Source organism: Amblyomma mixtum, chromosome 1 (assembly GCF_055824585.1).
Source record: "Amblyomma mixtum isolate Tamu chromosome 1, ASM5582458v1, whole genome shotgun sequence".
In the NCBI taxonomy this organism is placed as follows: Eukaryota; Metazoa; Arthropoda; class Arachnida; order Ixodida; family Ixodidae; genus Amblyomma; species Amblyomma mixtum.
The window spans coordinates 222,541,179-222,612,537 of NC_143012.1; the positions used below are offsets into that span (position 1 = coordinate 222,541,179).

Here is a 71,359-nt window from a genome sequence, read left to right on the forward strand (position 1 = left end):
TCTGAACTGGTATGCGCAGCAGCGTGCGACGGAGTAGGTTGCGAGCATGAAAAAATTTGCTGCGGCTTAGCTCAGCTGGGCCAGGATATACATAGCGAAAGGTACGTTAGGCGCCGAGCATAACATGCTCGGCGTCTAACAACCACGACAACCGGTTGCTGCGAGTATACGGTTACGGCGCATGCGCAGAACTGGCCTGTGACGACCGCCCGAAATGCGCCGCTCAATAGCCTAGTATAGCTTTCGCTGCAAAAGTCGTCGGAAAGGCTCTCCAACTTTCGCAAGTGAATGTGAGTTCTCTGCTGCGTGTAGAAGTTTGTTGTTTGGCCCAGGTGTTCATGACAACGCAACGTAGTGATTGAGCGAGTTGATGTGCTCTCCTGGGAAGGGGTTTCAGAGGACCTTTTCGGTACAAATGACAGGAACCGTGCCGAACCGATTCGGGAGACGGTTATGGATGATTGGGCTGCACGGTACAAAGCAAAGAATTGCCGCCGGGCACCTGTGCTCAAAGCTTGAGGCCGACACAGAAAGGATGTCAAACAATGATAGTTCCTGAAAGTGCAACGCAAACTGAAATGAACCAGTGAACTTTAGACACAATCACTCAGGTGCTTCGGCTCACGTCAGCTTTAAAGCGAAGGAGTCAGAATTCACATCATATTGCAGCCCGGAAGGCACACGTTTTATGACGAGAATCAGTGTGCGAAGATTTATATGCGACGAATCAGAAAATGTTTCCTGAATTTCTGTTCTGATCATTCACCATGATTGCAATATTCAAGTAACAGAAATAGGCATGTCATTTCCAAGTGAACTTGAAGGAAGACAACGGTCACCGAAAAAGAACAAAATCGGCAGAGACAAGACTGCTTGCGTGTGGGAATGCGAAAACATTACTATTCCTGAGTGCATTATTTACGCGTAATGTTTGTTGTACATGCACTGAAGTTCTTTTTTACAATGTTATTTATTGAGTTTATGTGTTTGCGTATTGGTTGCGCACCAGACCGCGAACGTTCGGACGTTCTCGCTGCACGGCGGTGAGGTTGGCCGAGTTTGCACGTAATGGACGCAATATGTAGACGTTTGGCGGTTGAAGCGCCCACACATGTATGCACACTCGCGTATGAAACTACCCGGAACGCTGTACGACGAACGATTGGGTTATAATTTTGATACGAAAGCCTGGGAAGGCATACACTTGAAGGTGCATATCACGTCGTTTCAAATCACTCTCGCGAGCAAGCATCCAACTTTACTAGCAGCACATGTAAGTTATGTGCAACGAGAAATGTTACGACACCATCCGGAACACTGTACGACAAATGCTTACGTCACAATTTTGGTACGAATGACAGGAAAACTGGCGCAACATGGAGGTCGGTCAGCGGTGAGCATATAGTATATAGATGAACGACGTGTGTAGGATTGTCCGAAGTGGCGATGCTCGGCTTACTGTGGGCAATACGGCTGCTTGACGACTTCACCGTATTTTCTATCACGCTGGGATTTACCTGTACCATCTGCTAGCACGCACCATGCGCGCACGCGCGCACGCACGCACGCACACACACGCACACACACACACACACACACACACACACACACACACACACACACACACACACACACACACACACACACACACACACACACACACACACACACACACACACGCACACGCACACACACACACACATACACCGCCGGCTTTTCTCGTAATGGGACTCGTAATGCTTTGATTTTAAACAAAATGACCTATGCTTTCTTCAGTGAATGTTGGCTTCTTTCAAATGAATGTCATACGAGCCAACCATGTCCTTACCAGTCCCTTGGCACGGGAAGAAAGATAAAATGTTAAATTTATCACTGACATAATGAAAACCGTGAATATATAAATTCCTTACAAAATACAAATGCATAGTTTGTTTTATACTACGGGTGTGCGAATGGCAGTTTTTGAAAACCGAATGGGTTACGAATGTAATATTTTTACGGATATTCGCGACTATTGCAGATATTCGTATTAAATGATTAATCGTACAAAGTAAAAAATATAAATCTTGCCCCCTTAAGGGCGTGACCCTATTCAGGGCACTCTTCCCAGACCCTTCTTGTTTTTGTTTTTTTGGAAAAGGATGTGTTGAGCACGGCAACATTGTCAATGGGTGTTGCAGCTTCTTGGGGTGCAAGGGTGCGTAAGGGTGTACGGGTGCTCTTAGGCCTTTTGGTCAGTTGTGCTGTTGGTTAGTCGGGAGTGTTTTTAATGTGATGTGAGTTGTTCCATCCTTCCTTGAAATGGGTACAGGCGCAGGTTTTGGATGTCCATTTTTTTTTTTGCCTGGAAAGAGGCCTATATGCTTAGTAATCTTCAACATGAGCTTGAACAGCAGTGTGCAGCGTTAATAATTAAGTACAAACGATTTCGTACCAGCAGTTTCAGGGTTTCGGGCTCGGTCGGCGCCAGAGCTGACGTAGACCTTTACGTCACGGCCAACCTGCAACCTGCAAGCCGGCAAGTACTGGTTGTTGCCGTGAACAAACACTGGGTTCAGTGACATCACAATAATGGGGTAGATGCATTTTGACGTCACTCGATGTAGGTGGAAATGCCGACCGGCGCCTCGAACAACTTTCAAAATCCTATCAGTAATGTTTCACTCAACGCTTGCAACCCAAACTTGCTAGAAGGAATCTCCCTAATTACTCCCATGAAATAATCCCAGCGTTTGTCTGCTTTCGAAATATTGCCTGTACCCCTTTAAAGTACAGCTAAAAGTTCGATCTATAACTGCAATTTGTGTCGCCATAATTTTAGAATTAACATGAATTATTTCAGCTAAACTGCACAGCGTCACTAACTGCAAATGGGGCTTTGTTCGAATGGCGTAACAAATGCAGAGAATGTATACGCGCGTCATTGGCAAGAACAGGGGGCGCGGACGTAGTTTCTCCTGCGTTGAACTGTATCACCTCAGCAGTTTATGTGACTAATTCCAATAAAAAAAAAAAAGAAACACATCAACTTGGTAGTATACCTCTGGAATAATTATGTGGCCCATGCTAGCGGCGTGTTGCTGTGTGAGCGTATTTGCAGCCTCCTTGAGGGAGTGTTTCTTTTTTCTCGAATAGATTGCCGAAGGTCCCTCCGTGCACATCATGCAGACATCAGAAATGTGACTAAAGTGAAAAAAAGCGCAGACGCGCACTAAAATGCATATATGGGTGTCACTTATAGTCGGAGATGCCGCAATTCTAGTTAATATTGAGACAGGCCGTCGACGGTTTTGTGCAGGGACGGCTCAGCTTCCCTGAAAGAGAGCATGCACCAGAAAATGACCAGCATTTTTAAAGCAGTCGGTACTTGTGTTACTGTCCCATGCAGAAACTGCCGTGTACCGATTGCCAATCGATCATCGGTATTAAGTCGGCAGGTAACGGCGTAGAGTCAACGTTCAGCGTGGACATAACTGGTTATAGTCTTGCAACGAAGGTTGGGCCGACGACGTGCAGCCATGAATGCCGTCACCTTTAGAAGGTTAGCGCCAGTACGTCGGACCGACCAACAAGGATGGCCAAAATTCTTCCTGATTTCTAGTAACTCGGTTGAACTTACAGTTAAGCATTTCATCAGCTCTGAAGACATGTAATTTCAGAGTTAATTTTTTGCAGAATTAGCATGACATTTAAATATGCAAAAAAAAAACAACCAAGTCGTTAAATAAAAATAGCTTTATAACGCCCCAGATAAATAATTTCTAAGAGACACGTGATGAGTGTGAGATTTAAAATTTTATTTAAATGTATTGGAAATGCTCAAGGGCGTCCGCAGAACTTTCTCCAGGGGGGGGGGGGGCACCCGATGTCAGAGGGTGGGGGCGGTGGTAGGTTAGCACCAAAAAGGAATATAGTGCATAAATAATATCCGTAATTCCAGAAGGCGGGGGGGGGGGGGATCAACCGCACCCTCTTGCCCCCCCCCCCCCTTCCTCTCCTGACGCCGCCAAAAAACCTGCAATTGAAAAAAAAAAACATGGGCAACCATGTGCGTCGGTTCTATTTAATAGTGTTTCTATGGGAATGGTTGGTCCCGGTGCTTCCCCGCTTTGTGAAGACTGAGACTACTGGCCAATAGATGTTTTTATAAAACCGGAGGCTTATTAGCGCAGACGTATACCAGTTTTCCTGAGGCCGACTTCGCGCGTGAGGTGGCTCCACCTATCCCCGCCCATGCCACTCGTCAGTCGCAAAATTCTCTCATACTCCGGAGGCAGGTGACGCCACCAGACAGGAGGCAGGAGAAGAGTGACGTCACTTCCGGTAAATGTATCAACAGCTGCTAACGCTGTTGCACTGCCAACACACAATAGTACTAGGTGTACCTGTTAATTTTTCTTAGTTTCGTTTTAATTTTGTCTAAAACGAACTTAGGTCGGTAGCTCGATATTTGGAAGCAGTAAGTTTAGGCCTACATATGTCAAGTAGTCAGCGTGGAGCACTCTGTGCTCTAATGTTACGAACAGCAAATTTTTAAGGTATGCCTGTAGGCCAGCTTAGTAATATCCAAGAGAGCACCACAGAACAGCTGTATCGTTGTGATTATCTTTCTGAAGAAAACATGCGGTTAATGAAAATAATTTGAATTTTTTAGAGTAACAGTCGATGCGGCCGGTATCTATCCGGATAAAATATTGCGTGTAATGAAAAGGGGTGAAATATGTTTCTGAAAGAGCTGATTACAAGGAGCCAATAATGTTGTGAGGGACAGGTGCAGAGACAAGGGAGTCTGCTGGGACAGGTCGGCTGCAGCAATTTGGAGAGCTTGAATGAACCATGAAACTGTATTTGCTGAGGTTAAAAGAAGCGCACAAATGATCGGTATTCCATGAAGTCAACATCAGCTCCTGCGCTGTCGCGTCACGCCCTTGTCTTTTGTACTGTTTCCTTCACTTTACTTCACGTGGACCAAATAGCCCACCAAAAATCCCTCTTAGTATTTCATCACTCGACACCGGACCAAAAAATAAATTAAGCTAGCTTCGTTAACACCAAAAATATCGACGATTAAAAGTAAGCCTCCTCCTCTATACCACCTCAACTCGCCGACACGACAGGAAAAAAAAAAAAAAAACAGGCTGCAGCGCCTGCCCACGTCACCTCGACGAGTCCAATGAGAAGGCGGGTCCACATCACCTGCTTTATTCCAGAAGGATACAGGCGGCTAAAAACGCCCGGTGAGCAAACCTGCTCGATTCTGTGCTAAGCCTTACTTTAGCGCCTGCTGATGACAAAGATCCTTGATTTCAACTGGAAGGAGTCGAGGGGTCAGTAGCCTCACTGTTAAAATGGTTCATGGGGGTTTAACGTCCCAAAGCGCCTCAGGCTATGAGGGACGCCGTAGTGGAGGGCTCCGGAAATTTCGACCACCTGGGCTTCTTTAACGTGCACTGACACCGCACAGTACACGGGCCTCTAGAATTTCGCCTCTATCGAAATTCGGCCGCCATGGCCGGGATCAAACCCACGTTTTTTGGGTCAGCAGCCGAGAGCCGTATACACTGAGCCACCGCGGCGGCCTGCTTGACCGCTAAGAATAAGTCTATGTGTTTGCTCTGACAACTGCCATTTTTCACCTTATCGGCAGGATGTAAGCGCGCAGCTACGGCGTCGAAGAAGAAGATCGAGGCACGTGCCAAGTGCGATTTTGCACATGCGTCGCGCCTCCTGTTAGAGGTCAAATCTAAGAGCCAGATGACCTTCAGGCTTACCATAGGAGAAGTAGAGCTTTTTGCTCTAAAAGGCCAGCTGGCAAAAGCCGCCCCTCATCGAAGGCCGCGAGTCGCAGGCGCGAAGCGCTGTTACGAACCGCGCCGCCAGAACCGGTTGACCAGAACCGGTTGACCAGAACCGGTTGAACCAGAACCGGTTCTTATTTTCCGCTTCGATTCTTATTCCGAATAACTTCAGGTGGCATGACGGCTACCAGTAACTTCCCATCGACCTTTTTTTTTATTGCGGGTAGTGCCCGCCGGTTGTCGGATACATCATCCTTATTTTCAGTGTGTGTTCGCTGCGAAAGGCCAACCAGACCTGTGCCGATTCATCTTAAAGCACGGGTTGCCAGACAGAAATGTGCAAGCGAAAAAACTGAGTGGATAAATGTCAGCAGTGTCTTCGAAAAAGGAAAAGTGTGGTCCTTACGCGAGTCTATGCGGGTGATTTTTTTTAACGTTTGCAGATTTTTTGTAAAACTCTGAGAGATATATGTAAGTGCTCTCCGTGCATTGTGCAGCAAGGCTGACATTATTTTTGTGGTAGATCTCATTAATGAAATAATTAATTAATATTAAGTAATAAACTTTCATGCTTGTGATGTTAGAGGACAAGATTATATTGCGAAAAAGTTGTCGACATCGAAGGAGAGCCCAGTTTTTAAGTTACCTTTATGGGCAATCTGGTTGCAAATTTCGAACGTAAAAAAATTGGCAGAGGCTCAGCTTGGTTAAGCCCGGAAATTGCGAAAGCAACTTCATCCGTTTCTTCAGCCCGCATCCGCCGTGTCTACCGCCGCTCTGCGTAGACGGCTGTTGTTTTTGCACCTGAGAGAAGGATGAATAGCTCGCTGCTGTCTCTTACGCGCATTGCGACGAGCTTCCCTAGCGGTGGGCGGCATCGTCGCGAAGCAATGTTAAGCCGCTGGTGGTTGGCACAGCTACTGCTTACTAGCGACGTGAGTTGAGCCTAATCTCTTCGGCGTAACGCCACAATTGCGCTCCTAGCGGAGAGCTCAGGAGTTAGGCGCCGGTGAAGGCACCGCCGCTTCCTCCGACGGCGCGAGATGGTCGCCCAGCTCTTCGGCGTTACGTCACGCATGACGTCACACGGGGTTCATGGCACCGCCGCGTCACGGCAAAGGCTTGAAAAGTGCAAGCAGTATTGCTTTCGCAATAAAAACAAAACACACTTGTAAGCTCATAGTTTTTGCTTTGCCGTGTTGAACATTTATAAAATGGTGCCACCCGCATTTATAATGCAGCAAGTATAGGCACCGTTTGTGTATTTTGAGACATTGATGCAGTGCCCCGCGCCGAGGCAATATTTAATAATTACATCAAGTGAAAGGCAACTCAACGAACTTTGATATGTGCAGTTTGACGTTGGATATTTCGGATGACATTGCGGAAAAAGAAAATTTAAAAAAGTGGGCTCACCTGCGATGCTAACGGCCTGCAATTTCGCACTATAATCTTGCCACCTAAAATCAGAACCAAAACGTTCATTGCCGAATTTTATTTAATCATTCATCTAATTATTGAGTTCTGCTACGAACTTAATGTTCACCTGGTTATACAATCCACCTGCACAGCCAGCGTCAACGCATGTCTCACAGTTTGCAATATAAAAAGTCTGCAAACGTTAAAAAAAATCACCTCGTATAAGTGACGGCTGCGCAGTAAACAGCGGGCGCTCCGTGGCTTCTTTTCTATGTTTGCTTCGTCCCTACTACAGAACTGGTTTTCCGTCGCCCCCACATTTCTTTTTTTTTGCTTACCACTGTTTCATTCTCAGTTTGTTCTTATTTTTTTTATTATCGTCCATGCCGCAAACACTCCTTTTTTGTTCGCGGTCTTCTGACAGCGCTGTAATGCCGATCCTTATCTCGCCTTTGGCTCTGTGAGAATGGAATGCCTCGCTTTCGAATGGTCGGTGCATCAGGCTATTCCCTTTTTTTCTGCCTATGCTTCTCAGTATGCCCTGCAAGCGTAAACGAGCCACTTTGCCTGCTTTCAAAGCTGAGATTTGTGTTGGTTTCTCTTTAACAAGGTAAAACTAACTCGTGGAAAACAACCCTACAGTTCTCTCTTCAAATCTAACTGCGTTTTTCACACTGTTAAGTCGTGCCTGTATCCATCTTACTTCATTTTCAGCTTCAGTCTTCAGTGGTGCAGGTAATTGACTGGGGCCCAAAGTCGGTAACATTGAAGTACATTAGTAACTGACAATATAGCCCCTTTGCATTGTGTCGCAAGATATAGAAGCTGCACCCAGCTGTTTGAATTTGCGGCTATTTATTGATGCTAAAATCTAAGAGATGCCACTCATGTGTCGTGCATATCCGGACTAGAGCACTGCACGGGCCTCAATCTGAGGCCCGAGCCCGGCCCGGGCCCGAGACCTGGAGCCCGAGCCCGGCCCAGGCCCGCGGCTTCAAGCCCGGGCCCGGCCCGGGCCCGCTATATTATCGCTCTAGCGAGCCCGGCCCGGCCCGTGAATCCCGGAGTGAAGCCCAGCCCGGGCCTGGCCCGGCCCGTTTCACAGTAAGCTTGAGGTATATTCAGAAGAATGGCCTGAGGGGCGAGTTGGTGCATGATGAAATGAATGGCGGCGCAACAAGGACACTTAACAAGAGAGGGGACACCACATGCGCACACTACCAACTGTTTATTGCATGGAAAGGTGGCATATTTAAACATACAGCTCAGGCATGACACTCATCGCATTATCGCTCAGACCCAACACGTGGAAAAGAAACAGCAACATCAGGATAAAAGACAAGAACCCTTAACCTCTGCAGAAAAAACTAAAAAAAATTTGATAACAGAACTTTGAGCAGGCCATCTCGTAGCAAAAGCAGAGTCAAACAATCGTAGCAAAAGCAGAGTCAAACAAGAGAAGCAAAATCAGTCAAAAAAAATACAATCGTAGCAAAGGCAGAGTCTAACGTATAAAGCAAAAGCAGTCAGAACCCGAGAACAAAAAAAAACAGTAACAAAGTTAACAACCCGCCTAAAACAAACAACAGACGGCCGCTAGAAATGCAGGGCTGAAAAGATGCACAGCACATGACGTCACAAAAAACTGTCAAGAAAGGACACTTCATTTCTACGGAGGGATACTGAGGAGTCGCTAACACAAGTGCTTCCCTTCTTATTGATCATAAAGGCCTTAAGAATTTCGCGTGCCACCTGATCGCGACTCCTGCCGAGAATCCTTATTCCGTTAAGCACTGGCTCACACTTGCAATCTTTACAATGTAGGGGCAAATTCGACCCGCCTCCGTTTTCTAACGACTTTTCGTGTTCCCGTGTTCTGTCGTTAATGCAGCGACCTGTCTGGCCTATATAGACCTCCCCGCAGGTCAGTGGGATTTCGTACACCACTCCGACGGCACAAGAAGCGAAATGCTTGCCGTGCCTCTTTCCGCACATGGCTTTCTTCTCTTCGCTGATCCGCGAGCATAACCCGCTCAGCTTTCTTGGCGCAGAGAAAACGACAGGAACGTCGTACCGGCCAGCAACTTTCTTCAAGTTGTGCGCCACACGGTGTATTTAAGGGACCACTTGTGGTCGCTTTGATCCCGGCTTAGCATGGAATTTTTTCTTCTTTCCTTTCATTTTTTGAAGGAGGGTCTCCGCTACGCTACAAACACACTCAGCAAGTAGACTGCTACTACACCGATAAGGAACTGGCCGACAAAGGTTCTGAAACCGCAGTTTTGCTTCCAGAAAGTTGCTTCTTTTTAACCGAGAAGGAAGTGGTGAAGAGTAGTGCTCGCCAGGCCCGTCTTTTGGATTGTGATCTCGTGTAGGTGGGCAAAGACTAATTCGGAAGTTCCGAGAGCCAAATAAAAAGGGCTGCATACACGCGTAGTAGTCTACTTTGCGTTGCCCGTGATTTTAATCAGTTATATTCTGCCGCCGGCGAAGTATGAATATTAAAGCTGCCTTGCAAGCAGTAGGATGACATTTTTTTAGTGAACGCGATCTTACACGTTGAGCTCATAGCCGAACAGATCGCCTTTCAGCAGAAACGAAAAGCTAAAAGGCTTGAGTATTTCACGGTATGTGCTTGAAGACTACAAGCATCCTAAACTAATATGTTCTTGAGGAATGCATTTCTAGTAGTGTATAGGTATGTTTTCGGATGACGTACGATCAATGGCCAATTAAGGCCGGTTGCATTTTACTCTTACACTCCGCGGCGTGGAAATAAGGAAATAAATAGGTCAGTGAATAAAGCTTAGTTTTTCTCTGAGCGCGTACTATAACTCGTAGCTCATCCGTGTCGCTGCTTCAATGCCGCAGTTGTGTACTTCACTCTGCAATAGTGAACGAAAAGTCGGACACCAGCCGTTTCTGTACGGACCCAAGCCCGGCTCGGGCCCGCAGCTTTAAGCCCGAGCCCGGCCCGGGCCCGCAACTTCAGGCCCGGGCCCGGCCCAGGCCCGGCATAATAAATCAAGTCCCGGCCCGGCCCGGCCCGCGGGCCGAGCCCGGGCTTTCGGGCTGGCCCGAGCCCGTGCAGTGCACTAATCCGGACCTCATGGATGAGAGCTGCTCTAGTCAAACTCTTCAAGATACCGGTTCGGTCTCTTAGTGACGGGTGACTTCAAAGGTGAGAAACAGTCACTTTAAAGCGCGGCGGTCCGTTTTGTCTGTCGGCCACGTGGGATATACGCTACAAGTGTACACAAACGTACACTTGCGTACAAGTACAAGTGTTAATTATTTCTGATTTAGTGAGAACGCGCCAAAAATTCAAGAAAAACACTTTTTGTGGAAATCAGTTGAAAAGCTTTTAGTGCGTTGTCACTAAGAACTGTGATTATTAACAAGTAACATTAGCAACATGTGCCTGTTTCTGTAGAGTTTAATGTTCCGACGCACCCGCGAACTGACTGTATAGGGAATTTCATTGCTTTAATAACCTACGCCAAAGTTAGTGTCAGATAATACATGTACTGAATCTCCGTTTTTCAACTTCGCAGTGCTCCATGTACACGCCCGTTGATGTAGGGCGTTTCCCTGGCTGTACGTAGTGCCGTCGTACGGATATCCGGACCGTAGAAACAAACGACAAGGCAAGAGCAGACGCCATTCCGCCGTCGGTAGCGTGGCCGAGCGGTCTAAGGCGCTGGTTTTAGGCACCAGTCTCTTCGGAGGCGTGGGTTCGAATCCCACCGCTGCCAGGTATGTTTTATGTTTGTAATTCAAAAAATGTCAAAAACCTCAAGTACTTAGAAGCACCTGTCCTGCCTGATTTAGAAACTGCTAATCGTTTGATGTTTTGCAAAGCACCTGCGTTGCCTTCGTAGACGACATATTGCACAATGTAATTTTTTTTTTCTTCGGAAACGTGGCAATGAACAGAGTTATGGTGAATTTTCTTATTCACTAATAGAACATGGCATCGTTGTCTTGGATCTAACAGTATTTTAACGCAGCACCAGCGTTTTCCTTAACGCGAGCCTGACCCAAACTCGAAAATTTCCGCTATTCCTAGAAACAAACCACGTTCTGCCTAAATAACGTTGTGAGCAACCAGTTTTTCTATTTATGATGCGTGAATTGGGGGGGGGGGGGGGGACTTTGGAAGTGCAGTGACGAGAAATGAGTTTCGAAACAAGCGACTAAAACGCCGATTACGCGAAGCGTATTAGTACTTAAAGCAGTACTCCGTACTGCGTGAAATTGCGCCCAGGTTTCTTAAACCTACCTGGCATGCCGTATAGTGCGCACATCAGTCGCTGTAATTATGCCATAATGTAAAGCAGACGGCCACCTTAGCGTTTATCATCAAATTACGACCTTTCAACTGCTGTTTAGGCAACCTTATAACCATGTCACTTCTTCAATTCGCGGAAGAAAGTAAAGTTCAAGATGCCCAGATTTTTTATCATGACTGCATTGCTATGAACAAACACGTGCACCTAGAACCTCCTCCGCAGCTCTCAGTCAGAAGAAATCACTACAAGAGTATGGGAACCATTTATCTCCCGCTGTAAGCAGTTGAAGGGTTATATTTTTTTGGTTAGCCAGAGAAATATGAACTCCCAGCATGACTTACACATGAATCTGCAGATGCATTTGCCGCCAAGAAGAAACATTTGTTGAAACTTAGCAAGACGCACCAGTGTGAGCAATCGTCATTTATGGCTGGTGGCCTATAAACGCTACTTGACTTAATGTATGTTTTTTTTTGTTTCATGGCTATGGCGCTGGCAGCTTTTTACGACATTGATATTCCTGATGTTTATCCTGTCTTGCTAATATGGTCTGTTTGTTTTTGATTTCTGGAGAATTCTTTTCTCACATTTTTTTTCTAACAACCTGCACTTTTTGGGGTTTTGTTTCCACTCCTGGAAGCGCCTGGCAAAGCTTACATTAATAATAGAAAAATGAAACAATTGTCATGAATATTAAATTGAACTCCTTTTAAAAAGCTGCACGCACAATGTCCCCGCATGTTACAAGCATGGTTTTTCAGCCGAATTATACAGAGGTTTATCAATAAGCTAGCTCATTCAACAAGAACGGAATGAAGTCACATTGTTGGCGGTCACCTAGTGCCCTTCGCTGCCCGGAGGTATTGTTGCGCATGAAACTACAAGCCCTGTGTAAAAGTGTTCGCATATCTGAGCCGCTGGAGATACCTGAAAATTTCTGAAAACAGCTTCTTTCCTTCAAGAGAAACGAAGTAGAGCAATTCCTTCAAAGCTGTCGGTAAATGTGTGCCAGCGAGCGCAGAATTTCAAGCAGCGTTCACAGCATTCCATACCAACAAACTTCAGGTCGTTTACTTTTTATTTTCGCTCGTGTAATGAAGCTACGAAGGAGACTCTGAATACTTTGTTTTTGTAATGGACACTGGCTACTGTTATCGTAATGTCCCCTGCAATGGCTCTTGTGTAACGAGTCGCACTTTCTCATTGAAGCATTTCACGTGTCTGCATCAATGAATAATTGAATGAATCGTTTTGAAGGAACACTAAGGACAGCCGCATTAATTTTTTTAATCTATTGAATGACCTTTTCTGGCTGTGCCTCAGCCACAAAAGACGCACTTATATTGGAGAAAACTGAATTTGAGAAATTGACACGACATTTAAGCCCAGGCGAAGACAAGTCCTCTTGCCGAAACGTCGCCAAGCATCCTGAGGTTTTCACTCCCTTGTTCACTTTTTGATTATCAACACTATCTGACTAACCTCTTTCTACCATGTATGCTTGTGGCAATGCGAATATAAGCAGTAGCTGGGATAATGTGAAATGCCGACGCCAGTTAATCAACTTCGGTGTATTGGAGTAGCCGTGTGCAATAACCATTCGTGGGGTGTGCAGCGGGAGAGGAGTGAGAGTAAGGGTGCAGGGTAGTCGTGCGTAATGCGTGTGAGCGTTCTTCACCAACGGTCACGGATGGTCACTTATCTATTCATGCAGGGTTGGCCTCCGGCGTGACAGCCGCAGCCATGACGAGAGGGAAGAGGGGAACTGCTGACGTCACGAGTGCGATCATTGTGTTCGGAGGAATCAACGATTGACATTATTGGCGACCAACGTGGGGTGTCGTCATGACGACACTTCATTCTCACCAATCAGCGTGGCGCGTTGTCGTGACGTCATGGGCTGGAACGCCAACGACTACGGCGTCCCATAAACGGGAAACGTGGCCCTAACAATTGTCGCTGTAAAATGTAACATTTTTGCTCCCATGCCACCCAATTCAAAACTCGGGTCGTCAGGAACGAAAGTAACTCTGTGACTACCGCTTGGAAGTGAATGGGCACGTGGGTTGCTCTGAGAGATCCACGCACAAAAACCTGTCTTTAAGTCACCCCAACTTGTTTGCGAGTAAGGTGGTGTTAACGGTACCTGCATTTCATTCTATCGATTTCTAGCTTATACCAGTAAATGCTTTGTCTTGAGTTAAACTGGCATATTTGTTATTAGAACACTGTAACATATCGATGCAGGACAACTTCACTGTGTGCTCTCAGTATCCATTTAACGAGTGACACTGTTGCAGTGTATCGTCTGCTTCACTGGACTAAGTCTGCAACAGATATGTCTTTAATGGTGTGGTGTACATAACTGCTGAGTGCAACTACACTGACCACACACACTCCCATGCCTCCCTGCACCATGGGACCATAGTGCACAGCCCCCTTCCCCCGGCAGACAAAAATATGTGATGCAATCATTTCAGTAGCCCCCGGCCTTACGCCTATGTTCTAAGCGAGCCCGGAGGCCAAAAAGAATACTGCCCCAGTTATGTTCCTTGTAAAAAGTACCACTTTTTTAAAACTTAGAAGCAAGTTACGTCACGATCGTATTCGTTAACATCTATCCAGTTATATTCCCACCCTCAGCCATTTATCTCCAATTGACTTTTTCTACTGCAGCAGTAGCCAGTTTGTCCAAGAAAATGCACCCTTTCCCTTATCTCATCTCACTTCCCCACTTGTCTCTATCACTCCCGGCCTCGCCTCGCTTCCGATAAGTGCGGGGCAGGGTGGTATTTTCAGCTCGCAGTAAGGTCGCTGGCTTCTCGAGCACCGCCAGAAGCTGCAAACGGGCGCCAAAAAAGACAACAAAACGAAACAAAACAAAAACGCACACAAACACAAGATGCTGTACGTTCACTGTAAACTCGAAGTTATTCACGAAATCCCGTTGGTGTTGCGTGTTAAGCGCGATAGATGTTCTGCGAATTTGCATCAGCCGTTTAAGGCAAGAACAACGGAAGTAACTGCATCAGCGACACAATGGTATTTTTGTGCGAAATTGAAATGTGATTTCTGATCTGTTCTCGAATCCCGGTGATAACATGTGGGCTATTCTCGTTAAGCCGGCAAAGTCTATTTGCACGCATAGCGTGGAACACAGCTCTGATGGCAGTTTGCGCCTCCCACATTTTTGCCCTTCATCATAGCTATTGGTTAGCGCTGATGCACTTGTTCTAAACGTTCCCCTTCACACAGAACCCTATCTCACACCTTCACGCACCAGCGAATATATCTGTTCTTCACATTACATTTCTTGCAAAGCCATCCGCATTAGCAAACAGCAACGGCTGAATGCCGTCTTTTCCAGCAGCTGACCTTGAGCTGGTCTCGTCGACTGCTTGCCACTGCGGTCGCACAAAACCGGCCGCAGAAAGGAGGACACTTGAGGCGCACGTCCGCAAGCAGCAGTCGCGGCTGATTCCGAGGCCTGTAATTAAGGATATGCTTGCAAAAGAAGAAACTTAAAAGCAGGCGCCATAGAGGCATGTTGACTTATATAGATTATTTTGTTCCTTTCATCTTTTTAAAATTCTTTTGCTCTAATGTCTTGATGATAAGCGTTTTAAATTCGGGCCAGTCGCCATAGGCAGGCTCACTGCTGAAAAGCAAGCATATGAAGGCCAGGATGGACGATGTGAGCAGTTAAAGACTGAGGTGAAAGATATGACACTAAACTCTTGAATACTGTCGATACTAGCCAGACCTCAAAGTATAGCAAACGCTTATACTGTTTATTTTTTTTTTATTTCCCACAGCCGACTGCAAAGCGATTTTGTTTATACTGAGAGCTAATGTGGCGATCATCGCAATTCGGCAAGTTTAGCTTTTGTTTAGTAACACTGAATGCCAGTGAAGAAATTTACACGTGACGTGCTGAAGTGTTCACGATACAGCGGCGGCATGCTTTTGTTTAATATCCCCACTCCGCGATTTCAGTTTGCGTTCTCCTAAAGTACACGAGACTTCATCTTCCACCATTCACTTTAGCCTCTCCCAGCGCGCCCGCCAGTAGGAGAGGAAAACCAGCTAATGACTGGGCGTGCAAACAACCGAAGGGGAAAAAAGAGCGCGTAAGGAGGTTACTAGGAAACGTATGTGAAGTAGGCCGCGGAAACCGTGTCCTCGTCGGTAGCGTGGCCGAGCGGTCTAAGGCGCTGGTTTAAGGCACCAGTCTCTTCGGGGGCGTGGGTTCGAATCCCACCGCTGCCAGAATTTTTGCTTTCCTTGTTTTTTAATTTGTAAGGAAGGAGGAATGGAGATCACTGCGTCCTCAAATGCCTGTATAGGGGTAATTATTTTTCATTTGTCCACGCAAGGCAGATGTCTAGAGAGAACATTTTCCTCACGCTTAATATAAGCATCGTCGTTGAGTGTGCTACTCTCGTAGGGTTGACTTCCTTTACTGCGTGCGGTGTCACCAGTGCCGGGAAATAACCTTCACCCCCCCCCCCCCCCCCCCCCCCCCCGTTTTTTTTTTTCACAGTGCCACCTTGTCAAGACTCGCATGGCCATATGTGTATTTTACCTGCCTGTCGTAGCATTCTGTAAGCGTTGTGGTGGCACGCATTTATTTGCAGTTTCCCTAGAGAGAACATTGTTAGAAAACTGTACTGCTATGGTCTGGTCTGCAAATATGACAGATGTAAATTATCCCGCACAAAAATTGATGAAATATCCAGATGTATACTTGGCAGATAACATCAGCACGCGTGCTGTTCCTCAAAAAAAAAGTATGCACGAAAAGCCCTATATTTTATTATTGAGGACTCTATTACAGAAAAGCTATTCAAGGTACATAAAAACTAAGACCATATTTGTAATAAGCACTAAAACGCCATCAATGACCCAAGTTTCATAATCGTGGGTTCAATACTGTAAAGTTTTTTCGAAGAACACCTCCCCTCCATAAAGGAAGCAGAAGAAGCCGCCGTAGCTCTTGCGATGGCAGAAGGCTTCCGTAAAGGGCGGCTACTAGCAATCCTAATCGACTCTCAATTGGCTTGCAGGAACTATAGGGACGGCAGGACACAGGAGACCGCCATGCACATGTTCAAAGAAAAGGCTTGTGACAAAAAAAAAAAAACGCCAAGCGAAACACAGTAACCCAGCAGTACATGCAGGTAATGGGGCCAATATTGGATATTGTTATATTTTCGAAGGTGGAAATCAGACTCCAGCCGTCCCGATGCACACACCACACGTTTATTCAAACACAGTCATATATATATATATATATATATATATATATATATATATATTGTAATGGCATACGACCTACGCTAACCAAGAGCGCGCGGCGCTAGCGCGAGAGGTAGAGAACGAAAGAGAACCGCCGCGGCCGGTTGTGTCTGGGTCTCCTGCGTCTCTGTGCCTTTCTCTGCGCGGGCTGTTGTTGTTGTTGTTACTGAGAGAAGGATGAAAAGGAAATTGCACGGGCCTGCTACTGGCTCGAGCCAAGCCACCACCGCTGCCACGTGCAGATAGAGGAGAGTTAAAAGATCAGAGGAAGGAGAGAGAGGAAAGGAAAGACGCGCGTCGCAGCAACAACTGCGTCCGCCGGAGCGGACGCTGCTCAAAAAACAGATAAGCGGCCGAAGCCGCGCTCGCCGAAGCGAGAACAGATACGCCGTCCCATAACAATATAGAACAAACAGAAGCGCCCCTTGGGGAATAAAGCATTGAAATTGAAACCGAAACTGAATACAACAGATATGGCTTGTTTCACTCGGGTACTTTGTAGGATCGGCCTTAGCGCATAAATTACCTACATACATCACCGATTGATTACCTGTGGTTCTTGGGTACCACAAGTATGCAACACAGGATAGTATGGGTGCCGGGACAGGCGGGGGTGTCAGGGAACCAAGAAGCAGACCGGGTACCTCGAGGATACGTAAAATACCGAGCACCCGGGCCATCTGACCTCGAGGAGCCTACGCGGGTACCCTGCAAGTACTCGGAAATCCTCGACCGTTACACGGGGACCAGGCAAAAAAGATACCTTGAAGAGCATCTAAGCTAGAACGAACACGTGAATCGCTAAAAACTAAGGCTGTCGGAAGGAGCTGACGCATTGTGGAAAGTGAAAAACTTAATTCTGAGTAGGCATAGATTAAATGCATATTATGCAATGCTACAATCTCATTTAAGTTGCTGTCTTTTGATATTGGGCAAAAGAATGCGTTGTAACGTTCAAAAATTAACCATCGTGCAAAAAGAAAAAGCCATTAGATCTATAGAAAGCCCGAATTACGACGAGATCACAAGGTATTTTATTGAAAAACATAGTTTTATCTCGATCAGCTCTAATATACAAACATGCACTATAGATTTAGACCCAAAGCAAACAAAATACCCCTAGTTTTGATATTATATCCCGTGAAGACAAATAAATTTTCCTTGAGAAAAATTACACCACTTATTCGGACAAACTACGGACTACAAAGTATAAAACATCTTATTCCTAGCGCCCTAAATGAGATAACATTTTTAGCTGAAATTGTTAGTTACAATTGAATACAATTGAAATTACAGTTGAAATTGAATAGTTACACGTGCCGGAATTTCAAGGTTTAACAGGGGGGAACCAAGCTAATAACAAGCTTAACCGAGATATACCAATACCTTACGCTGGGCATATCCTGGCATAGCAGAGCTAAGCCACTGCCAATTTTTTTTTGCACCATTGATTTCGGATGGGCCCCATGGGTCCCCTGAGCCATTGTTAAGGGGTCAGGGGACCTGTCAGGAACAAACAAACAAACAAACAAACAAACAAACAAACAAACAAACAAACAAACAAACAAACAAACAAACAAACAAACAAACAAACAAACAAACAAACAAACAAACAAACAAACAAACAAACAAACAAACAAACAAACAAACAAACAAACAAACAAACAAACAAACAAACAAACAAACAAACAAATGAAGAAACAAGCAAACGAACGAGCAAAAAGAGGCTATATTCAGGTGACTGAGCGTCAGTCCTTATTACAAACTTCAGAAGCCTAAGTCAAGGCTAAGGCTGAAGAAAAAAGGTAGTTCTTGATCCAGTGGAATCATGCGAAAACACTACTAAACAGAGGCCAACCCTGCTCCCTTTCTTGAATTTGGAACTCGATGGCAACAGTTGTTTCTCTCTCAAATTAATGTGCTTTAAAGCTACGAGGCTTTCTTTATAAATGCATAAATTTACAGTCTTATTCATAGCATTTTCGCGCCCAGGCTATCACATATTAAGTGGTTGGGCAGTACATAAGACGTGATTACCCTTGCTTTCTTATTTCGCCAGCAATCTGCACAATTTCTGCTTGCTCCACTTGTGGGCCGATAGTTGACAGAAAAGTCTTGAGGAAAACTACATTAGCTATGCAAATATTACAAAAATCTAAGATGTTATCTTATGTCCTTGACATAATCACGAGTCAAGATAGTCACATTACACGAGGAAAGATTATAGCAATAAAACTGTTCAAGGTAGCTTTACCTGCCCCGCACATTACTACAAGACAATAAGGTGAGCAGAAAAGGCAAAAAGAGAGAAGAAAAGGTTCCACAATACGGTGAAGTGAATTCTGCGAAATAGAGATAACAGTTACGAATAACACAATGTCCACGGTCAAATCGAAAATAAAGCCCCGTAGTCAATCTAAGCCCGTTTGCTTTATCTCCGAGCCGTGGCCTCTGGACGACACCGCGCTTGAATGGCTCCTCCGGTGGTGCTCCTTCTTTGGACGTGGCGCGTCGAGCGTGTTCTTCATGTATTCCACGCCGCCTTTGTTTTCGACGACGGGAACGATGCTGGTCACTATTAGGACTTCAGATTTTGGCAGGAGGCTGAACTGAGCCAACATCACCACAAATAGCGCCGCTCCAGCGATGGCGAAGAGCACGTCGCCGTGTCGCATGTTCGGAAGCGCGAACAGAAGGGCGGCGCACGCCCCTCCGCAACGGCCGACGCCGAAGGACCAACAAGCCGTCGTACAGCGGACGGGAGCGGCGCCGACACTCATGACACTAGTGAATATGAGGACGTTGCAAGCATTTACAAGCGGCTTGACCAAGAGGAACAGCACACTGGTAAAAAGGTGGTACTTTTCGGAGAAAGTGTAACTTATTAAGCCGGAGATGCCGCTGAGCGTGCCTAGGATTACAGCGAGCACGCGCGGCGATGTTGCTCTCCTGGCCGCAAGGCAGAGCAGCGAGAAGCCCGCGAGATTTGCGCCGCTGGATACCCACTGGAACCAGGCTTTTTTTCCTGCCGATACCTTGGCCTCGAGAAGCATAAGCGCGAACATCACGAACGTTGTGGCGAAACTTGAGCCAAACAACACGGACGAGCGGTGCAGCAGCTCTCGGGCTCCTGCGGGGTCTCCTCCCTTGGTTCTTAGGCGGTACTCGCTCCGGGCAGCTTCATCTTTGAGCCTTTCCAGCATGCACATCGTGGTAGCCAGAGGGAAGTGGTTCTCCTTGGCTGCGTGGAACATGATCACCTCGGCGCTGGCCATGTCGTCGTTGGAAATGCACCAACGCGGCGACTCGAGTGCTGCGGTGAACGCGTAGAGCGTGATGACCGTTGGCGAGAGCATGAGGCCCTGCAGCACAATCCAGTCGAGATGCCGCAGCAATCGCGCAATGGCGAACCACCCGTCTGCTATGAGCATGCCCGCGATCATGGCGGCGCACAGATGGAGGCTCCGGTTCCCGTGAGTCGACGCCTCAAAGAGCAGCGTGGAGGAGAGCACCGTGACCGTCGCGGCGCAGCCAGAGTTGAGGAACCTCGAGAGGACGTACACGTGGTACGCGGCTGCGAAGCATCCGCCCAGCGTGGCCAGCTGCAGGGCCACCACCGCCGAGAGGAGCACGGGTAGCCGACCGAAGCGGTCCGCAAGGAGTCCGACGAAACTCATAAAGAGAATCGAGCCCGCGATGTAGACGGCCTGCGCCACAGCGAGAAGCGGTTGCCTGTCGCACACGAGGTCCCATTGGCTCACGATGGTGCTCCTCTCCCGCTCCGGGTCGTAGTCCCACTGGTGGCAGCCCATAACACTTGTGTCGTTGGGGTCGTCCGGGTGTTTGTAGACGGTGCACCGGCTGAAACGTCCATCGGTGTCAATAGGGATCGCCGCATTCCTCCAAGAGGCAGCAGACATCATCGCTTCGCCGTGCGGCTGCTTGCACCAGTGGTCGACATTGCCGGAGATGAGGCGGAAGACCAGTGTGTGGCAGTGCATCGCACACACTGACGCCATCGTGAGAACGAAGAGCCAGCGCTGGAAGTTACCGTGGCCGAACACGTCGGCACAGTCGAAGCACTCGCTGGTCACCAGGTCGATCTTGGCCAGCTTCCGCAGACAGAGCGGGTGCATCTTCGCAGTCATCCTGGTCGCGTTCTGGCAGGACCCGCCCCAGCGCGAGCTCCTCGGGCTCCTGTCTTCTTCTTCCCTTCGAGAGTGGCGCATGGTCACGAGGCTGTGTCGTCTAGTGGTACCTCAATTGCACCTCTACATTATGGTTGGTTTGGTTTATGGGGTTTAACGTCCCAAGGTGACTAAGGCTATGAGAGACGCCTTATATGGAGGGCTCCAGAAAATTCGACCACGAAATTCGGCCGCGGAGGTTGAATTTCTTTGGAGGAGAAATTCTAGAGGCCCGTGTACTGTGCGATGTCAGTGCACGTTGAAGAACCCCAGGTGGTCGAAATTTCCGGAGCCCTCCACTACGGCGTCTCTCATAGCCTGGTAAGTCCAAAATCAGCTGTGCTGATGGCAAGCAAGTATCGCGCCATTCATGTTGCTATACAATAGTATTGTGGTACATTGTCGCAAACCTAATTTTCCGTCGTTATTTTCGGTGAGAAAGCAGCTGCTATTAGCTTTACAAGGGAATGTTTTATAACCTCGTTTTCTTGCTATTTGGCGAACAGCCGGGCGGTGATTCCGGGCCATCGAGTCGTCGGTCCATCAAGCGAAATGCGATATATTAAATTTTTTTACTATGCGCCCACCTTGGTTCTAGCAGAAAAGCGAATGTTTTGTGTAGGTTAGGCAGCATTATGATGGCTGTGCATAAAGTTAAGAGCTCGAAGAAAAAGAGAAATCTGAGTGGACCAATTCACTCTGAATTGTTTTAGTGGAACTACCAAATGCCTACTTTGCAGAGAGGAGGTGATGCGAAGGGCAGCTAAAAATGGCGTGCATATCAATTATGGCTCATACTAGATTGTTCACGACAGGGAGACCATGAGACTATGGGTAGTCCGGCCGAGCACAGAGCTTCTCCATACCATGCCGCACAGACATGAGCTTCTTCGCGCGCAAGTACGGTTTGTGGGCCATGAATCTGCTCATCCGCTTGCAGCATGTCGCTTATGGGAAGCGTCCATCTTCTTCCCGTCGTGCTCCCAGCGCGTTGTCCCGTTTTGGTTACCAGTATGAAAATTTTTTCACGGATCGTTACGCCGACATTTCCTGCCATTAAGAACAGAGCTTACGTCAGTTGGCCAGGATTAAAAGAATTCGCTGTTGAGCACATATTTATATGCTACAGTTCGCACTACTATATCTACACCTATGGCTCCGTCACGTCCTTATAATATGAAATCGGTATCTTGGTACCATCAAAGAACGCCACTATCTCGGCGACACTGAGCCACAAAAAATCGGCTGCTGTTGCAGAACTACCGAACTGTGAGCAGCGGTAGTTCTGTAACAGCAGCCTATCGTGAGCGGGAACATGACCAATCGTTATCGACGGGGGAGGGTTCACATCTGCCTAAGCATTGCCTTACTTGGCAGAACTGCAGGGCACTGCTGAGTGAGATCAGATTACTGGGCAAGAACCGCAACACTATCGCACGTGAACTGATAAAAGCTTATATCATAACGAAAAATGGGTTTGACTGTAGGAGCGATCCCCTTAGAATACAGAACTTCTGAACAAATTAATATAGTCATTAAACCACTGAGGCAAGCTGCACCTTAAATGAACAGTGCGAACAGAATGGAAGCTCTTCCACTGCACCAGGCAGACTTTTTTAAAATATCAGCAGCACGGAACGAGAACTCAACGGAGAGAATCACTGATCTCCTGGAAATAGGATATAAGTGAGCTTAGACTTCATGGCCCCTAATAAACTAAACTACGAAAAGCTGTACTGCAGTGCACAAATTTGTACCAGATTTTTAAAGTATTCAATCACTTCATAGGTATTGTTCAAAAATTCCCCTATATGCGCAAAGTAGCATGAGCCCGCCATAAGAAAAAGGTCGTCGTTGAGCGACTATGTCAGAACTCCGCACACATGTGCAAGAAAGCACAAAGAAAATATCACAGTAAAGTGTACAAAAATGTTTTTAGTCACGATTACTAATAACAATTTCATGGAGTTAATGAGAAAACAAATGCAAACAGTCACTACTTAATAAAACATCCTTATACATTCATTTTGGGTGGAAAAAACAGCGCGAAAGGGACGGGAGACAAAGATGAAGGAAACCACACGGACGAGCGCTGACTCACAACTATATTTATTCAGAAAAAAACAGACATTTATAGTTAAAAAAGTCACCTGACCTGACGTCACTCGCGCACATGCCCAGAATACAACAGTCTAAGAACTATATCATGAGTCAAGATTAAAACCTTACAACGCGATTTCAGAACACTGTGATTAACCGAAAAAACACGAGACAGCCAGAAACATAAAACAAAGGCATTAAAAAATAAAACAAAAATCACGTGTTGTCAAGAAACGCGACCTCTTTATCGACCATCAACAAGGAAGGCTGACTAACGCATTCATCCCGTCTTTTCCGAATATGATATGCCTCAATGAGCTCCCTTGTCGTCTTATCTCTATGGCCGAATAAAATACGTGTGTGCGCGACTAGAGGTCTGCATACTTTCTTATTTTCATTCTTGCAAGCTTTGCAGTGCTCTTTTAGATGCGAATCGTTTGAATCTGATAGTGAACGAAGATGCTCCCTAAGTCGGATATTGATACATCGGCCGGTCTGTCCTATGTATACTTTTTTACATGAAAGAGGACGTTTATAAACAACTGAACATGCACACTCTACACACCTTGATCTATGGGAAACCAAACAACGAAATGGGCTAATTCTTGATATGTTGTCATGGCGGTTCCCTATCATGCGACAAAGCCCCCTCAACTTGTGTGGCGCAGAAAACACCACATTCACGTCAAATCTGCCCGCCACCTTTTTCAGATTATGAGCCATTCGGTGCACATACGGAATAACGGCAATTTTTTTTCCGGTTCTGTCCAATTTTGTATTCAAAAAATCTTTCCGCACTGCCCTCACCAGCTTCTCGCAAGTTGCTGAAATCACCCGCTGTGGAAACCCTGCGGCTTCTAATCTACTTAATTGTAACAGCAGACTGTCCGCTATGCAGTGATAGCATGAATTTGTGAGGCTTGAACGTAAGGTGGTCATTGCAATTCCATTCTTTACTAGCTTTGAGTGCCCCGAGGTAAAACTTAACACCGGTTTTTGGTATCGGGGTGAATACATCCAGCAGATGTGCTGTTCCCTAAAAAACAACTTCAAACTTAAAAACTGCAGTGCGTTTTCTGACGGCAACTCGAAAGTGAAGGACAGTCCTTTACGGCATTCTTGAAAAACCTTTAGAATGTCATTCACTCTTCTATTGAAACTGTCCCTGTCTACTAACACTAAAAAATCATCAACAAATCTTGAAATATGCATTGCAAGACCCCCAATTCTTGAGCTTTTGGCTTTCTATTTGCAATCAACATACGTGGGATGGCGAGGAGATGTATATGTTCAAAGAAAGGGCATATGCATAGGTTCGAAGGTTTCTCCAGCCCTAAGCAGCGTTTATCTTGCTAAGGTAGACAAGGAAATAAAAAACAAAATTGGGGGTCTTGCAATGCATATTTCAAGATTTGTTGATTTTTTAGTGTTAGTAGACAGGGACAGTTTCAATAGAAGAGTGAATGACATTCTAAAGGTTTTTCAAGAATGCGGTAAAGGACTGTCCTTCACTTTCGAGTTGCCGTCAGAAAACGCACTGCAGTTTTTAAGTTTGAAGTTGTTTTTTAGGGAACAGCACATCTGCTGGATGTATTCACCCCGATCCCAAAAACCGGTGTTAAGTTTTACCTCGGGGCACTCAAAGCTAGTAAAGAATGGAATTGCAATGACTACCTTACGTTCAAGCCTCACAAATTCATGCTATCACTGCATAGCGGACAGTCTGCTGTTACAAGTAAGTAGATTAGAAGCCGCAGGGTTTCCACAGGGGGTGATTTCAGCAACTTGCGAGAAGCTGGTGAGGGCAGTGCGGAAAGATTTCTTGAATACAAAATTGGACAGAACCGGAAAAAAAAAATTGCCGTTATTCCGTATGTGCACCGAATGGCTCATAATCTGAAAAAGGTGGCGGGCAGATTTGACGTGAATGTGGTGTTTTCTGCGCCACACAAGTTGGGGGGGGGGGGGGGGGGGCTTTGTCGCATGATAGGGAATCGCCATGACAACATATCAAGAATTAGCCTATTTCGTTGTTTGGTTTCCCATAGATCAAGGTGTGTAGAGTGCGCATGTTCAGTTGTGTATGAACTTCCTCTTTCATGTAAAAAAGTATATATAGGACAGACCGGCCGATGTATAAATATTCGACTTAGGGAGCATCTTTGTTCACTATCAGATTCAAACGATTCGCATCTAAAAGAGCACTGCAAAGCTTGCAAGAATGAAAATAAGAAATTATGCAGACCTCTAGTCGCGCACACACGTATTTTATTCGGCCATAGAGATAAGACGACAACGGACTCATTGAGGCATATCATATTCGGAAAAGACGGGATGAATGCGTCAGTCGGCCTTCCTTATTGATGGTCGATAAAGAGGTCGCGTTTCCTGACAACACGTGATTTTTGTTTTGTTTCTTAGTGCCTTTGTTTTTTGTTTCTGGCTGTCTCGTGTTTTTTCGGTTAATCACAGTGTTCTGAAATCGCGTTGTAAGGTTTTAATCTTGACTCATGATATAGTTCTTAGACTGTTGCATTCTGGGCATGTGCGAGAGTGACGTCAGGTCATGTGACTTTTTTAACTATAAATGTCTGTTTTTTCTGAATAAGAAATAGTTGTGAGTCAGCGCTCGTCCGTGTGGTTTCCTTCATCTTTGTCTTCCGTCCCTTTCGCGCTGTTTTTTCCACCCTAAAATGAACGTATACCAACTCGCTCAACTTTCCATTCATCCTTAAACAGTAGCCTCCTGCCTTCAATCTTGTCATTTCGCCGACGAAGGTAAAGTCTATATTCGGAGATTTTAGATGACATAGGGGCTAAAACTATAACCAAATATGTCTCACCGGACATTTATCAGCACAATAGGCAACAACAGCACCCAGTTTCCGACTGGAGACCCGAAGTGTGCTAATCATGCCTTAGCGACAAGTTCTTGCGCAAAAACAACCAGAGCATTTGGAAGTTCCTTTCGCCTTCGTGTTTTCCTAGCGTCGGGGCTTTGTGCCGATATCATCCGCAAAACGCGCTCAGTGGACCAGTGAGGAAGAGATAAGGAAGAAGGTATAATGACCTTATTGGCGGGTACAATCTAGAAAATCGGTTGCAGCGCCATGTAGTGACTAAGATTGCTTTTAGAAGCTGTTAATATCTCCTCTTTATTGTTTTTCATCGAAGGACTTTTGCGGCCATGGTCAGCTATTTGCGAAATATGAGTGGAGTACAATGACAAAGAATGCATGTGCCTCGTGCTGAAGCCCCCAGGCGCGCTAGGTAATACGTGGATCGGAAATATAGAGCTTTGTAAAAGTAATACAATAAAAAAACAAGCTCGAAGGTTGGGGTGACAATGCAGAATATCTCGCACAATTGGCATTGGGTAGCGTGAGAGCCAATGGGCATCCGTAAACTGACATTTTCTGCGGTACAATACTTGCGAGTATAACGCGTGAGTTACAGCTCTAATATTAGCATATTTCTCCCTAGCGTGTGACGGTGGTTCCTTAAAAAATAAATATGAAATTAATCAAGGCAATATTCTTGGATTGAATACATTCTAGAAGCTCCTATATTTGTAACTTTGTCAAGGGCGATCCCCTACAGGATCTGAGAACGCCCCAGGGAGCCTCAGTTCTTTCCACGAGTGACCTTCTCAATCCATGAATGGGTTGACGTATAGGTTGCCTGAGTTTCCTTCTGAGGTTGTATTCCTCTACTACGAAGGCGCAATAACCGCTTGCTGGTACCACGAATCCTCCAGGTCATGTTTTTATCAGTTCTCGCAGTCGCTTGCTAATTAATTTCGGGAGGGAGAGAGAGGAAAACATTTTACTGATATCTTTAGTTCAGGGGGATGGTTCTCCCTAGTCCTGGGGTCCAAGGGCGGTTGCTACCTCCCGGGCCCTCTTCACCAGCAGAAGCTGAGTCGAGTGGCCCGAGCCGAGTCGAAAGGGTCTGAGGCTCCACCTGTTTTCTTCAATATCTGTGTCTGCTTTTTTATATGCCCAGACTGCGTAGTGAAGGTTCGAGACCTCTGCGCATTGCCCACTGACCTATCGTAACTTTCTGGCGAAATTGTGAAATCCAACGTCAAAGACCTTGAGGAATCCCTGCCAGTACCTTAGGAATACTCAGCCATACTCCACAACTACAAAGGCAGCAGGATGCGAAACCCACCACCGCACAAATCCTTAAACAAAGAAGAGGCTGTCACATGGAGACAACTTCAAACAGCGTCATATCCAAATCTAAACACACTAAGCAAAATTCACCCCACACTTTACGCACACAATTGTCCGTGGTGCCATGAAAAACTACACTGTATCACATAACATGGGCATGCCAAAAATTCGACGTCGTCCCAGTTATACCAAACCCAAGTGCGGAGCAATGGGAGGGTCTGCTCTCCAGCGACTGCCGCGATGACCAGATCGGTTTGATACGGCGAGCTCAGCTGACGGCAGCATCTAGCGGAGCCCTGGAACAGGGGCAATCGACCGTTGCGGATGGACTGATCTGACCGCATAAAAGCACTTGTGCTACAGCTAAATAAAGCTATCCTATCCTATCCTATCCTATCCTATCCTATCCTATCCTATCCTATCCTATCCTATCCTATCCTATCCTATCCTATCCTATCCTATCCTATCCTATCCTATCCTATCCTATCCTATCCTATCCTATCCTATCCTATCCTATCCTATCCTATCCTATCCTATCCTATCCTATCCTATCCTATCCTATCCTATCCTATCCTATCCTATCCTATCCTATCCTATCCTATCCTATCCTATCCTATCCTATCCTATCCTATCCTAAGGTATCTTGCTAAGCTAGGGTAGGTGCCGTCCTGTAGTCCCCTACAGGCTGCTGTCTATGACCTGTTTATTATCTTGTCGGGCGGGGCGGAAGTTACCTCTTTTCTAGCTGAAAGCAAGTAATTATTTCTCGGCATGTGTTTGTCGTGGATAACTGCAGGGGCCCATCCAGGACCTCTGGGCGTGCGGAGCCTCGAGTGGCCCGATCTGCAGTCTCGCTTCGTGCCAAGCCCATGTGTGCTGGTGTCCATGAAATGTTGTCCAACACAGTAAAGAATGTAGAGGCGCAGCGACTAAGGGAGACCAGTATGCTGTGTATGTATAGGCGGACAACGTATTTTGATGCAGAAGTGCATGGTTTGGCCTTCTCGTCGCACTTTTCGGATTCGTGGCTCGATTCATAGCCCCGCCACGGATTCCCTGCTGCTAGGGTGACTTCATGCCAGCGCAGCTTTAAATTTTCATCTCAAATAATACTTTTATGGTTTGCAGCGGTGATGTACGGTTTCATGCCAAAAAGATGCAAACATGCTACTTTCCTCAATAATATTTTGTATTCCTAAATTAAATCTGTTTCTTAGAATGGTTCTCAACTGACCGCACTGTTTTCTGCACATATTAACTGGATTTGGTTCATAACAAAATTGAATAACAATCGTGAGCACTTAGAGATGCCCAACATATTTAAAATGAGGAAGTCTTACTGATACTCTTATTCTAAAAATGAGCGTTGGGCTGTTATTAAAGCAATATGGCCTCTGTCTTGTACTTTATGACCTCGAAAAAAAGCGGCCCACCCGAAAAATTCTGGCGACAGTTAACACCAAGTTATTGATCTCACAATGTGTTTTCAATAGATGGTGTAGATGTATGCGAAGATGTTGCAATCCGTTCGGCGTTCAGTAACAATTCAAAAACTGTTTTTACGAAAGATGATAATTCTACAATTTTTTATGTCCACACCTTCAATTCCGGATTTAGTATTCCTGAGGTCGGTGTTTGTTACTTTTACTAAACCTTGGCGTAAAAAAAAAAAAACTTTCCAACTTTCCAACTTTCCAAATAAACATTCCAACTTATTTTTCGAAACATTATGCATAATGGTGCGGGAAATTTTTGCACATCTTTATACCATAAATGTCCGAATGAATCTTCTCTATCGTACGACTGGGGAAGTGCCAGAATCAAATCGTAACAGAGAACAGGCGATAATACACATGTTACCATTCACCCTTTCACTGTCTCCAAGATAGTGCACAATTCAGATTCGAATTAACACTTCATTCATAAACATTAGATTATTTGTTTGAAGAACACAACAACCTCTCAAAGGTGAAACATGAGTTGAGGCGGGGTTACTCTCCAACAACTCAGCAAAGTGAAACTATACATAACTTCGCAGTATGCACAAATGAAGAAAAACAGACGCAATTTTCATAAATGTTTTGAAGGCCTTTGATAAGGTTTCATACAGTGGGCTACTTCGAAAATCGGGATATATATTAAATATAACCAGCTATCGGCTTTTTTTGAGACCGACATCAGTTCATTACATTGAGCATTGCATCCCTCGATACAGTATCCGTTGATTTTGGCGTCACCCTCGATTCACTTCAGGATCCCCTTCTGTTCTTGTCCGTCATAAATTACATTGTTGATAATCTCTCTGTCTACATAATTTTACGTGGGTCACTGTTTGCTAGCTAGAACACTATACTCTCAAGAACCAAAAAAGATTAAATAATGAGTTTTCAAAAGTAATAGCATGGCGTGACCAGTTGCAATGGAAAATTCGCTTTGAAAAGACAGTCTTCATGAAAATCACCGGAACCCTTTTGTTTCCGGACAATATTACCATCATCGCTCTTTGAGAAATAATGCTTCATAATAATTTCAGTCCGTGGTCACCAAGAATTTTCATGGGCAAAACACATCGACACTGTCACCGTGACCACCATTCATAAACTGTTTTATTTTAGGCGGTAAATAAAATCTGCAACACCAACTGCACGATCTCTCGTATATAATACCATAATGCAATCAGCACTTGAATACGTCGTAATAATTTCGTACCCGCTTAGGAGCATCAAATATCGATAATTCTAGCACATCCAAAGAAAAATAGCAAGATTTATTTTCAACAAACATGGCCGTGTTTCAGTCAGCTAGTTAATTGCACAGTGTGGCTTTCGATCAGTAACCGAAAGAAACCACATATGTAGGTTAACGACCACGACATGACATAGCATGGCATAGCAATTCGAAAAATAATTTTTCTAAATACTCATATTTCCCGCGAATATAGTTGAATGAATTAGCCTGTATAACGACGCAGTTACACAGAAATCTTCGACATCATCTGAAAGGACCTACAGTTATTTTCTCATATTAACGCAATAGCGTTAAGGGTCCCGTTCAGCAGGGAACCGTGCCTTGGTGGCGTGCCGAGAAAATGCGGATTGGCCAACATGGTCATGACGTCACAAGCACATGACCTCGCGGGCGTTATTGAAACAGCCCACAAAGATCACACAGTACAACAGTGATGATGTCACTACACAATTCCTCATTGGCTTACAGGGTCGTGACGTCACTCTACCACAATATCGTAGTGTCTCTGCTGAAATGAACGTGATCACTCTGAAAAGCAGATTGGTCCAGCTGAAGACTCGAACTGGTGTCGAATGAGTCGTAAGCAGGGCGCGTTACCCTTTGACCACATAGGAACGTTCGTTCGGCTTGGTTGAAGGCAGGCCTAGTGTATCTTGAGGTAGATAAAATAAAATAAAAAGAAATTGAACCAAATTTTTCAACATTCCAAAGACTGTACATGTCTACGAAGTACATGTAAAGAGGACCCCAGGCCGCTGAAGGGACACATTAACACTCTTGCGTCGTACCATTAAGGCGGAGCTCAAGTGTCCCCTGTCGGGACTGGGCATCCCACCCTGTCCCCACTGTTGGCTCTCGTGCATCTCAGCCTGCTGCCACTGCTGCGCAGAGCTGAGTGATGAAACGGTCAAGACGGCGGTGAGTTATAAACAAGGGCGTTACATAGCCTGCACAATGGCAGAGACCATAACGGGCTTGCAAAAAAGAGTGCGGCAATTACTCGGGAGAGCGTCTCGCTCGCTTGTTGTCTCCGTCTCTCTTCTCACTCAGCGCGGCTCTGTTTTAATAGCCTCGGGAACAGTTGCAGCAGTCAGCAGTTCTCACTTTCTGATCAGGTCACAGCCCTGGTCACCGTTTGAATTGTCTGAATGGACGAGAGGGGCTCAGCCGTTCAAAGTCTGCAGCTGGGAAAGGGCTGCCGGCGAAGGGTCGGTTGATCCTCGAGCCGGCACTAGCGAGAAGGGGGGGGGGGGGGGGGGGGGGACGGAGTTCCACCGGGCTAGCCTGCACCACGCTTGGCCATGCGGTGCAAATGTTTGAGCGTTTTATTTCTGTTTAAAGAGGTGATTCGTTGCGGTTACTCACTTGAATTCTTAAAGTTTAGAAATGTGTGAACGGCTTCAATTATGAATATATAGAGCGATGCATGAAATACCTGAACAGGCCTGTTCCTCTAATTGCCGCAAAAAGCCTACTGCTTGCGGCACGAGTGACACCTTTAGGAATCCTACGCCTGGTTCCACACATTTCCTGGTCGCTTCTGTAGCCCCTCCTAGTTCATGCCGCCGTAGCGCGCAGGCGGACGAGGACAATGGTGACTGCCTGCTAGCGGCTGATAATGAGCTTATCTGGATCCCGGCCACTAAGGGGATACCAGGTGCTTTGGAAACTTAGCGGGCTTCAATAACCGCGATTCATCATCATCATCATTTTCAGCCTGACTACGCCCACTGCAGGGCAAAGGCCTCTCCCATGTCTCTCCAATTAAACCTGTACTTTGCCACTTGCGGCCACCGTATCCCGCAAACTTCTTAATCTCATCCGCCCACCTAACTTTCTGTCGCCCCCTGCTACGTTTGCCTTCTCTTGGAATGCACCCCGTTACCCTTAAGGACCAGCGGTTACCTTGCCTGCGCATTACATGCCCTGCCCAAACCCATTTCTTCCTCTTGATTTCAACTAGGATATCATTAACCCGCGTTTGTTCTCTCACCCACTCCGCCCGCTTCCGATCTCTTAACGTTACACCTATCACTTTTCTTTCCATAGCTCGCTGCGTTGTCCTTAACTTAAGCTGAAGCCTCTTTGTTAGCCTCCACGTTTCTGCCCCATAGGTGAGTACCGGTAAGATACAGCTGTTGTATATTTTTCTTTTAAGGGATATTGGTAAACCGCGATTAGTAAAATTCAAAAACAATCCTCGTTGGCAACTGGGCTGTTTGATGTTTCTTTCAAAACTTGATGTTTCTTTCAAAGCCAATTTGGTTATAGCTTTTCTAGAGCTTCATCTAGACAATCTCGGATCACTGTAAAATATTCTGTGAAAAGAGAAAGTGTACCCCTGGATGGATTTGGTAGCCACCTTGTATTCCTTACTTTTACTGCCACCCCGTATATTTTGAAACCGATGAAGCAGGGTAACTTTGACGCTCGCACAAAAGAGTGGCGGTCCATACGCGGGGTCGTTAATATTGGCACATGTGCCAGTGCAGCAGGCGAATCACACAAAGTTCACTTTTCTGAAGGTCGCGCGAGTGTTATCGCAACCCTTCTATTAACGCGAAGGTGAATGACGCACAAAACGTAATTTCAGTACCTGACACGAGCCAATCCCAAAGCAGACGGGGACATAAAACCGGGGCTCGTGTCCGGTGTCCGAGCGTGTTCAGTACACCGGAACCGCAACGCGGAGATAAGACAAAGACAAGGAGAAACGACGAGGATGCTGAACAAGTATACACAGAAAGGGCAAAACTGTCGATGTTAGAAGAATAAAATTTGTACGTGTTTACAGCACGTGTTCTGTGAGGGCAAAAAAGGGTCGAGAAAGGCCAGCTGCTTCAGATAATGACGATCAGCTGCTCGGTACGCTTGAATGCAAGCTCATTTTTTTTACCTGTATATAGCCACCATCATGGCAGCCATATTATTCTTGTGATCAGCCAACAAAGATAAAGAGGCCCAGGAAGTTATGCATAAAATTTTCCAAAGTCGACAGCCCGAAAAACAAACTTGTAGCTCGAGACTTCAGAAATAATTGAAGTAACATAGTTTCTCCAGGACTGGAAGCGCAAATGAAGAGGAGGTTCCAGCTATCTGAAAGACACGGTTGGACGACTTTGAGATCAAGAGCCTTCGAGCACTGATAACAGCCAGAAAAGCCGACGCCTACCCTGTCGTACACGAGCGTAGTACGCATGTCAATACATAACAATTTGAAAAAGATGACAGTTGTTTTGACAAGCCTTTCCTTTCAGAACTCGAGAGCCCGGTTACCACGGAGTTTATAAGGGTGCCGTGCACGCGTTCCCATCTTTAAAAAGCGCAGAGCGGAAAACGTCAGCCGTGTCTTGTCTCTTGTCTTCAAGGTTGGTGTCAACTGCTGTATCATCCTAAGAGGTGAGAACCCATATCCTTCGGCCGAGTGTCTGATAAGTTGGGAAGCCGCATTTTTTCTACGTACTGTGTTGACCTAGGCTTACCGTGCAGATGTTTTACTTGCATTAATTTAATTCGTTACGGAGTGCTTCAACGATACAGTAATGCCGACAGGACCTAATGATTTCCAAGCGGAGTAACCAAGTGACAATAGAAAGTATGACGTAGGGTTAAGTGCAGTCTGAAGACGGATTAACGTAGACCTATGAAACGTAAGGAAACTTGTCTACCTTTGTTCAGAGAAATTTTGGTACAGATATGGGGGAATTCTCTTACATAGTGCATATTATGCCTTTGTTTTGCATTTTTCAGGCATAGGGAAACGGTTCCCATGGATTAATGGCTGTCTTAGATAACTATAGCACTCTCAGAAAATACATTTGGTACCGAATATACTACATTGTCATGGTACAAAATTAAATAGATGTCAAATGCCGAATTAGGAATGGTGTTCACAAGTTTATTGGTATGCGACGACTCATTGTGACAATCTATGAATTTGACAAATTTTTTGTCGACTAACTAGACTGACCATAGGACAGGCGCAGTTAAGAAAGGCTCCATCGCTGGGAAGGGGACAGTACGCGTACAAGCAATAAGAAGCGCATATTTGCTGCACCGTGAAATTTAAAGGACCGTTTTTCAGAAGAACTACTTGTACAAATTACTCCCTGAGTTCTTCCTCCTTCAGAGCGTAACAGTGATTGCAGTCGTTGTGCAGCTCTCATTTTGCCGTCAGCCAGACACATCCGGATCATGAAACCTGAATCGGAATATTCTCGAACCGCTCATATGCATCACTAGATGGCAGGGAACACCCGGATAACTTTGTTTAGGCAAAAAGTGATGTTTAAAGTTATTAGTAGCAACGCCCCAGAATCGTGTATGACCTCGATAAAACAACTCATACAAACATCATATAAAGAGTCAGCTTCTTGATCGCTTTCACCTGCAGAACCATTTTTAGTTTCTATAAAAAGTGTTAATTTTGATATGGCTTCTACTTGAATTGCCGTGTTCTGGCTCACGTATTTAAATTCTACTCCATCTGGGGAAATCAGTGCTCAGCTGTACGTGAATGTGGTCGTGCGCAGGCTCACAATCAGTATTCACAAAGAAAAAGAAAATACCTATATTTACGGCATCCATTAAGTACTATGATTCATCCGTTGCGGATGTTTTGAAAAATAATTTTCCTCTATATGCTATAGAGGGTTCAGCTTAAGTTAAGAACAACGCAGCGAGCTATGGGAAGGAAAATGATAGGTGTAACGTTAAGAGATCGGAAGAGGGCGGCGTGGGTGAGGGAACAAACGCGGGTTAATGACATCTTAGTTGAAATCAAGAGGAAGAAATGGGCTTGGGCAGGGCATGTCATGCGAAGGCAAGATAACCGCTGGTCCTTAAGGGTAACGGAGTGGATTTCAAGAGAAAGCAAACGTAGCAGGGGCGGCAGAAAGTTAGGTGGGTGGATGAGATTAAGAAGTTTGCGGGGATACAGTGGCCGCAAGTGGCAAAGTACAGGGTTAATTGGAGAGACACGGGAGAGGCCTTTGCCCTGCAGTGGGTGTAGTCAGGCTGATGATGATGATGATGATATGCTGGCTGGTGGTTCAGCACAGTTGCATAAATATCATTGTTCTCATTGTTATACCAAACCTTAAGAGGTGTAGTAAAACTGCGCTATTTCTAGTGATACTACTATGTGTCACACTTGGCAATCTACAAAGCGGACCATACGCAAATAGTGCGCTAGCTAATGCTTGCCACTCCACCGCGGCTCACTCGATCCAACTTCGTTGGTACTTCTGAAGGCAAACGACGAAAAAACTCTCGTGCTTTTCGTCTCACCAACAGACGAAAATCAAGTCGGAGTGATAGCAGCACCGAGGTGAAAATTTTATCTTTTATTTGTCGGATTCAGCGTTTCTGTCACTTACTCCTGTCACTTTTATTCTTTCTTACCACAGATGCATGAACTTGAAAACACTACACTGAGATTCGTCGGACTGTCGGTAAGTATGTACTTTTCATGTGGTTCCGACAGCCATTTTGGAGCTCTTGCCTATAAAGCAACTGGTTGAGGCCTTGGAGGCACTAAAGAAAAGGACGCCTTGAATCATGCCTTTTCTAGCATGTACGCAATTCCTTCTTCTTGGCATCGGTATCTGCAAGAACGCAGGATTGCAAATAGCTATACGCCGCTGTAATTCCCCTGTAGTGGCTTAAGTTTGGCAGGCTACAGCGTGACTACTTGCATGGGTGTAATGTGCCGTAAACCTGCCGTACCTGGTGCCCGCGAAATACCTAAACAAATGATGAAATTTCTCCTTTTGCAGTGTTTTATATAACTGTACGCACTGGCAGGCACGAAATGTCGCCTGGTCTTGTGATCGAAAAGCAGCTAATGTAATCTTTATGCTTGCTTGCTAGGAATTGATAATAATCATTCATTGATTAGAAGCCCCATTATATATTTATTGAATGCAAACAGAGCGAACTAATGCAGAAAAAATAGATCACAATATTTGTTTTATTTTAACGCAGTTCACTGCTTAAAACATGAGTAGCTTTCGAATTTCTGCTTACCCTTGAAGATGATGAGCGAAACCGGCACGAATTGATACAGGGCAATAGAAGATGCAGAAAATGCGGCACTGATCCTGTTCAACGTCCTCCCGTTCGTATCGTTCATTATATTGTGCCTTTTACGCTGATTTGTCCATCAAATGTAAAAAACAGTTCACTTGCCACATCGCGCTAAACAGACACGGACACAGGAGAAGAACAGGACGGACGCTTTGTTTGTCTCCCTCTTTTTCTCCCTGTGCCCGTGTCCTTTTAGCGCTATATGGCAAGTGAACCGTCACCAATTCGCCCAAGCTTCCATCCTGGTAATAAACAGCTTTGCAGCAGCCCATGCTTCTACTGAAAAATATTATTAAAAAATTAGAACCGCAGTTTACGTTCATTTTTCAAAGACCTGTTGGCGTTTTCTTTACTTTACTCCAATAAGTTCTTAAGGTCATAGGGCTGCGCAAAGGTCACATCACTGAATGTGGAGCGTAGCTTCTCAAGTGACAGATGCATAAGGCACTCCTCAGGAGCATTGTGCCTATGTTTTGTTGGATGTAACAGCAAATTACCATCATATCATGCACACTCGATAGATTGCCTGAATTATGCAAGTGGTTATTGTATTACGAATACCTCAGCACATATGGGTTGAACACACGAGCGCACATGTGACATGTGTTGCCTAGCCGTAGCTTGTCGTCCACTGGGCTGTCCTGGGCTAATAGGTCTCTAAACCCCTGCATGCTCTGTTCCTTTTTCTCTTGGAATTCTCGCTTTTCTTGGTCCTCCTCTGCTGGATGACTTTCGAGGCTATCGCATACAATTTCGCGTAAATCTGAGGTGAAGAGGAACGGCAACTCTCTAAGTCAGTGCATATTCTTAGACTTTAGGAACTTTTAGGTATATATTGTTCCGCGGTATGCTGGCCAGAAAAGCCAAGCGAGGATTACCAGGACAACTTGATAAAGTGACGCCAACATATACGAGAGCAGCGAAAGTTTCTGTGGTTGAAAATCTCGTGCCAGGCTGCTGCGTGAATATTAAGTTCGCCTGCTGCTTATGGTGTCCATCAGCATAGTCTTGCAAAATATATCGGCAGCCTTTAGCTATTCCGTCATTTTCTGAATCGCTTCAATAAACAGACAAGGAAAGAAAGACGCTCCCGAAACTGATTTATACACATCAACTAGCCCGATCCACCACCCTTCTGAGCTGTTAGCGTTTCCCTCGAGGGAATGTGTTTTTGTTGTCAAGACAGATAGAAAGATTTTATTAAACAGAACACATCGAGCGCTTAGCCCATCTTGCGCCTCACTGACCAGAGCGAGCTGGTCTTACAGTTTCGAAGGTGATAGCGAGACAATCCAGCAGGCAAATGAAGGGGGGGGGGGGGGGGGCAAATGAGATGAAATCACACCTAGAAGATTGCAGATCTATAACCCTGTGTTTTCTTTCTTGATGAGGTTTTGCGGCTTTCAAAGCGTAGTTTGGTTTGGTTTATGGGGTTTAACGTCTCAAAGCGACTGAGGCTATGAGAGACGCCGTAGTGAAGGGCTCCGGAAATTTCGACCACCTGGGGTTCTTTAACGTGCACTGACATCGCACAGTACACGGGCCTCTAGAATTTCTCCTCCAAAGAAATTCCAGCCGCCGCGGCCGGGATCGAACCCGCGTCTTTTTTCAAAGCGTAGTCAGTGGAGGTAGTGAGTTATGCTATGCCCACACTGAGATGCGTAACTGCGTACATTGGATGGATAAATGTGCCTGCTTCTTGTATTCGTCTGTCTTTTCAAGATGAAGCCTCTCCTGGGGGTGTCCGTGGTTGACGGCGAAGTGGTCTTCGAAGACTTGGCGTGGTACATCATCCAGACTCTGCAGCAATTCCTCCGATTCAAGTAAACTCTTGCAGTTAATTCATATAGCGGCGAGTATACAGGCCCAGAAAGGCTGGACTGGGCAGTTTGTACGCCTCGCGACGAGGCACTGATCTTAATCCGTGACGTTTATAATCGGTGAATGCGTACTGAACCCGGTTGGTGAGACTGGTTAGTGTTTGCGCGTACGTACACTTCACCACATGCTTAGGCTCTGCAGAAACCCCTTTTTGCGCAGAATACTAAAGTATGGCACCAAGTATAGTTCTGAATAAGAGTTCAGTCTTTCTAACATACAGGTTTATTCAAATCTTCACGTTTACTGTTCCCTGCGAGCAGAGGATAGTGGAGCATAACGTGACACAAATCTGCAAATCGTCCGTTTTTTTTTATTATGCACAAATATCAGCAAGCAAGTGCCGCCGAACTATTTGCTGCAATGCTGGCATCCCGCTCACTAAACACAAAAATGCGAGCTGAAGTTGAACAGATTAAAATTTAATACACTTCGAAATGTGGAATTTTTATCTCTTTCTGCGAGGCTAAATGAGACGGTGTACAGGGCAGGCTGAGAGGCCGTTACAAAATTGAGATTTTACTGATCCGGCAATGAATACACTCGAGGTTAGCTCCATAAGCATTAACCTAACATTAATGAGACTATTGGCATGACAAACACAGTGTACTGACAGGTTCCAGCACTGTTTTTTTTTGTTTCATAACCGCAATGAGAATAAGGCAGCTCTGCAGAGAAGCTTTGCGTGTGCCCCGGCTCCATGATTTTATTGAATTCCCTACCGGCATCGCATTTGTGTAACGACAGCTGCACTAGGCTCGCAGAAGCGCATTTCGCGGTGCCTGCCAAAGGCCACTACTGCGCACGCGCCGTTACCAAGGCAACCAGTACCATGGCAACTACGGCGCCGCAGCCGCTGCGCCTCACTGTGCATGCGCAGAGTAGCGCCGCGCAGGTGGGATATACGCCGGAACCGATGCGCTCACTCCTCAGACGTGCACCGTGGAAGAAAACGTGCTCCTCACGGCAGCAGTACAGGCTGCGTTAAATTGAGTCTTCCGATCCAGAAGTCGTCGCATGGTACAAGGCCGGCCGACAGCGTGAAAACGAGGCAAGAAAGGCTAAACGGGTGGTCGAGACGCTCGAAGAACGAGAAGAACGTGTCGCGAAGAGACGCCGCCAAGTTGCTGGACAACAACGACGGCGTGTCGCTACCGAAGTGTCAGTGGACGAAACTGTTTTCGCTGCGTATATCTTGGCCTAGCTGAGCTAAGCCTCTGCCAATTTTTTTCTGTGTCCGTGTCGCAGCTGGTGCTTTTTCTCGCTACGCTGTGGAAAGAATATGAGATTCAGTTAGACTCTCAGCACGTTGACACGTGGTTTTGAATGTGATTGCACGGCACACCGAAAAGAGCTTCCTCCAAGTGAGAATGTTCTGTACAAGTAGCGGATCTCGCCCACCAGATAGAGTGCATAGCTCAATTTGGGAATACATGTTATTCAGTTCCCGCCCTTCGTAATCTCTCCTTTTCTGTACTGCTCTGTGGTACACGTTTTAGCGAACACCAAAAAAGCTTGACGACACCGGTGCTCCATCGTCAGCACCGTTTTATTCGCATCTGCGCCCTAATCGATAATCAATATTTTTATTTTGTATGCTCAGAATATCCTTTGGAGCGATAAAAGAAGCGCGCAGGTATGGATTATGCCTTAAACTTACTATATTTACTTAGGGCCTGCAGAACACCAAAATGTCGTGGTAGGCCCTACGTATAGCCGGGGGTAAAATAGTTCTTTAACAGTTCTTGGCGCAAGAATTCTCAAACCTTGCTCCAGATAATATGATCAACCATATAGTAATAACTAAACATTTAAGTTAGTCCAGGGGGTTAGAGTGGCTGAGCTACAAGGTAGCGAACAGTGTGGCGCGCAAAATTCACTACTTCTGACTGCTTTCCCGTTAACCAAGCCTCAATTCTGAATTTTTTCTTTGGCTTGAAAAAAAAAATCTTGCTACCTTTAAAGGTACACGGATGAAAAGTGCAGTCAATTAATGTTGTCGGTAAAAATATATTCTCTGCCTGTTTCTCTTTATGTTTGTCCCGCAGCATAAGACAGATTTATGATCAAGAAAATTGCACTCAAAAATCTTCCCGCCAGTGGATTAAAACTCGTGACGTCGTCACCAATAAGAATGGGTTGATCTTTTTTGAACTGAATTGCGGTGCAGCGTAGGCTCAGACATCCGTTCCAAAAATTTGTTGTTGATGAATGCACTTTGCTTGCAAAATCTACTCGTGATGGTGACACCTGTATTTTCATGTTTGGTATTTCCTAGCTTGTAAAAGCTTCGTTTAAGGTGAGAGTTATCTCTTTGAGATTATAACACGTTATCCTATATATACATAGCAACTTTTATTTGTCTTTTTGTAGAAAGAAAGAAAGTATTTTTATTTAGCATAAAACATGAAATACAAAGAGACAATTTCAGGGACCCAACAAAATTTGTTTAAGGGTCCCGACCACTATAAGCTATTACATATGACGTAGACGACAGCAACAAATAACGCAACTATATGACAATAAGCATGTTACAGCAGTAGGCACTGGATACTAGTGACAATATCAAATAAACATGTTATAATTAGAAAAGAAAAAGACAAACCACAGCACTAAAGAATGTCTTCAGTGTACTTCTAAGTTAAGTTTCAGTGGGCACCGATTGCGTCACGCCAAATACGCATAAAATTGAGTTGATGGTGCATAATTAAAAGTTAGGGGGCGCTAAGTTTCACAATGTCGCATTTTTGCTCCCTGTCACGTTTTACTTCACCTGCCTGCGATGATTGTAGAGCCGTGGTTTACAGGAAGGAGAAAAAAAATTGACAGTGGCTTAGCTCGGCCATGCCAGGACATACGTAGCGAAATCGAGCGCAACGACGAGGCAAGCGGTGTGACGCCATACCAAACGGCGTTGGCTCCGCGGTGAGGCGCGCGGTGTGACGTCATGCCAGATGGCGCGGTGAGCGCGCGGCGTCTAAAGCCCCTGGAAATTTTTAAAGGGAAGCTGAAGAGATTTTCGAATTCATTAAGATGCTCACGTATGGATGTGGGAACCTTAAAAATCATGCGGGTGAAATTTTTTTGCAGATTAATCACTTAGAAGCGACGTAATCGCCGTTTAAAATTGCGCGGTAGCTCCGCCCCCCGCTGTCCGCCGAGCGCTGCTGATGACCCTGACGATGCGAGCCGAAACCGGAAACCGTGGGGTGGTGACGTAAACATTGGTGTTCCGTCGCCACGCAGCCTCCGCGACCGTGCTTGTTTCTGCGTGCGTGCCATCGTAAGCTGCTTCGATCTGCCGTGTGTTCCTCTATTTGTGATTTTTTATGTTTGTGGTGACGTACAGAAACGTGGGCAGCATCGAGTGAAACGGTGGACCATCATGCCGGCGTTCTGCGCAGCCTTCGGCTGCACTAACACCAGCGGCCGCGACGATGTGGTCTTTCATATTTTCCCGCAAAATAAGAAGCTTTCCGCGAGGTGGGTCGCTGCTGTGAAGCGAAGGGATTTCAAGCCCTCAAAGACTACAGTGCTATGCTCTGACCACTTTCGTGATGAAGACTATAACCAGAGCCTGACAAAGTCAGCTCGACTGAAACCCGGCGCAATACCGTCTGTCTTCGCGCATGCACAGGAGCTCGTCACCGCCACCGAGGCCAGCTTTCGCAAAACGGAGGAAGCTCGAGATAAGAATTTGTGTATTAACTCTATGAGAATTTGACTGCGCGAACCGGTGTTCTGTGTAGTGTATGGCGCGTGCGTAATTTCGTGGATGCAAGACTTACGGTAGTAGTGAGATGAACAGCGCTGGAATGAGAATGTCAGGACGGCAGCAAACTGCAGCTTACAAAATAAGTGCTTAGCTGTTATGCTTGCAGGCATGCATCATGCATCTCGTACAGCATTACTCATATCAGAGCTCGGCCCTAAATTTTTTGGCTGAATAAAAATCGTTAAACTGCTACTAATACTGCAAGAGGTGAAGCGACGCGAAGTGCGCCTCACAACCGGAGACTGCGAGCCGCGCGTGAGCAGAGAACTTCGTTCGGTAAGCGAGCACATGAAAAAACGTTATATGCAGACTCTTTACTCAATTATGTTGGAGCTCAGATATTCTAGGATTCATGCGTAGCCCTCAGCGGCGAGAACATAGGGAGTAGTACGCGGCACATTTTTCTTCGTGGTCGGAGCGCCGAGAAAACTATTTGCAGATGTTTCTGGTATACGGGCGCGCGGCGTTTCGTGCTGCTCGGTTGCAGCACGAGGCCATCGAGTTAGTGAAAAAAATCACTGAGAACAGCACGATAAAGGCGGCCGCAAACGGATGGAGATATTCCTACAAGGGCTTGCAGTATGAAGCAACTCGCCTAAACAATGATTTCAGTTTACTGCCAAATCCCATCTTGACACGCAGAACGGAAGGCGCACGTTTGTCACCTGGACGAGTTCTGCCGCAAAGCGCCGCGAACTTCTGTCTTTCGCGTGTGTTATGAACCGAGCCGGCACGCAGCGACCATGAAGCGATGCCAGCATAAAATTTGCGTGCAAAAAGAGCCTGATAACTTCTTGCGCTTGTCAACGGTCTGTGTGGATTACAAGCAGATTTGCGGCAGCACCGACAAGCGGCAAGATAACAATGCCGACGATCGCATCCCGCTTACATTGCATTAGGAAAATTTCGTGGAGCAGTGCTATACTACATTTGCTCGCTTCAAAATTAATTTATTGTATCTCTGAATGAAGTTTGGCTAGACAAGTATGCTTACCAATGGACATTTCCAACACGTGGAGATGCTGACACTCCGCTTTCGTTCAAGCCAAAAGCACCGCTTGCGCCAGCATCGTTGCTTCCTTGGAGCGGTTTGCTCTTTGTGATGGGTTCGTACATGCAGGGGATGACGCCAAGATCCTCCTGGTAATCTTCGATGTGTTCCATCGTGATATAAGCATCAAACCAACAACCGGAACACCGCGCGCCGCGCTTCATGCACTACATCGGCGGCGACCGAGCCGCGCTCACCGAGCCAACGCCAGTGTTCACGTCACGAGGCGCCCAGCCAATCACAGGCGGCAACGAGGCGCGCGAGCTGGCCCGAGGCTGCTGCGGCACTTTTCGCCAAAATAAAATAGGTTTGCGCTTTCCTTTGCCTAATTTCGATGAGAAATTCGAATTCCGAGGATGGAAAACTGTAAAGTGCATCTCTTCACTCAATTTTTTTGGGAAACCTTTCAGCATTCCTTTAAAGTAGCGACAACCTTTGCAGAACGCCGCCTCTCCCTCTCCTGCGCCCGTCGCCTCTTCCCATTGGTCGATGGTTTCGCGCGCAAAAGTCCTTTAAACCCGCGCTTTTCGCGGCCGCAGACGCCATATTGTCCGCTCCAACCGCGCACTGTAGGTTCGGCAGGCGTCGTTGCGGACACTGCGCTTTTGCTTGCTGTGAAGAACAGCGGCTTTTGTTTTGCTCGGAACGTGTGTCAGTCACCTAACTTCAAGCCGACTATCTGTGCGGCATGACGGGCTGCTGCGCCTTTGGGTGCAAGAACCGTCACGACGGTGGAAAGCGGTTCTTCGCGATCCCATGATCGAAAACCGACGCGGGCCGGAGGAAGGTTTGGTTACACAGAATTGGCCGGGCGAATTTTAACGCAATGCCATTGACCAGACTTTGCGAGGTCAGTGACGTGCTTTCAATAGCTGCTGAGTTTTCCTTTTTTTTTTTTCAAGCTACGCTGTGCAGTGGTTTGTTCGCAATCGAGCGTATGGCCGCAGTAAGATCGACATCAGGGCGCTTGCGTTGAGCGCATCGTGATTGCACGCACGCAAACGTGTAACTGACGCGAGGCACACGACTAACTGTAGAGTGAAGTTCCTTAAATTTGAGCGCATGCCGCAGTTAGACATACGTGCATACTATAAGCGCAGATCAAACTGCGCTCTGACATGGTGAAGCGCAAGCGTTACGTTCTGCAGTCGCGCGCGTGCGCGCGTGCATGCGTGTATATTATATATAGATACATTGCAAAAAAGACAAAAAGAGAATTATCGCGCCGATATGCATCGTCAAGACACCGTAGGCACCGTTGGTGGAAACACCAGCTAGCGTGCGCTGGCTTGCGTTTACTCTCGAAATATGACCAGTAGAATGACCAATATAACCAGTAGCTGTGGTTATGCGTGATAGTGCCCATCGTAAGTGGGTCGCGCGTTTCCTGTCACATCACTTCCGCGTTCTCGCTTCACCTTGACGCCTAACTAGTTAGGAGGAGGCTACGAATGCGAGAAAATCTGTGATAACCTCTTTTATTAATGCTAAAACGTTTTTTTTTGTTAACGTTGCCCACAGTGAGGCCTCCATTATCTCCGTTTTGTAGCCGCTTTTTTTTTTAAATGAGATCCGTATAACAAAAGGCTTTGGCTTTACCGATGTGCATTTAGTACTCGGGGTGTTTCCGAACCTTAGCCGGGCATGTCCACCTCGCGGGCCGGGCCGGGTTCGGGCCTATATCGAAAAATTCGGGCCGGGCTGGGGCGGGTAACGAAAAAGGTTGACGGGCTCGGGACGCGTGAATAATTAAGGCCCGTGCAGTGCTCTAATAGGGACTATACGAATATGAAAGATTATCGGACAGATGTGTTAAAATCGAGGTAGGTTTTGCTTCTCACTAAATGCCTGATGCTGATGAAACATTTACGTAGAACTTTATTATCCCTTTGCTGACAGGGTAAGGATATTTGCGAGGTAGGTTTTGTCCTTACTAAGTAACTATTCCAAAGAACATTTTAATTCGGGAGTCTATATCGTTACAGTTCATGCACGCGAGAAAACATTAGGGGAGGAACAGATAAGTACACACGTAGCGTGGCCTTCATACCGTATTTCGAGCACTCCCTCAAGCGTCTTACCTGGTCCGCGATACACTGCATCAGACCAAAACCAAAAGCCACTAGGAGAGAGGATGAACTACGGGCATTTAGAATGCCTTCACTTGAAGGTGTCTTTTCGAATGTCAAACCTCTGCATCCGTAGTAGCACGTCCAGCGTTCCGGCGGGAACGGTCGTTCTGTTTGCATACCCCTCTTCACCAAAACAGATCACCGCAAATTCATTCTACGGCCTCGTGATTCACGGTTACGTTCAATGCACGCTCCACTCTCGATATCAAACTTGGCACTCCGCACAGAGCCCGGCGCTCCCGGACATGGTGCGCGTGCGGCTCTACCAAAACAATCCATATATGCGTGCTCATTTTTGCCTTTAGACGATTCAGTGAAGCATGCAAATGTTTCTCCTAAGTCACCGATGTATTTATGCAGCGGAACGCACGGTTAATGCGGAGACATAGAGAAGAACTCGGCAAGCACGGGAATCCAGCGCAACCAATTGAAAAGGGGCGTTAGTTCCGTCGGAGCGGGCCAGAGGTCGCCCCCGCAGTCACATGAAATCACAAACAAAACAAAAGTCGTTCGCCCGGCGCGCGGGGGAGGAGGAGAGAAGAGGAAGGGCGTCTTGTCGCTACTTTAGTGTTTTCAGGGGCTTTAGCGGCGTCCGCAGCTACGGCGGTTGCTAGGCAACGGCTCAAGGTAAGTCTCTGTGCCTCCTCGGAGCACCGCCACAGCGAAATCGCAAGTTCGTGGCCAATGTAGCTTTCGCTACAAAAGCTTGCCCTGGCGGCTTTTTCCAAGAATTAAAATTCATAGTCATTTCATGCATCAATGTCTGATTGTCGCTTTACTCTACATATGCGATATTTGTTACTAACATGAGGGTGTTGGCTGCCCAAAAAAGGAAGTTTCGCCCTCGCATGAAATGAAACGACTTACACGTGACGTGTTCGACAGCGTGCAGCTCCAGACCACGGACGAGCAGATATGGTCCAGCCGACGCCCAACGGGAGAGTGGGGAGGACCCCTGGGCATGCTGGAGCGGAACGTGAGTGGCCGGAATGTGCGCGAGAGAGAGAAACAAAGAAGAGGGATGCAGGGATTTTGATCAGAATAGTTTGTCGTTGGCTATCCTGCATTGGGGAAGAAGGTTGAAGGGATTGAAAAGGGAAAACAGAAGCGGCGGCGAGCACAGTCGTATGGACGTGTGGTGAAAATTTTGTAACAGTATCTTTTTAAAGCTCCTCCTTAAGAACATGGTAAATAGCATATAGCGCGGCATTAAAAAACAGTCAACGCTTGCTTTCGGCTATAGTTGCTAAAGAATGTGCGAACACAGCCACACTCGAAGCAGTGGCTGACAAATGAGAACAGAGGGGAGCTTTCAAAACACATTAGTGCTTCCGTAGACGGGCACTGGTACTCTGTCCCGTGTTCCCAATATCCTCCTTAGCTCCAGATAAAGGAGTCATTTACAACACCACAGTCACAGGGCTAATGCATTTCAAAGAACAACTGCGGACACCTTCTCCTTAGACCTGCCCCTGCAGCTTCGAGCTCCCATTAAAGTGCATACATAGATATGAAAGCGCAGCAGCTTCTCTGGGTTCGTTTCTTTTCTGGGGGGGGGGGGGGGGGGGGGGGAACTACAGTATTATTACTCAATCAAACCATCCCTTGCTTTCTATAGTTCCTCTTTTATGATATCGCTCCCTATTTACTTTCATAGGCATGCAGAGGTCTCTCCTTAAAGGATTAAAGGAGGGAGCAAAGCTCATGGTCAAACCTGTTTTAGTGTTTGGATAGCAAGAATAATATGGACAAAATTTGCACTACCTTCTTCCAAGTCTATTAAGGCGCCACTTGCCCACCCCCTCTGTGCACGCTTATGGTCACTGCCTTCCTGGGTTATCGAGCTTGCCTCGACATCGCAGAGGACCAAGCGTGCTTTCCTGATACTTGCGTTGATCATTGTAGAGTTTTGTAGCGAGAGCTACACTACGCCAGCTCTTTGTGCCTTCAACGTGGCATCCCTTGAGTTCCGTGGCGGCGCCGTGGCCTTGAGCCGGTTGGTCACGTGGTGCGGAGCAGCTGCTGGTGCCGGCGGTGCGGCGCGCCGGCGAAACCGAGCTGCAAACGCTGTGCGCATGCGCCGTGCCGAGGGGGGGAAGTGGAGAGGGGGAGAGGTGTCACAGCTACATAAGTAGGCGGCTCGGCTGAGCTCTCGCGTCACTCCAGATATAACCAGAGCTAAACGACAGCCAATTTTTTTTATAGTAATCTTGCAACTATTGTTTTAACCGCTACCAAGTGAAAATAAGTTGCATTCTATAATCTGCCTGTGCTGCACTCTACTCTTTCCCACATCAACGCCGATCTTGCTAACATGCCTGCTCCGTATTCCCAACAACTACTGACTAGAACCCCTATTCACCATAGTTCACCTTTCGGACGGATAAAAGAGAATAAACTGCTCGCCTGTGATGCCTATGTTGGCGCACGCAGGAGTCCGACATCTCGGCACACCCAGTGATACCGACGGCCGAACGGATGACGGTGGGCACGCCTCTGCCAGCCTACGCCTACTCGAATCCACGCTTCTTTGCCGGAACGCCTAACGCATACATGACCAGCGTGTTCGGCTACCTCATGAGCTTCGACCTCGAGGCAAGTGCGAAGGGTGCACTCCGTGACTGAACACTAACGCAATCATCTCAAATCTACCACTGAGTTCGTTGATTATTAGTAACACTGACGGATAATCCTAGGAACAGTTTCAAGCAGGAGTTAAAAACTTCGGCCGCGGAGGCTTTCAGAACATGTAGATAAGAGAGGGTTCACTGCGACGAACAATTATCCTAACTAAGCAGAGCGTTTGCGCACGGGACTGCTCCCTGCGAATGCTCCACAAGGAAATGAAACAGGCTTCACTACGGTGGATTGTATTGCGCTATGATTTGCTGTGCAATCAAATTTATATTTTACAAAATGTATAGAGTGAAGGCAGGTTGAACGGGCTCATTGCGAATGTGAATAAGAAACGATAGGTTGATATTAATCACAGTCGTAATGCACATCTGTGCTCGAAACAAAATAAAAATGAAATTATTGCTACTTCGATTTCTAAAGTGAAAGCAGCTCCTTCACATGAAAGGCGCCTGAAAGGAATTGCAGGTTTAGGAAAATGTGCGGTCGCCTTTATTTAATTTTCATGAAATTGAATTTTTATGAGAGGCCTATTTTTGTCCAACTGTGACAGGAGGCCCTATATGTAGTAAAAGAAGAGTGTAGAATGCTTGGTTGAAATTACAGGTGGTATTTCTTCGTAAAGGTAGACCTGCGCAGTCTATACTGAAAAGTTATTATTGCTCTTTTTCCACCTCATTGGGCAATTCTTCGTTCTTTTGCGACCTACAGGTGTGGCTGGGCCTACTATTGTGCTGGCCCTTGGTGAGCACGTTAATCTCCTTCATCGAATTGGTCCGGTCTGGATATCCTTTCAAGGACAGTATCATCGACAACCTCTTCGACATCCTTGGTGTCATGATGTTCGAAGGCGAGCATTTTTATAACCGTTATAACGCGTAGTGCTATATACCTTTGTATAAGAATTTATTTTGAAGTTTAATTCGTGACGGGACGGAAGAAAAACCCGATTTTAAGCACCTTGTCCAACGTCAAGAGCGAAATGCTCTCCCTCGTTTGGATAAAAACGTTCGAACAAGCATCGCAATTTAGCGATTTTTCTAAATTTAAATGTTCATGACCTTGGAGCGAACCGTTGCTGCAGATGCCGCATCGAGGCATGATGCGCGCTAAGCCCTCCATTTCTAATAAAACTGGGGATGTCTTCAACACTGTGAGCTCATATAACCTGTAAATTGCCGCAAACGTCATCATTTTAAACAGTGGGACGGGTCCAATGTTCGCCAATTACATATGTAAGGAACGACGAGCACTTCTTGGATTTATGGTGGACTAAGGTAAGGAGTAAGAAAGGAGAGCATGGGTCATAATACAATGAAGGTGGGAATATAAATTTCTCTGCACGTGTCAGGACAGCTTCCAGCAGTTCCGAGAGGAGCGGAATGAGCTGTGGGCAGAGAGGTAGCGGTGACAAGGAAAGATTCTTTTGAGCCAGCCTGCAAAGGGTCTCATGCTTACGTGCTCCAGTGGCTAAGGTTAGCTAATCCCCGAATGCCTGAAGAATGACTGCATAACCTATGGAAGGTCACAGCTGCGACTAGACCGCAGTTGTCGATGTTCCTTTTCTGGTTTCTTTACTCCCTTTGGCGGGCAGGCACGATCCGCCCTGTGCGCGACGTGGTGGGCCGCGTGATATTCGCCGTCTGGTGGCTTGCGGTCCTGGTGCTGATGAACTCCTTCCAGGGAACCATGAAGGCCAGCATGAGCGTCAAGACGCCCACTGAGCGCCTGGAGTACTTCAGAGACGTGGCGGAGAGGCCACACCTCAAACCCATAATCATAAGAGGGACCACGTTCGAGCATCAATTCAAGGTACGGAATGTTCTTCCCCGTCACATGTTGCGACATTGGCCGATCATCAATGCCTTCACCATTCCATGACGCTTCAAAAAAATGAAATGAATATGCAAAGAAGATGCCCATGATGATCATGCAAAGTGATCTTTCGACTCTCTCTGTTTTGGGGAAAGTTGGGGGTGGGGAGTGAATCCGGAAAACTGGTGTCATATATGGACAATACGCTTTTTCGTCAAACTTGTGTTCACTGAGAAGAAATCTTCACTTCTCGCCAGAACGTAAGGACCAAATTCTCAAGGTTTCCTGCACATAATAACGTTCGTATATGACAGGTGGCCTTCACCTATACGCAGTCCTGGTAGCGCTACGAAATTTACAAAAATGGCTGCCAGTCTGGCAATGTGATTGGCGCACAGCGGAAGACAACCCGCAGCGGTGGCTCAGTGGCTTTGGCGTTCGACTGCTAATGCCAAGGTCGCGAGTTCGATGCCTGTCGCGGCAGCTGTATGTCGATGGAGGTTAAACAGAAAAACACCCTTGTGCTGTGGGATATCAACGCCCACTAAGTTACCCCAGATAGTCTAAATTAGTCCGGAGCCCTCCTCTACGGCGACCCTCATAGCCTGAGTCGCTTTTCGATGATAAGACCCCACAACTCAATCCGAAAGACTGACAACTGCGCTCCTTAATTTGTGGCCCTAGACGTGGGTTCTACTACAGCGCTAACAAATAGTGGGATGGACTGTTGTAGACGCTTTATTGTATCAGCGCAGTTTACGATGTCACGCAAAATGTACGCGGCATTCCTGAACCAAGTACACAGTGCTCTGGAGAAGCGCGATAGGGTCGACACAGTCCGATTCACCTTTTCAGCTGCCGTTAGTTATTTTCATTTATCCACGCTTCAAGAAAGACAAATTGTTGTTTTTTAACGCAAAACCCCAACGTTCAGTTATGTATAAGGAATGCACAAATTTTGGCGCGTAGTTAAAATGCTTTAAGAGTTCAACATGAGTTGCTGTATGATTGAGACATCAGAATTCCAAGATTTGGGTCATAAACAGCTGAGAGATCGTTGAATAACTTTATCTTCCGAAGGTACACGTGACGCTAAAAATACAGCAAAAAGATGATTTTATTCATGGTTAAAAAGGTCTTCATAAGAATGGTGGATGGGATGTTACTAGGCTCACTACTTTGTGAAATAATTACAGTTCTCGCTTCATGGCATAAAAACCATGGCACGGCTTTCCTTTGTAGCCGTAGGGCTGCGCTCGGGTGAACGTCAATGAGTAATTACTCCCTTATTAAATACCACCATATTTGCTAATTCACCTGAAAGAAAGGAAACAAATTGCTGCTACGTATAGCACACACACTGGGAAAAACCTGCGAGTTCGCTTTCGGCACAACGGTGTAAACTGAGCACTTTAAGCGGTCACCAATGTAACCAGTTAAGTGAAGAATTTGCTTTTGGGTGTCACGAGCTTGTGCACTCGATATCGGTCTCGTTAAGCGTTGTAAAGAGGAGTAGGAGGCGGTTGTGAAGAGAGGTACAGTACGGTCTACTGTCAAAGAGTACGTGAAATCCCATGGTCGCCGTGTTTTGCGAAGTGTTGCCGCCGTAAACCGGTAAGAATGGGCGGTACCAGGCTCATGCACGGAAAGAAAAACCAGCCGTGCTTACTACGCATGCGGCTTAGATGCCGTCGTCACAGCCTGCCTACCGGATAGTGGGCAAAGCGCCAAACGTGGCAGGCGGCAGTTAAATTAACGATTGGTCGCTCGGGAAGAGCAGCCTGGGCCGCACAAGGCCCACTGCTGGGGTCGGCTGCCATCGCAGGGCAGTGGCGAATCGCTTAGCCGCTACACTGCGCCTGGACGGCTATGAGGAATCCTAGAGACGTATGAATGTAAAGCACTGAATATGCTTCTGCATATGTGGGAATTAGCCCGTTACGCTCTCGCCTCATACCCGTAATGCGCAGCTTGAGTGTAGCCTTCAAACTTTTATCTTGTTGTCTAACGCGCACGTTGATTTTACGCTCCTATAATGTAGCAAGTCTGCAAACTCGCAGAGTGTTGCCGGATGTCTACAAAGCACAGTTAACAGTGCATCGTCAAATGCTAGTATGCTCCTCAATGTGTTCGCAGGTCACCTTAGTGCAGAGAGGATATGGCTGAGAACAGCTATAGCGGCAGAAAACTTTCATTGATCTTGTCATTTAAAATAGAGATTTAATGAAATTTTTCCTGTGGAAATCCGAAAACCAAAAGAAGCTCCCAATAAAATAAAGTTTCGATAGCCTAACTGTGAAGGCAAGAGTCTTGCGGTGACCTTCGGCTTGCTTGCGCACTCTAAATAGTACCGGTACACTTTTGAGAGAACAACAACAAAAATCATGGACTGATTACGAGTGTGTGGCGCGACAGCTTTTCAGCGTTAGATGAAGGGAGAAGTGAAGGTTTTGTAAAAAAACTGTTTTTATTTGGAGGCAGTTCTTTATCTAGTGCGATAATAACAGGCTTGTGGGCGCGGCAGATTGTGCTAACGTGTTTACTAAATTTCATTAAACATCGTTTTTGAAAGAAAAGATCGCTAACAACATTCAGGCGCTAGCTGTTCTCAGCTATATCCTCTGGCTCTGTTGATGCCGTCCGCACCAAGGTGGCCACGTCTGCCAAGGCAACGCGCCACATAGCACGCAGATTGGTCGGTATGGAATGGCGTCATGCATGACGGCACTTCATGCAGCGTTTCAGCGAGCACGAACGAAGACGACACAAGCGCTTTCCAAAAGTAGACGACTTCACAAAACTTAGGTAAGAAGCCAAAGCGCCGACCCAACCGAAACAATCCCGCCTTACGCGCCACGGAGACAGCAGGAAAGCGATGTAATTGCAGACTCATCGGTTCGAGTGGCCGAAGCAGAAGCAAATAGGCTTAGACGCGGATTCTAGAATTCGAGCTGCTGCGATCTAGGGGAATCGATTTAGACGACAGGACGCGTGTAGTTATGAGGAGCCGAGGCGGAAGCGAAGCGACGGAATGGACAAGCCAAGGTGTCCCTCAAAACAAAGACTGCAACCGAGACATTCAGCAAAGAGTTTCTGAACAACCCGTTTGGCCAGAGATTTTCGGAATGCGATCGGTTGTGGTTCACGAACGATCTCCCTTCCGTGGCTCTGCCCCAGTATAGATTACACACTCGTTGGATTTTCCCGACAGCGGTCTCTCGATGTCCTCGCTTAGATAAGGTTTGACCACTAAGACACCTGTGAGAACAGCGACTCGCTCCGTATCGAACTCGCGCATCGCTTTGGAATCCGAAGGACTTCGTTCCTCCGTGGCATCTGAACGACAATCACAAGAAGAAACACTTCTGCACAAGCGTTCTAGCGCTACACACAATCGCGCCATTGTGCCTAGCACCGGCGTTCATTCGTCTTACAGTGTTTTCAACTGGCGTGCTTTCAAAGCCGAGACATGCACTGGCCCCACGCGTGGCGTCACTTCATGCTGGCCAGTCAGCGTGGCGAGCGGCCTGTGCTTGCGGTGCGGATGCCAACGCCGGCAACTATGTGTCGTAAAACCGGGGTGGAATGGGGAGATTCGTTTTTAAAATGCTGATCCTGCTGCTGTTAACAGATATCACTTCCTCTGTTCGGGCTGCCGATGGCGGGAATGCCAAGCAGTGAGATTAGCAAAGGGGAGTATAATGGCTGCGTGCATTAAAGGGCAACTGCCGCACTTTCTTGAGAATTTCGCAATATTCAAGAATTCAAATCTATATCGGCCGTAGGTAAAGCATGCCACGTGTTTTTGCACTAGAATTTAAAAAAATGACGTAATCGATGATTGAATTTTGCGCTTCTCCTCAATGCACTGGAGGAGTGCAAGAAAATTCAGCATGACGTCACTGAAGGTATGATTTCAAATTACCTCTGTCGTCAGCCACACGCTGCCCTGACTCGTTAGACGCTGTTAAACAACTCTCGGCAGGGTTTGCCTACGGTGGCGTTGGTTTTTCCTTCAAAGCAGGCGTTTTGTGTGCTGGAAATGTAGCGATACTTTCGATGACGTCATCATGCACCCCCACTTGGCGTTGTGCGCTGCAGAGAAGCTTCAAGGGCGTCCGGATTTTAATCGGCGATTACTTCACTATTTCAAGTGCTAGCCCAAAAAGACTTCGCATGCTTTACCTGCAAGCTTGGTTTGGTTTATTGGGGTTTAACGTCCCAAAGCGACTGAGGCTATGAGAGACGCCGTAGTGAAGGGCTCCGGAAATTTCGACCACCTGGGGTTCTTTAACGTGCACTGACATCGCACAGCACACGGGCCTCTAGAATTTCGCCTTCAAGAAATTCAGCCGCCGCGGCCGGGATCGAACCCGCGTCTTTCAGGTCAGCAGCCGAGCGCCGTAGCCACTGAGCCACCGCGGTGGGGCTACCTGCAAGCTTCGAACATTCGACCCTCTCAAGCTCGTTGATTTCTAAAACCTATGCAGTTCCCCTTTAAGGAACAGGCTATGGACAACACACTCATTCATGCGCACACGTACGCTCACGCGCACGCACTCGTGGACACACACCCCCACACGCACAAAAACACGCGCGGACACACTCACGTGCAAGCTAATATAAAAAAAAATATGCTCAGGCAGTAATACAACGTGAGGTGAAAAATCTGCGTTAACATTATTGGCTTTACATAATAATTTTGTTTATTTACAATATTCGTGTCCCATTGCGTCTTTGAATTGGATTTCGCCGCCTTTTATTAGTTCGTTTACTGCGCGGGCTTCTGTTGGATGCAGCCTTCTGAAGGTGGCAATGGGTGGGCGGGTAATCGGTGCACGCCCTCTGGAGGGTGCAGGTGGGTGGTGAGTGGCGCTTCTAGAGGATGAAGGGTGGAGGCCAGTATGTGGTAGATGCATTGCTACCGGAGGATGCTTCTGATGAAGCTGCAGGCTTCACACATACGCACACGCGCGCGAAAATTCATACACAGCCGGTTTTTCGCAGACAGGGCACTGTAGTGCTAACGCAGTAAAAATTAGCGCCCGTTAACAACTAAGTTTCAAACACGTTGGCCAGGCTGTCACAGGGAGATATATTCTCAAGTGGCCCGAGGAACTTTCCAATAGAGTTTTTAAGTCATGCTGCTGTTCCTTAGACTACAGCGCTATTGCTGCACGCATTTACACAGGTATCACCAGAACCGGAACTGCAAACGATACTGTCCTCGGCACGCCGGCATCGCTCCATCATGCCTGCCTCGGTGGTCTTCACTCGTGAAACGTTCGACGAAATGATTGCCGAGCGCGCCGTCATCTTCATGGAGGACAACGTCATGCAGAACTACATTGCTGCCCTGTACCCACAGAAGCCAGGACTGGGCATCATTTACCCGTCTCGCCAACACACCATATCGGCCCAGTTCTGCATGTTCATGCGCAAGGGCCTCGACCCTAGGATCGTGGAACTTCTCCACACGAGGTTAGTTCTGGCCGGTTTAACCGCACTGCCACTTACAATGCACCCTGCACCGAGTGGACCAGTTGTGAGGATCTCACTATGCTCTTTTAGTGTGGTGACCGCTTAAATGTAGCAAGCCGTTCGGAATATATACACATAGGACTGTCGCTATTCTATTCATTTTCCAACGCGAATGTGCTCCTGTGTACTGTTATTAATTTCGCAGCAGAGCCCAGCTATCAGTTTTAAATAATTCTGGTCTTCATTTTTTATTAGGGCTATGTAGTGCTTCGTAATTAGTGGACAGTGATGGCGACATTACAACTGACGTCACCAAATCAGTGCGGGAAAATACTAAAGCCTGAGCGCCGGACAGTCACAAGCCGCCGTTATTCACAAACAGCTTTGGGAATTCGACATTAGCTCTCCTGACGAGAAATCCAGCCGGCTATCTGGCCCTATATGAACCGGAGTTGCCGTCTGTGAACAAGTAGTTTGTCGAAACTGGTCGCGCTCTCCTGATTGCCCTCACAGATGTAATATAGTTAGGGCCTTTTTTAATACATCTATTATTTACAATCATGGCATAGGCATGCAAACCGAGGAGTGGAGGAGTTGAATAATGAAGCAGCAATGTTAATGTAAACGCAAAAATAAAGCATTTTAGAAAACAATTGAAGACATTGAATATAACAGAACGTTTTATTTCTGGGCATACAACACGCCTGTATTCCACATACAGACAATAGAAACTGCGATAAGGAAGAAAGTTTTATACCATCTCACATGCTATTACTGCGTTTCTTTGTCGTGTTTCTAGCCAACTTGGTCCAATTTCGTCACTAGTTCTTTATCTAATACATTTGCTGCATCAGTTAAACTCACCGCAGCAATTTAGGCTGCAGGGTTCTAATTAGGCCACTTTCGGACCGCGAGGGTTAGTATCTGATAAAAAGGTTCTATTTTCTGGTCCCTAGTCTCGAACTGATTTTCGCCCCCATCCGTTAATGAAACCTTGCCTCGAGTCACAAAGACTATAAGCGACTATAACACTATAAAGACATGGTTTATAAGCGGAGTCACAAAACCCACTTGGGAACCATGAATTTTTGAAATGGCTGCAGGTTAGTTGCAAACTTCCGTACCGATCCTCAGTTTATTAAAAAAAAAAAGGGGGAAAATCTTCTTTCTACAAAAAAAAAATGAATGGTCCTAAATGCCGTAGAGATAGCAGGGATGACGGTGTTGACAAATACGTCATTTCGGTGTTTTTCACTACCTGGCACATTTTCAGAAAAAGCACGCAATTCTATGCTCAATCTCCTCTCATTGAGTTCAGGCTCTGGGCTTGTGCGTTCTAAACTGGAAACTCTCGATGAAGGCACCACTGACACGCCTGGAATCCCTGCACACCCCTTTGCAGATGCCGCTGGATGCACGAGTCCGGACTCACGGAGCGGAAGCGGCTGCAGCTCAAGCCTCGGTCGTGGTTCCTCACCAGACCTTCCTCGTCGCAAGTTCACTCACTCTCGTCCGAAGACACTGCGGCGCTATTCTACATGGTGCTCATCGGGCAGGCAGTGGCACTGGTCGTCTTTCTCTGCGAATTGGCCCTGCATGGCTTTATCTCGAAGAAACTGCCCATTCGCGGCCGCCGAAAGGCTGTGCTTCGTCACTTGAACGCCTAACGATTGTTCTCGTTTTGCAAGCGTAAAAGAAAACCGTGGGCTCCTGCATGCAGCTTATAAACAGATTAGTTGCAATGTAGTAGTGCAGTGTTAGTGCAGTGTAGTAGTACAGTAGTGCAATGTAGTAGTGCAGGATTCTAAGAGAAGGCAAACGTAGCAGGGGACGGCAGAAAGGGAGGTGGGCGGATGAGATTAAGCAGTTTGCGGGGATACAGTGGCCGCAACTGGCAAAGGACAGGGTTAATTGGAGAGACATGGGAGAGGCCTTTGCCCTTCAGTGGGCGTAGTCAGGCTGATGATGATGATGAGTGCAGTGTTACTAGTGTTAAAACAGGTATTCATGCTACGCTATCTCTTCTTTCATTCAAATAACAGGAAAATATTGTACCTAGTGAAGAGCAGTGATGGAACCTGACGTCATTTTGCCAAAGCAATCATATTATGTTGTGAAGAAGTCCCTTCTCTTAATATTAATGGCTAATAGACGCATGCAAATTATATTTACTTGTTTAACTCGCTGGTACTGAATTACGCTGTCGTGTATCTAACATGCAGCGTGCCGTGTTACAGCTTGGTAAAAACGGTTACAACTTGGCAGAGTGGCTTGTCTTACATCACCTGTAGAGCAAGCCTCTCGAGCGTAAGGGATAGCCTTTTCCACGCACCAAGGCAGTTTACGAGCAACAGGGATGCTGCAAGAGGACATCTGAAAAGCCCGAACACGAATCCAGTCATGTGTCAAATTATTACGAATACAGTTAACCATTACGGCAGTTAGGTGCCCATGTGGCCACTTCAAGCTTTTTCTGAATACAAATTCATTTTCTGGATTCAAAAACGAAAACGAAAGAGGAAATAATGACATAACTTCTAAATTGCAAACTATCCTCGAACCATCTTATAAAGCAAATCTTTGACGTCTTTTAGTTATTCTGTCACGAAATTTACTTGCGGCTTCTGAACCAAACACAAGTTTAGATGCGTCAGATAATAACATTAAAACAAGACATGAGAATTCGTGCTGAAATGGACCCTTATGTGTAATAAAGATGAATTCGGCTCTTGTGATGAGAAATATATGCAGGCTTGTGCGCACCCTTGAATGAACATATTAACTGCACTAGAACAATGATTCACCTTTTTACGAAAGCACTGAACCCGTTGGGAAAGAAAGAAAGCAGTGTCCGCACTTCGGACCCTGGTAAGGGGGGGGGGGGGGGGGATGCCACCTCCCGGCACTACTCCCTCACCCTCGCGGCATTAACATGGGCAGCCGTGAGGTAACAGGGAGATCAATGTTACCATACGAACCACCGGCCAAAAAAAATAGAGGACGAAGCCGCATCTCACGTAGCCCTGAACTACTGCCGTTCCGCGCTGCTGTCACGTGAGACTATGTCACCCCTTTGTCGGGCATGGCAAGGTCTCTCGCGATACAAAAATGTGAACAGCCCAGTGCCTGTGCTCTGGCTTTTAGCAATTTTTCATAACTTTTGTAACATGGATGGCAGTTAAACGACTCTAGTTTTGTTCATGTTACAATAATGAACGACTCTAGCCTTCTTTTAATTACCACAGCGTTAAGAGTGCGAGGAAAATGAAACGAACAGCGAAGTATACAGGCCCGGCGCGGTTCGCATTTCTTTTTATCGCCCCTGCACATGATGAATTGCATGACATGAATCGGCAATGGATATTTACAGAGGTGACTGGCGAGGAAACGGTGCCTTCCTTTCTTTCTCTGCTTGATGTGAGAAAAAATATCGGGAATGGCCTTCCACCCTAGCTTCTTTTTCCTCGAACTCGAACTTTCTCGAACTGATCTGGAGAGAAGTGATCCTGGGAAAAAAATAACATAAGCGTACGTCAGTTTGAGCCGTCCGTGATAAATGGTGATTGGTAGACAAACTGTGATGACTGTGGATAATGACTAGGCAGCGCATTGGATAACGAGTAGGGAAATAAATTTTCAAGAGACGAAACGCTGCTGGCATTGAACAAACGTTCAGTTAGGTATAAAAACAATTTTGTGTAGGACAACATAACGTTCGTTATTTACCATCCAATATAATAAACCTGATTCGAAGTTCCTCAAGATTCAAGCTCTCTTCACCCAAACAACAAATACCGATAGAAGACACTACCCAAGGAGCAAAGAATCGAGAAAGTGTAAGTTCTGGGAGTTATGTTAAAACAACAGCGAAATAAAATTTCAGAAAACAAAAAAACTCTATCAAGGCCCTTTATGCCCTCTAGAAGAAACAATTTCATATTCGTGAAGTCACGAGAAGCCACGAAGGAAACAAGTAACTGCAGTGATTTGAACTCAAAAGGCTCCCACAATTTCAATTTCAAGATTTTCCGCCACTTTTAATAGACCAAAGGCAAGCATATGCGCTACCTATAAATCTAAGCACTTTTTGACTAACTATCTTAAATGGCTTATTTTTGTCGTGAATAACAAAGTGGAAATTCGACGACTTCCATATGCCCTCGTTGTCCAAATTTTATGCCTGCTATGGAGACAAAAAATCAGGGGGCACTTTGTTGACCTAAAGTGCGGTGAGGCGAAAGCCTTAAGCGTGGTGTTGCTGCTTGTGTCACTGATGTGTGGTTAAGGTGTTAAGCTTCGCATCTAAGAGCGGAACGCGACAGCGTCTTGCAACGCTGCCAGGGAGTCCACTGAACGCCATCGCCCGTTCGGCTCTATGCCTTGCTCGTCGGTAAATTGGTTTTTGAGGAAAGGAAATGCCTCTGTCTCGCATATCTGGGTGGACACCTAAACCTCGTCGTAACGGGAAGGGAGGAAGATGGGAATGAACGAAGACACCGTATTCACTAGACGCTCCTTTGTTCATTCCAAACCATTTAGCTGGCATGGCGGAGCCGTAGCGTGCTCGTCTCGCACTCCGGAGACCGGGTCTCGATTCCCGAGCTCGGCCAATTTCCTACTCGGTTTTATTTATTTATCTGGTCTGACTAGAAAGGTTAATTAGGCTAATTGGTTATGTAAGCAATTAACTAAACTCAGTCCCACTTACTTGGAGCATCACTATACGATCCCTTTAATTGGTTGCATGGTTACTAGCCAAAGTACAATTTGGCCCCGTTTGAAATTCGCGCACTGTGACGTCACGACCGTTTCGACCAATTGAAAAGCGTGACATTTCTGTCGACAACCGCTGCTTACAACGATGAGGCATTAAAGGCTTCCGCCTTAAGAATGGCTGGAAGCGGCCGCAGGTCAATCGGCCGCAGGTTTCCGGAGCCCTCCACTACGGTGTCCCTCATAGCCTGAGTCGCTTCGGACCATTAAACCCCATAAACCAAACCAAACAAAAACAAAGCGGAGCTTTGACGAGCGATACAATCAGGTACAAGGGAATTACGAACAGCGACCTCAGCCGCCGATATTCGTAAGCGCGCTTTCTAGCAAGCCAGGCTATTACGACGTCGATGCACAAGCGCTGTCAGAATAGCAGGAAAGCAGCTGAAAATGCAAACGGAATGAGTTTTTCGCTATGCATTTTTAGGGTTAAGACAGGCTGCTTACGGGCACAATGCAGCCGCTGTACTTAAAAAATTCTAAACCGCAAGCACTCAAGGGCATTTAAGGCGGGTTGTGCTTGTTTGGCTGGCTGATCGGTAAGGGCTCTCCTACTAACCTGAGCCGTTAAATTGTCTGCTTGTCAGACACAGGAATTTGGGTAATCTGAGATTACATCATGCAACTTTTTTTTTCACTGTGCAAGGCTGAAAGTTTTTGTCGCTAACGAGACAACGTTTTGTCTGCGAAGTGCCCGAATTTGTGGGAGAGGCGCCGGTTAGGCGGTGGTTTCTTTCCGACAGGTTAGAATGACTCGTCCATTTGAGGTGGGAGGCGGGTGTTGCCTTGAGAATGGAAGTTATCGCATGCCTGACAGCCAAATGGGCCATTTGTGACGTTTGTTTTCGCTCGTAGAAAACACGCACCGGTTTTTTTCGATGGCCTGAAAACGCTCGTTGCCGTTTTGATCTTCAAAGCAGAACCCTCTTTCTCGACACTGCGCCGAACCAGTGTCGAGAAAGCGCGATGAGCAATTTTGAGGAACATTGTGATAACCTCTACTGTATTGCATCATGCCAAGGCACGGAACTTGCTGAATATCCTTCGTCTTTGACATCCAAAGGCCTAAAATGTTGCGGAAAACCCGTTTCCCCCCTTCGTTTTCGACGCGGCCGACCATCTCCATTATCGTGCGTCAGGACAGCACCGTCTGGGCGAGGAGTAAATCTCCCTCATGAAGGAAGCAGAAGCAGCGACGGGAGCGCCACCTCGAAGGTTGCGCGGAACTCCGCGGAGCCGGTGAGGGTGTTTTAGGGATCCGGGCAGCGTCACGAGCGGTTGCAGCCGTACGCTCTTGTCGTCTTCAGCGGCAGCCGCAAGGTGTCGTGCCTTGCCGCTGGACTTCCGGTTCCGGGCAGCGAAGCGAGCGCAGCAAACGTCATCGTCATCTCCCCCAGCAAATGCTCGGTGGCGCGACAAACGTTTCGAAGTGAGTGACAAGTGTCCCCATTGTGGTGCTATGCCAGACCAGTGTGACGAAAAACACTTGCTGTGGACTTGCCCGGCTACAGCTTCCGTGAGACGACGCTTCCTAAGGAAGATAGGCCTGCGATGAGACGTTGCAGGCGACTATCGCAAGTGGACTCATGATAACCGCTTTATCGAGAACTTGTGCCACTTTTTAATGAGGCTTCTTTACACTCCTTCTTATAATTTTCTTTCCCTGTTTCATTATGCCTAATGGCAAAAATCTCGAATAAAAAAAAATGCTCGGAGATGGCTTTGCCCCAAGAATGCGACCCGCACAGGAAGCCCAGGCTGCTATCGCAGGCGCGTACAAATGGTTGACGCCGATACGTCCGAAGTCGCGCCCCTGCCCTAGCCGGTAAGTCGGAAGCCCTTCTTACGTAGCCTTCTACTTCTGAGGAATGCCTCGCTGATGTTTTGTAGCTAGCTGGCCCGCTCTGTGCATTAATTGCAAGTGTAATAAATAGCATGCGAGTGTTCACGTTTTGCCGTCCCTCCCTTCGTTTCCTCGAGCACGAACCCCTCCGTGGTTCGCGCTATTAACGGCTATTAAAAAATTATCTCGAATACGCATAGTGGCGTATTGAAGTGAGCTGCTCAACAAAAAAAAAAAATGGCCTGGCTTAGCTTACGGGTAAGCCTAGGATGCGAAGCATAGTTTTGCGGTCTGGCGAGCCGCCCTCTCCCTGGCCGACATCTCGCTGCTCAACTGACTCAACGAGTGCGTCGCCTTTTGCGTGACGTCAGTATCTCCTAGCGGTAGGAGCGGGAGTTAGGCCGCCGGCGTAGGCTGCGCGTCCGCAAGCAAGCGCACGAGGCCCCAGCTTTCACAGCTGTTGTGACGTCATATCACGTGGTGCGCCGATGAAGGTCAAGTGGTAGCTACGCGGCCGTTCGCGGTGGGTGGTGTAAACTTTATTGGCCATGACAAAGTACAGGTGGGGGGCAGAGCCCCCCTCATGGCCTGCGGGAGTGGCCCACACAGTGGGTTCCTGCCTTACAAATGGTGTGCCAGACCCTGGAGGGCCAGCCTGTTAGAGGCACTGGTGATGGCGAGTCGTTGGTCTTGGAGTGCTGAACTGGACATCAGCTGTTCCCAGTAAGTGAGTGTGAGTGCCACCTCTGGGGAGGGGGGTGCGGGTAAGTGGAACAGGTGAGCAGAACATGCAGAAAGTCGCCTGGTTTGCCACATAGTCGACAGGAGGAGGAGAATAGGTCAGGAAAGCGTCCGTGCATGACTATCGGGTATGGGCGGCGCAGCAAGGAAGAGCTCGGTTGTGCGAGTAATATGCTTCGCATGAAAAACTTTATTTCAAGAGGAATTCAGGGCACGCCCCAGGGTCCGCGCACAACCCCACTGCACTCAAGTGTTCATGTTCCTAAGGTCCATAACACTTGCAGCCCGGCCGGTGGCGATGGTCTGCACGGCCGGCTCCTCCGAGCGCAGCAGGGTCTCCCAGTCCTCCCAGGTCTTGAGGTTCTCTAGGTCCTGCGGGGTAGGGTCCACCGGGCAGAGGGAAAGGATGTGGAGGGAAGAAGCGAAGGGTTCTGGGCATAGGGCACATGCGGGAGTGGGAAACGATGGATGATAGTGGGCTAGGTTAAGGGGTGAGGGGAGAGTGTGTGTCTGTAGTCTGCGCCAGAGTATTGCTTGTTTGTTTTCTAGGGAGGAGTGGGGCGGGGGTAGAGCTGGCGTGAGACGACGTGGTATCGATTTTGACGGGGGTGAGTACGCCGCGCGAGCGCTCTGCACAAGGGTGACGCGGACTACAGATGAAAGCGGCATTGAAGTGTCAACAGACCCAGGAAGCCGGTTGTGCCCCTTTCTTTTCTTAAAAAAAAAACAAAGGACTAGAGCGCTGTTAACGTACAGCAACGCCTGTGAACCCAACGAACGCTGGAGGCCCGATTGTTTTGTTTGCTTTAGTTTTTGGGCAAACGAAATGGCGCAGAAACTGTCAGATTTTGGTGTACACCCAAACCACGTCGTAAGGGAAGAGATATAGGAGGGAATGAAAGAAGAAAAGAAGGAAAGAGAAAATTGTAGGAGTAGTAGTAGTAGTAGTCGTTTATAAATAATAGTGAAAGGAAGGAAAAGATTTTTACTCGCCCCGGCATCTGCCATCGCTACTGGAAGCACTTGAGCTGGGGCAAAGAGGGAATTGAAAATTGGCTTTTCAGGACAGGAAATGGCTCAGTATCTGTGTCACGCCTCGGGAGAAACCTGAACCACGCCTTAAGGGAAGGAGTAAAGGAGGAAATGAGAGAAGATATGTCGCGTGAGTGGAACACCACCACCCCTCCTCTACTTGGTCAAATTTCGGCGCCGATGACCATGACTTGACCAGTAAAGCTTTGGTTTGGTTTAGTTTATGGTGTTTAACGTCCCAAAGAGGTTCAGGCTATGGTACTGAAAACATTTAATAGGAAGAGACAGGAGGTATGCTTCGATCAGCCCGTAAAGGACCGGTACTTACAAGCGCGAGATGGAGGTCCCTACATTGGGATTCCAGCGGCGGTGGCCGCAGCCCGGGCCCGCCCGACTTAGGCTTGTTGGGCCTGTAAGTCGTGGCAGCCGAGCAAGATCGCCTCCTAGTCCTTCCGGGTTGGGTTGGGGATTAGGAGAATTGCCGGGTTGGAGGGACAGTCCTACACTATGTGACAGGTGTCCAAACACACCCCTCCACATTGCGGGCAGCTGCCGATAAAGGAGACGTCAAAATGTTTTGAAGCGACAGCTTCACTACACCAGGAACTTCGCCTTGTGGAGCGTGGTCGCACCTCGGCCGCATGCCCGTGGCTGCAGTGGACACCCGTCAACAGTTTGTAGAAGAGGGAAGTGGGAGTGAAGTAGTAATAGAAACAGATGCCGTAAAGAAGAAAATGAATTTGAGGAAAAAAAATGGCTGAGGCTTAGCTAAGGTTAAGCCTAGTCAGATGCGAAGCATATTGATGGCTAGGCTTGGTAAAGTTCCTCGCTTTGTTCTTCAGTTGTAGTAGAACGTTGTCGCCGAGCCGCATATTGAGCACGCCGCTTAGCCAGACGTTCATCCCGCTCTTCATCGGTCTCTGTGGCACGCTGAAGCTTTCGCTTCTCGTTCAAATCAGCCCTGCTTCTAGGCGGCATCCCAACACCTGGCCGCCTCGTAAGTGCCCGGAGAGCGAGGCAAGCTTAGCTTTATACCGCTGCTGTAGCGTCACGTGGTCAGCAGCAGCGCCTCTGATGTGGAGCCTCCACCGCCGCGGCCGACCGCGCGAGCCGGCAGCCCATCTCTCCTCTGCTGTGACGTCATGTTGTCACGTGGTCAGCCGCCGCGCCTCTGATGTGGAGCCTCCACCGCCGCGGCCGACCGCGCGAGCCGGCAGCCCATCTCTCCTCTGCTGTGACGTCATGTTGTCACGTGGTGTCACGTGGTCACGCTAAAGGTCAAAGGTAGCTCCATCGCCGCGCTCGACGGGCTGTAGTGTAGCTCTAGTAATATGCTTCGCATAAAAAGTGCTACACACGTTCTTCGTTTCTGTATCGTACATATGAGGAATAGAAATTTATCATATGCGCCAGATTTCCCGGAGAGATGACACGAATTTCGTTCGGAGATTTAATCACTTCTGCATAGCAGTTTTGACAACAATTTCCCAGTTTTCACTTATTTTTGTACATTCAACTGTGTGACAGTTCTGCCAGCACAGGGTATTTTCTTGCCACTGTCCCAACTTGCCTCTGCGAGACACATAGCTTCACCGACAGACCACAGCATGTGCTACATCAGCGGACGACGAAGAGCAATAACAATGAAGTTTCTGGACAAAAGTACGGCCGAAAAATTGCTTTTGTTGCAACGCACAATTTTGATGTCGAACCATCAGCAACGGCTTGATACTGTAAAAGCATACTTGAAACTCTCTTTTGGTTTACCATGAGATGGAGATTTACGTAGTCAAATGATAGTATGCAAGTGCCGAGCAGAGAATTAAAAAGATAGAAGAAGCTCCAGCATAAAAAGCATTTAACCGAGAGAGCTACCTAGTGGAAAACGTGATCCATTCTTACTTTCTTCAGGTTAAACCTCAAGGCCTAGAGACATATCCTTTGTAAATCTTTGCATTTTCTATACCTGCAGCAGTTTCCCTCGCTCAGTTCTTTAAGAAAAGTGGATCTGTATTGAAATTTTGTGATTACTTCTTTGAGACAGCTGCCTTCATCCTTATGAGATCACGTCCTGATTTTTGGCCAAAAGCTTACATTGGGTATTAGCCACTTCTATATTAAGGCTAGAAATAACAATTACCCAGCAGTCCGTCTACCGTGGACGGCTCTTGCCTTTGGACAAGACTTTTCACTGAAAATTAGCTCTCTCACAATGTCCTGGCTTGCACTCTGAGCGCCTCATTCAAATTAAACGTTGCGCAGCTTATTCTTTATTCTATCGCCTAAAGGTATACGAGAAAGAGAAATTAACTGCATGAGCCAGCTTTCGTGGGGAGATTTGTTTACTTTTGTGCAGAGGTTCTGCTCTAGATTTCTCAGTTTTCTGTTATTCTGGTACATATAAGGTATATATTTCTCAACGTATACGGCATTTTCTAACCTCTTTCTTACCTCACGTCTGCTAAACACGCAGTCTCTCTGAGAGACAGCAGCACGTGCCACATCAATTAATAATGAAGAACAGAGTAATTGGAGGACTCCTTCAGCAAAATTAGGGCCGAAAAATTGCTCTTCTTGCCAACCATAGAATTCGGGAGACTTTTAAGCTCCGCTTTAACGGTATGACGCGACACCGTTAATGATTACTTGCAACTTTTTTAATTAGTAGCTCTTCCTAATTGCGCACACTCATTACACGCAACAGTACATACCAGACCACTTGAAACGCTCCAAGACAAAAGGTCTTCATTTAATCACGTCGAACGAACGTGCCTCAAATGCCAAGGGGCATGTCCGACTCACAACCCAAGGACCATGGGTTCAATTCAGAACTAATCGCCCAATTTTCTCTTCACCGTTTACTTTACATTCCATTCTAATATCTTATGATGACAATTCAGCCATGCTACGACCTCGGAGTCTCGCTCTTCTCGAGTTCATCGTTTTGATTCCGCATCTCAACGTGTGACGTCACAACTCTCTGGACCAGTCCTGAACCAGTCTGACAACGCGCACGGCTCTTTATCCCAACGCGCGCTTTAACGCTGTCGTTGAATATTGTTGCCGAGGAATTAGCGACGGTATGATACTGCCACAGAATGTTTGAAGCTGACATTTGGTTTACCGCAAGAGAGAGGCGTTGCTGAAAAACAATATCAGAATTCTAAACTAGGAAGAAAAAAAGCGGAAGAAGCTCCATCTTGAAAAACAAATTTCCATCAGAACTCCGGCGGCTCTCTGGTCCAAAACTATATGCATTCTTGTCCTTCTGGTTAAACCTCATCACGAAGCATTATTTTCACTTTTTTTTAAATTTCTCATACCCACAGCCGTTTTAATTTATCAGTTGTCTAGAATAACTGAATTTTTTTGGTACTTTCCTGAAGATTTCTTTTTTCAGACAGCTTCTTGCGACACTATTACGTCACCTCTTTGTTATTCTCCAGGAATACAGGGCAGGTATTAGGTAATCTGCTTTAAGGATAGAACAGCGACACTCTTGCCCTGCCCTTCGTCTACATTGGAAAAGTCTTGAATCTTACTAAAGCTTTAACTAACAATCAGGCTCGTGATCAAGTAGTATAAAACTGTCGAGGCAACACGAAGGGCTTGATACTCATGAGGTAGTACTGAAATCTGATTTTTGGTTTGCTATTAGCTGCGCAATGGGGCCATAATGGCGAACGCTGCCTTGCGAGCATGCGGTAGTTCACTAGCGTAGTCTCGAAGCAAGAAGAAAGAAGAGAGCCAAGGAATCTTGAGCAATTTTTACTGAAGGAGCAGAAGAAGAAGAAGAATCTCGAGCAGTGACAGAGGTTAAGTTGGTAAACAAGGTTGCTGCTGATCTTTCCCTAGAAGCTGGCCCAGGTCGACCTTGTGACGAGTGAGTGCTTCGACTTCGGCGACTTGTTCGGCCATGGTAGATTCCAGCACTGGCTCTTCATTCTCACGATGGTGTCCGTGTGTGTGATGCACTGCCACACACTCGTCTTCCGCCTCATCTCCGGCGACGTCGACCACTGGTGCAAGCAGCCACAGGGCGATCTGATGATGTCTGCAGCCTCCTGGAGGAATTCGGCGATCCCTGTTGATCCCGATGGACGTTTCAGCCGGTGCACCGTCTACAAACACCCGGGCGACCCCAACGTCACGCGCGTTGTGTGTTGCAGCGAGTGGGACTACGACCCGGAGCGGAAGAGGAGCACCATCGTGAGTTGCTGGGACCTGGTGTGCTGCAGGCGGTCGCTTCTCGCGGTGGCGCAGGTCGTCTACATTGCGGGCTCGCTGCTCTTCATGAGTGGCGTCGGACTCTCTGCGGATCGCTTTGGCCGACTGCACGTGCTCCTGTCATCGGTGGTGGTCCTGTTGCTGGCAACACTAGGTTGTCTTACTGCGACGTACCGCACCTACGTGCGGGGTTCCTCAGCTCTCTCGGGGTTCCTCAGCTCTGGCTGCGTTACGACGGTCACGGTGCTCTACTCCACGCTGCTCTTTATAGGCATCGACTCAGCGGCTCCGGAGCTTGCGCCTATTAGCCGCCGTGCCCGCCGGCATGCTCATAGCCGAAAGCTGGTTTGCCGCTCCTCGACTGCTGCGACAGCTCGACTGGATTGTTCGGCAGATCTTCATGCTCCTACCGACGGTCTGTTCGTGTTCATCGCAGTCTACGAAACGCCGCGATGTTGCGTTGCCATGAAAGACATGACAGGCACCGAAATGCTCATGCTCAGAGCGGCTAAGAAGATGCACTTGCTGCTGACTACCACGGCTTGCATTTGTGTGTATGTGTTTTGCAAAGATCCTCAACATTTCGTTGCGCTTAATATAATCGCAGAAAACGTTTCTGTTCTTTTACACTATGTTTGGTCCCTTTATCGTCTTAATTCTCGGGCTAGCGGCACTAAACACGATTCCGTGGAGTTTTTATCTTGCACATTGTTTCCCTGTCCCCATGTGACGGCTGTACATGTGATCTGGTGGCGAGGTAACGTGAAACGGTATGTGACGTATTTAGTAAAGTCTTCTACTTCAGTTTCAACTGTATTATAACGTAGTTTCCCTCGAAAATGCTGTCTAAGATGATGAGTCGGAAAACTTCATTAAACAGAAGTGTAGTAACTTATTCCAGGGCTCCACTGGCTTGATCTGCCCTGGAACCTGTTGGATGAGGGCCCATTGGCAGCTGAAGTTTTCGGTGGTCAACAGCGCCTCCCAACCATCCAAAGACGTGTTTTGTGTCTAGAGGTTGCTCAGGTTGACCCCACACCCTCTCGAAATATGGAAAGTGAATCCTGTACCCAAAAGTAGTTTGTTGTTTTGCGGTTAGCGGTCAGGTCAGGTGCCAAACGAGGTCAGCAGACAGCTTTAAGCACTGCTACTTAAAGGTCATATTTAGAATGATGGTCTGTGGGGCGATTTGGAGCTGACTGAAAATACTGCAGTGCAACGACGACGACATAAGCGCATGTGTTGTCTTCGATGGAAGCGAAATTCTAGAGGCCCGTGTTACTGTACAAAGTCAATGCACGTTAAAGAATGCCAGTTGGTCGAAATTTCGGGAGCCCTTGACTACGGCGTCTCTCATAGCCTGAGTCGCTTTGGGACATTAAACCCTATAAGCCAAACCCAACTATTATTCTTATGTAGTCGTCGTTGCGCCGCAGTATTTTAAGTTATAGGTCATAATTTGGGACAACTACAATTTCGCAGGGTGTCTAGAGTGCAGCGCGAATTTCTTTTTAATTTTCCTCAGAAACTACGGGGCTATGTTGAAGTGAATTTCCGTGCCCTAGAACGCGGAAACCGCTACATTTTTTTTATCGCAGACAGTCACAGCTAGTATAAACCAGACTGAGCTTGGTCAACTGCGTCAGATGATGAATTTCCGGCAAACAAAATTTCGTGAATAGGGAAGCAAATACGGAATAGTAACTATCTCACTCTCTGCATGCACCTTAACCACGCCATGAGGGAAAGAAAGAAGAGCCTCAATGAAGAATTGAAAAAACATAATTTTCCACCAGAACATTGGCGACTCCCTGGTAAAAAACATTATGCATTTTTATCCTAATCACGTAGGATCTTTCCTCTCTAGTTTTCACTTTATATACCCACAAAATTTTTCATGAATCAATTGTCTAAAAAAACTCAATTTTTGTTCCAATTTCGTGAAGATTTTTTTTTTGACAGCTTCTTGCGACATTATGATATCACCTATTTGTTCTTGGCCAGAAGCACATTGTACGTATGAATCAACCTAATTTAGGGATAAAAAAGTCGACAGAGGCACGTATGACTGCTTACGTGTGAAAAGCGTAAACCCGCCCGCTCAATTTATGAACGCAGTCGCCGCGCGCGGGATGTAACCCGAAGCCACACAGCTCGCAATTATACCGTTGCATGGCTCTACGTAGCCGCCACCATGACGCCGCCACACCGTTTCTGATCTGCTTTCTGATTCACATTAAGGGTATGACGCGATAGCTAATGGGTTAATGTCCATATATGCAGAATTCGTATTTCTTTGCTTGACATTCATAGATACCTGGGTGGCCTCAATCCCCCTCCCCCCACCGACACACACAGAGGGATTTTCGATTAATGGGCAAGCAAGACGCACGCCTTGAAACAGTGACAGTATTGCCCTGCCCTCCATCTACAATGAAACAGTCTTGAAATTGGGACGAAAGCTTTAACTTACAATTAGCCTCGTCACAAAGTACTATAGAACTCTAGAGGCAACGTGAATGCCTTGATGCTGACGTGGTAGCACTGAAACCTGACTTTATGTTTGCTATAAGTTAGTAGTACAATGGTGGCATAATGGCAGGCGCAACCGCACGAGCATGCGCTTGTCTCGAAGCAAGAAGAAAGAAGACAGGCTAGGAATCTCATACGAAGAAGAAGAAGAAGAGTCTCGAGCAGTGACCGAGGCTAAAGTGTTACAGCAAGGATGCTGCTTATCCTTCCGCAGAAGCTGGCCCAGCTCGACCTGGTGACAAGCGAGTGCTTCGACTGCGGCGACATGTTCGGCCAAGGTAGATTCCAGCACTGGCTCTTCGTCCTCACGATGGTGTCGGTGTGTGCAATGCACTGCCACACACTCGTCTTCCGTCTCATCTCCGGTGAGGTCGACCACTGGTGCAAGCAACCACAGGGCGAGTTGGCGATGTCTGCAGCCTCCTGGAAGAATTCGGCGATCCCTGTTGACCTCGATGGACGTTTGAGCCAGTGCACTGTCTACAAACACCCGGGCGACCCTAACGACACGCGCGTTGTGGGTTGCAGCGAGTGGGACTACGACCCAGAGCGGAAGAGGAGCACCATCGTGAGCCGCTGGGACCTCGTGTGCGACAGGCAACCGCTTCTCGGTGTGGCGCAGGCCGTCTACATCGCGGGCTCGATTCTCTTTATGAGTTTCGTCGGAATCCTTGCTGACCGCTTCGGTCGACTGCCCGTGCTCCTCTCGTCGGTCATGGTCCTGGTACTGGCAACAATGGGTGGTTGTTTCGCTCCGACGTACCGCACGTACATCATCTCGAGGTTCCTCAACTCCGGCTGCGTATCGACGGTCGCGGTTCTCTCCGCCACGCTGCTGTTTGAGGCATCGACTCACCGGCGCCGTAGCCTGCATCTATGCGCCGCCATGTTCGCGGGCATACTCGCCGCGGAAGGATGGTTCAACGTTGCGCGGCTGCTGAGGCAACTCGACTGGACTGTGCTGCAGATCTTCATGCTGCTGCCGACAGTCCTCACGCTGTTAGTGTTCACTGCAGCGTATGAATCACCGCGTTGGTGCGTTGCAAAAAAGAACATGACCGGTGCCGAAATGATTATGCACTGTGCAGCTAAGAAGAACAGCTTCCCGCAGACGACCACGGCTTTCAAGCTGGAAATGCTTAAAAAGGAGATTGAGCTCAGTGAGGCACGCTTCAAGGTCGTTGGAGGAGACGTCTCTGGTGCGCGTGACCTGCTGCACTACGCGCTGGTGATGTACAGCTCCAGTTTTGCTATTACGTTCACACTGTTCGCAGTACTTCACCTCGAGGCCTAGGTATCATCCCGAACAAACTCCTGGTTCCAGTGGTCCTCCAGCTG

At 47.0% G+C, this 71,359-nt stretch overlaps 3 protein-coding genes and 2 non-coding genes across 5 annotated transcripts; 4 read left to right on the top strand and 1 right to left on the bottom strand.

The window, feature by feature from the left end:
• Nucleotides 1–10,890: 10,890 nt before the first annotated feature.
• Nucleotides 10,891–10,972, top strand: TRNAL-UAG (transfer RNA leucine (anticodon UAG)). The gene has a single exon. It is a non-coding gene; the product is annotated as a tRNA-Leu (tRNA).
• Nucleotides 10,973–15,696: 4,724 nt separating this feature from the next.
• TRNAL-AAG (transfer RNA leucine (anticodon AAG)) lies at nucleotides 15,697–15,778 on the top strand. The gene has a single exon. It is a non-coding gene; the product is annotated as a tRNA-Leu (tRNA).
• A 3,440-nt stretch (nucleotides 15,779–19,218) lies between these two features.
• Nucleotides 19,219–21,036, bottom strand: LOC149371008 (solute carrier family 22 member 7-like). The gene has a single exon (XM_089579012.1). The coding sequence runs from the start codon at nucleotides 21,034–21,036 to the stop codon at nucleotides 19,219–19,221; it is 1,818 nt and encodes a 605-aa protein (XP_089435138.1).
• Nucleotides 21,037–35,432: 14,396 nt separating this feature from the next.
• On the top strand, nucleotides 35,433–48,459 carry LOC149371009 (putative glutamate receptor). The gene is made up of 5 exons (XM_089579024.1): nucleotides 35,433–35,473; nucleotides 37,830–37,930; nucleotides 45,829–45,919; nucleotides 47,377–47,538; nucleotides 48,289–48,459. Exons 2-5 carry the CDS (start codon nucleotides 37,830–37,832, stop codon nucleotides 48,457–48,459), a joined length of 525 nt encoding a protein of 174 aa, XP_089435150.1. The 5' UTR covers nucleotides 35,433–35,473.
• Nucleotides 48,460–48,934: 475 nt separating this feature from the next.
• LOC149371010 (glutamate receptor 1-like) lies at nucleotides 48,935–56,540 on the top strand. The gene is made up of 3 exons (XM_089584439.1): nucleotides 48,935–49,389; nucleotides 54,584–54,873; nucleotides 56,276–56,540. Exons 1-3 carry the CDS (start codon nucleotides 49,132–49,134, stop codon nucleotides 56,538–56,540), a joined length of 813 nt encoding a protein of 270 aa, XP_089440565.1. The 5' UTR covers nucleotides 48,935–49,131.
• The last annotated feature ends 14,819 nt before the right edge of the window (nucleotides 56,541–71,359 follow it).

What these genes read in the sequence shown, in the direction of transcription:
- LOC149371008 (XM_089579012.1), bottom strand. Translation starts at nt 21,036, where the DNA reads ATGCGCCACTCTCGAAGGGAAGAAGAAGACAGGAGCCCGAGGAGCTCG.
- LOC149371009 (XM_089579024.1), top strand. Translation starts at nt 37,830, where the DNA reads ATGAAGCCTCTCCTGGGGGTGTCCGTGGTTGACGGCGAAGTGGTCTTC. An exon ending in CAGCAATTCCTCCGATTCAA is followed by an intron (nt 37,931 to 45,828) that starts GTAAACTCTTGC and finishes CGTGTTCGACAG; the next exon opens with CGTGCAGCTCCAGACCACGG. An exon ending in TGGGCATGCTGGAGCGGAAC is followed by an intron (nt 45,920 to 47,376) that starts GTGAGTGGCCGG and finishes TGGCGCACGCAG; the next exon opens with GAGTCCGACATCTCGGCACA.
- LOC149371010 (XM_089584439.1), top strand. Translation starts at nt 49,132, where the DNA reads ATGTTCCTTTTCTGGTTTCTTTACTCCCTTTGGCGGGCAGGCACGATC. An exon ending in CGTTCGAGCATCAATTCAAG is followed by an intron (nt 49,390 to 54,583) that starts GTACGGAATGTT and finishes GCATTTACACAG; the next exon opens with GTATCACCAGAACCGGAACT. An exon ending in GTGGAACTTCTCCACACGAG is followed by an intron (nt 54,874 to 56,275) that starts GTTAGTTCTGGC and finishes ACCCCTTTGCAG; the next exon opens with ATGCCGCTGGATGCACGAGT.